At 36.2% G+C, this 70,718-nt stretch overlaps 4 protein-coding genes, 3 long non-coding RNA genes and 1 other non-coding gene across 13 annotated transcripts; 4 read left to right on the top strand and 4 right to left on the bottom strand.

Moving 5' to 3' along the window:
• Positions 1-18,381: 18,381 nt before the first annotated feature.
• On the top strand, positions 18,382-19,565 carry LOC148914817 (uncharacterized). The gene is made up of 2 exons (XR_016122758.1): positions 18,382-18,861; positions 19,252-19,565. It is a non-coding gene; the product is annotated as an uncharacterized LOC148914817 (long non-coding RNA).
• Positions 19,566-21,984: 2,419 nt separating this feature from the next.
• On the top strand, positions 21,985-33,557 carry INO80 (DNA helicase INO80-like protein). 3 transcript variants are annotated; one of them, XM_008246051.2, is made up of 23 exons: positions 21,985-22,394; positions 22,607-22,694; positions 22,921-23,305; positions 23,398-23,830; positions 23,962-24,162; positions 24,314-24,424; positions 24,684-25,105; positions 25,224-25,332; positions 25,453-25,533; positions 25,605-25,777; positions 26,768-26,893; positions 27,533-27,694; positions 27,776-27,833; positions 28,476-28,706; positions 28,821-28,967; positions 29,609-30,169; positions 30,334-30,591; positions 30,718-30,825; positions 31,278-31,372; positions 31,475-31,631; positions 31,870-32,067; positions 32,400-32,558; positions 32,690-33,557. In XM_008246051.2, the coding sequence occupies exons 1-23, from the start codon at positions 22,335-22,337 to the stop codon at positions 32,915-32,917; spliced, it is 4,551 nt and encodes a 1,516-aa protein (XP_008244273.1). In that variant the 5' UTR covers positions 21,985-22,334; the 3' UTR covers positions 32,918-33,557. The 3 variants fall into 3 exon arrangements, 2 of the variants coding, with proteins under 2 accessions (XP_008244273.1, XP_016652274.1); XR_016122670.1 differs by having other exon boundaries at positions 21,986-22,394; positions 31,457-31,631; XM_016796788.2 differs by lacking the exon at positions 22,607-22,694 and having other exon boundaries at positions 22,000-22,394.
• Positions 33,558-33,797: 240 nt separating this feature from the next.
• LOC148914816 (small nucleolar RNA U3) lies at positions 33,798-34,012 on the bottom strand. Its single transcript, XR_016123026.1, has one exon. It is a non-coding gene; the product is annotated as a small nucleolar RNA U3 (small nucleolar RNA).
• Positions 34,013-37,885: 3,873 nt separating this feature from the next.
• SFGH (S-formylglutathione hydrolase) lies at positions 37,886-43,596 on the bottom strand. The gene is made up of 7 exons (XM_008246050.2): positions 43,369-43,596; positions 42,252-42,369; positions 40,944-40,991; positions 40,012-40,208; positions 39,715-39,813; positions 39,567-39,632; positions 37,886-38,258 (listed from the first exon to the last, which is right to left on the bottom strand). Exons 1-7 carry the CDS (start codon positions 43,519-43,521, stop codon positions 38,076-38,078), a joined length of 864 nt encoding a protein of 287 aa, XP_008244272.2. The 5' UTR covers positions 43,522-43,596; the 3' UTR covers positions 37,886-38,075.
• A 5,071-nt stretch (positions 43,597-48,667) lies between these two features.
• Positions 48,668-53,270, top strand: GPDHC1 (6-phosphogluconate dehydrogenase family protein). 4 transcript variants are annotated; one of them, XM_089043079.1, is made up of 7 exons: positions 48,668-48,900; positions 49,004-49,045; positions 49,446-50,103; positions 50,769-50,990; positions 51,542-51,789; positions 52,187-52,326; positions 52,637-53,270. In XM_089043079.1, exons 3-7 carry the CDS (start codon positions 49,446-49,448, stop codon positions 52,794-52,796), a joined length of 1,428 nt encoding a protein of 475 aa, XP_088899205.1. In that variant the 5' UTR covers positions 48,668-48,900; positions 49,004-49,045; the 3' UTR covers positions 52,797-53,270. The 4 variants fall into 4 exon arrangements, 3 of the variants coding, with proteins under 3 accessions (XP_088899205.1, XP_008244271.1, XP_088899204.1); XM_008246049.3 differs by lacking the exon at positions 49,004-49,045 and having other exon boundaries at positions 48,669-48,900; XM_089043078.1 differs by lacking the exons at positions 48,668-48,900; positions 49,004-49,045 and adding an exon at positions 49,052-49,365.
• A 1,081-nt stretch (positions 53,271-54,351) lies between these two features.
• On the bottom strand, positions 54,352-59,520 carry LOC103342426 (Transducin/WD40 repeat-like superfamily protein). The gene is made up of 18 exons (XM_008246048.2): positions 59,383-59,520; positions 59,171-59,266; positions 58,853-58,954; positions 58,586-58,740; positions 58,365-58,482; positions 58,103-58,204; positions 57,732-57,900; positions 57,503-57,611; positions 57,302-57,404; positions 56,998-57,148; positions 56,780-56,912; positions 56,579-56,682; positions 56,423-56,493; positions 56,230-56,290; positions 55,782-56,012; positions 55,544-55,628; positions 55,086-55,264; positions 54,352-54,769 (listed from the first exon to the last, which is right to left on the bottom strand). The coding sequence occupies exons 2-18, from the start codon at positions 59,261-59,263 to the stop codon at positions 54,684-54,686; spliced, it is 2,052 nt and encodes a 683-aa protein (XP_008244270.2). The 5' UTR covers positions 59,264-59,266; positions 59,383-59,520; the 3' UTR covers positions 54,352-54,683.
• A 173-nt stretch (positions 59,521-59,693) lies between these two features.
• On the top strand, positions 59,694-61,703 carry LOC103323365 (uncharacterized). Its single transcript, XR_016123005.1, has 5 exons — positions 59,694-59,940; positions 60,020-60,150; positions 60,268-60,355; positions 61,300-61,354; positions 61,428-61,703. It is a non-coding gene; the product is annotated as an uncharacterized LOC103323365 (long non-coding RNA).
• A 6,190-nt stretch (positions 61,704-67,893) lies between these two features.
• LOC148914815 (uncharacterized) lies at positions 67,894-69,654 on the bottom strand. The gene is made up of 3 exons (XR_016122757.1): positions 69,607-69,654; positions 69,228-69,326; positions 67,894-68,121 (listed from the first exon to the last, which is right to left on the bottom strand). It is a non-coding gene; the product is annotated as an uncharacterized LOC148914815 (long non-coding RNA).
• Positions 69,655-70,718: the final 1,064 nt, after the last annotated feature.

Genomic DNA, 70,718 nt, shown 5'->3' with positions numbered 1-70,718 from the left:
GTTCTCTAAGTAGCGATATAGTTGCTGGCCAGTTATCTTAGTTACATATAATCTCCTCCATGGTCGTGCATGAAACGAAAGTTCATGATGTTGACCTTTTATTGATTTCCGGTCCTAAACAACCCGGAAATGATATAGACGTCTACTTGGAGCCTTTGATTGATGATTTAAAATCTTTGTGGGATGGGATTGGAGGAGTGTATGATGCACATAATGGAGAATACTTTACACTCAGAGCTGCATTAATGTGGACAATTAATGATTTCCCCGCCTATGGAAACTTATCTGGTTGTGTTGTTAAAGGATATAAAGCTTGTCCAATATGCGGCGATGATACACCTAGTCACAGGTTGAAAAATGGCCACAAAATTTGTTACATTGGGCATAGAAAATGGTTACCGATCAATCATCCATATAGGAGGCAACGTGCAGCTTTTAATGGGAAACCTGAATATGGCACGCCTCCTGAGCCATTAACCGGAGAAGAAGTGCTGCATATGGTTGAAGATGGTGACAGAGTTTGTTGGAAGAAGAAATCAATATTCTTTGATCTCGAGTATTGGAAATACCTTCCTGTGAGGCATGTCCTAGATGTTATGCACATTGAGAAGAATGTTTGCGATAGTATCATTGGTACATTGCTCGGAGATCCTCGGAAAAAATAAAGATGGGATTGCTGCTCGATTAGATTTATTGAACATGGGGTCAAAACTGATTTGCAACCCGAGTATGGAGAAAGACGTACTCGTTTGCCTCCCGGGCCTTGGAATTTGTCAAGAGCAGAGAAGAGAGAGGTTTGCAATTCTTTCTATGGTATGAAGGTCCCTGAAGGTTATTCTTCAAATATAAAAATCTTGTATCTTTACAAGATTCAAGACTTCTTGGCCTTAAATCATATGATTGTCATACCTTAATGCAACAATTGCCCTCGTGGCAATTCGTTCTGCTTTTGGAGAAGCCTGCAAGGTATGCAATAACTCGCTTGTGCTTCTTCTTCAATGCTATATGTGCAAAGATCTGTGATGTTTCCAAGCTAGATAAGTTGGAAGAAGATGTAGTAGTTACTTTGTGTTTGCTTGAGAAGTACTTTCCCCCTTCATTCTTTGATATCATGGTTCATCTAGTAGTACATCTTGTCAGAGAAGTTCGTCTGTGTGGGCCAGTATATTTTAGATGGATGTATCCGTTTGAAAGATATATGAAAGTGCTAAAGGGGTATGTTCAGAATCGCATTTCGTCCCGAAGGTTGCATTGCTGAGCGGTATATAGTTGAAGAAGTCAGAGAGTTTTGTACCGAGCATTTATCTGATGTTAGTACAGTTGGAGTGCCTTCAAGCCAAAAGATGGGAGTTTCAAAGCCATTATCAAGGTTGCACAGTGAGCGAGTTGATCGGGACTGTTGAACCAAGCACATCTATATGTCTTGGAGAATACGGAGGAAGTCCTACCTTATATCGAGTACGTATGAGTTTTATTCTTTAAGTTTCCATTTTAAATTATTTCTTATGTTTATCTTATATGTTTGGGACCGTAATACTTAAATTTTGTGTGTCATGTAGGCAACATATGATCCACATCCAGACCACTTATCCAAAATTTAGAAAGAGAACAAAGTGGTGCAGGATAAGCACAATAGCACTTTCATTCAATGGCTACGCTTCAAGGTATATGTTATTGAATAACATATTGGACTTTTAATTTTCTTCTTTTATGTTAGATTGAATTAAGTTATATGATTAATTTGCAGGTTCAAAGTGAACTTAATGAGGAAGACAATCATGGCGTATCAGAAAATTTAAGGTGGCTAGCAATGGTCCAAACATGGCAGTGCCATTATATAGGAGCTATCTCATTAAAGGTATTAAATTCAACATCAAGGCACAAGATGATGTGCGGACAACTCAAAATAGTGGAGTTTATTTACTTGCACATACTATGCAAGTTGCTTAGTGCTAAGGATAAAACCCAATTCTCTCAAATATGGGTTTCTATGGTGTCATTCAAAAATTTGGGACCTTGACTACCAAAAGTTTACAATCCCAGTCTTTAGGTGTGATTGGATTGATAATACTTCTGGTCTTGTAGTGGACGAACTTGGATTTACCCTTGTAGATTTGAGTAAAATTGGACATAGGAATGACCAATTTGTTTTGGCTTCTCAAGTCAAACAAGTATTTTTTGTTGACGACCCGATGCATCGTGGTTGGTCGGTAGTGTTATCAATGCCTAATAGAGAATATAATGATGTTATTGGTGATGATGTCTTAGGTGATGTGAGAATTGAGTGTGAGCCATTTACTAGGGGGATGCCAAATGTTGACACATTTGATGAAGTGGTGGTTGAGTTAGGGAGTCAAAATATTCGAGATGGGTGTGAAGATATATGGGTTGAATGATGCTTTTAATTGGCAGTGTATGACATTAATTTTGTAATATATTGTAATGTGATTTCTTCACTTTCATTATACAGGTTTTGGCCACAAAACAATCAGCACAAAAAGTACTGGTTCCATATTACAAAACACGATGGTTTTGATAAAAATGTGAAAAACAAACGTCTGTTCTAATAAATAACGACGTTTTGGAGCATTCAACGACCACAATATATTTACCGACGTCTTAAAGCAAAGTAACAATGAAGAACCACGACGCTATTGTGAAACAGTAATCCAGGATAACACGTCGGACAAGCATAAAGAACCGCCATGTAATTCAAAATAACACGACTCCAATCCCATAATACCGACGTCTAAAAGATGAGAATTTTAACCTTAACGTTACAAAAGACGACGTCGTCATGAATTTACCACGTCGTAAGTTCTTTAATAAACGAAGTGGAAAAGGATGAATTCACGACGGTATTTGAAGTCCATTAAATTCGTCGACGTTAAAATGAATTAGACGATGTTAATTTTTTTAATGAAGACGTATAAATTATTAAACACGACGGTCTTTTTCATGGTACCGACGTTGTATATAGACGACAACGTCGTCCTTATAAATTACTGTGTCGTAATTAATGACCCCATCATTTTTTCCACGTCGTTTATTTTCAAAATATGACGTATAAATTCTGTAATACGGCTCTCATTTATTTGGAACCGACGTTGTTTATTCATTTCAACGTCGTCTAAGTAAATACATACGTCGTAATTAATGAACCTGACATCTATTTCCACGTCATAATTCGTAGAAAAATCGAAGTGGAAAATAGATTTTACGACGGTATTTGAAGTCCATTAAACTTGTCGACGTTAAGATATATGAATTAGACGACGTCAATTTTTTAAATGAAGACGTATAAATTATTAAAGACGACAGTCTTTTTAATGGTGACGACGTTGTATATAGACTACAACGTCGTCATTATAAATTACTGTGTCGTAATTAATGACACCATCTTTTTTCACGTCGTTTATTTTCAAAATATGACGTATAAATTCTGTAATACGGCTCTCATTTATTTGGAACCGACGTTATTTATCAAATTCAACGTCGTCTCTGTAAATATATGCGTCGTAAGTAATGACCCTGACATCTATTTCCACGTCATAATTCATAAAAATCGAAGCGGAAAATTTATTTTACGACGGTTGTGGGAAATGTTGTGACGTAGTAGGTGTCAATAACGCGTCTATTATGATTGTAAAGACGCCGTATTTATATTTGTCATATGTTTCCTTTTAACGACGCTTTTTTGTTGGAGTTGGTCGCCTATTCTCATCCTCGATCGCTTTTTTATGTCTTTTTGCAGCACAAAGACGCGGTTTTATTTTTTGATGACGTTTTTTGTTTTAATAACGACGGTTATTCACCGTCGTGGTTTGGTTATGGAAAAGATGTCGGTGGATTCCACGACGATTTGAAAACAAAATACACGACGGTGAATTCCCGTCGTGGTTTTCCTTTTTTGTAGCAGTGTTGAAGCCACCTATTGCCAAACAAAAGATAATTCTAACACCTCATGCTCAAATGAAGCTTACTCATCTAGGTACAATGACACTTGGAGTTTAAATTATGTTTTGGGTCACAACTAGGCTATTGAACTTGGTCAGCAAGAAACAAAGAGATAAAGTTGCCAAAAACAATACATATAAATATTACTATTTTTAATAACTAATAAGATAAATTTATGAGAATATAACACATACCAAGATAATTGTATACATAAGTTATAAGCTAAATATGTAACAAAATATTTAGTTTTCTGAAACATAATACATATACATATATATATTTTTAAAAAAATACAGGGTTTCACAACTACATTGGAGGCCTTGGTAAGATTTTTGATGCAATCGAAACTCTGTATACTAGGGACTACCTACGCAGACCAACGCCTAGAGACCTCCAACGGCTTCTACAAAAAGTTGAAGCTCGAGGATTTCCAGGAATGATTGGTAGCATCGACTGCATGCACTGACAATGAAAGAATTGCCCAACTACCTGACAATGAGACTACGGAAATAAAAAAGGGCAAAAAGTATCATCCCAAGCCGTTGCTGGATTCGATACATGGGTTTGACATGACTTCTTCGGAGTTGTCGGATCTCAAAATGACCTCAACGTGCTGGGTCAATCTCCGATTTTCAATGATATTTTGAGAGGTTAAGGCCCGAATATAACCTATCAAATCAACAACACCATCTATCAGATTGGGTATTATCTAGCAGACGACATCTACCCAAGGTGGACCACATTTGTCAAATCAATTCCGAATCCCCGATCCCAGAAGCAAACATTATTTGCTTATATCAAGAAGGATATAGTAAAAAAGTCGATAGGTGTTTTGGCATCCTCCAAGCTCGGTGGTTGATTATTTGAGGTGCGGCGCATATGTTTGATGAGGAGGTGCTGAGGAGCATTATGATGACTTGCATCATCCTTCATAATATGATTGTGGAGGATGAGTACGATTACAATGTTGCAGAGGTCTACGAACCGGATCCTATGAACATGGCCTTGACACCAATTTATGAAAGGCCCATGGGGCCAAGTGGAGAACCATTGGAGTAGGAACCATTGGTTAGGGATGGTCGTTTCATGATCTGTATGATTGATCGATATATAGAGATGCAATCTTCTTATATTCATGAAAGGCATCAAGTTGACTTGATGGAGCATTTATGGGCAGTGAAAGGCAATGATGGTGAATGATGGAGCATAGATGCTTTGGTTAGGTTTTATTTAGTTATGGTTTGGTTGTGCTGTTTTATTTAATTATTATGGTTTGGTTGTGGTTTGTTTTTATTATTGTGTTTTGGTTGTAGTTTTTTATTTATTTTTTATTATGCTTTGGTTGTGGTTTTTCTATTTAATTATGTTTTGTTTGATGTATGGAATATGTTGAATAAAAAGATATTTTATTGAATGCTTTGTTTATTAAATAAAGAAAGCCAATAGAACTCATTAAGAATTACTACTACTAAAATAAAATACATGAATTATAACAACTTTAATACAAAACATGAAAAATACAAATAAATAAAAGGTATGCCAACTAATTTATTGGTTTTGATCATTTAACCAATCCGTGTTGCTAGGTCCATCGTCACGGAAAAGTCTTCTTCTCATAACATCCCTTCGTTCTAGCTTCCAAAATTGTTTTGTTTTAGGGGACATATGGCTTGTGTCATGGTTTCCTGATCCTTTTTGTCAATGTGTTCTTTGCGTAAATACTCCCTTTCTTGTACATATTCTGCTCAAATTGCCATTTCGTTCTCTTGGTGTTTCCGCTCCATTTCAATTCATATGGCGCTCCGCCTTGCAATTTCCTCCAATTTTTTTGATTTATTAGTGCTAGAATTACTCCTTTCTTCGCCTTCGCAGCCTTTCGGTCAATGGGCCTCGACTCCTTTTTGATGGGTGAGTATTCACTCATAAGGGAATCGAGAGGTGAATCCGATGTCGTTGAATCATGGAGTGGCCTCTCGTTTAACATAACGGGGGGACCCGTGGGAATAATTTTGAAGCGTTTGCAATTTTTCACCACCTCCCAACATTCATGATGGTTGAAATTTTTTTCCCTTGCCCAATTGCACCAAACCACATATGTGCTTGCATAATCTATTTAAAAAAATGAAAATGCAAGAAATATTTAAAATATATTGGAAATGCAAGTAACATAAAAAACATAATGGAAATGCAATTAACCTTACAAATATATTGGAAATGCAACAAATATTAACAAAATATTATTTATGCAAGAAATATTAAGAAAAAATTGGAAATGCAAGAAATATTAACAAACTATTGAAAATGCAAGAAATATTAACAAAATATTGAAAATGCAAGAAATATTAACAAAATATTGAAAATGCAAGAAACATAAAATATATATATATATATATATTTGGACATAAACTTAATAAAATGAAAATTACAATATATTTATCTCGCTACTAAGATTTTCACTGCTTCTATGGTTGTCCCTCACTTTTGCCAAGGCATCTCTCCATTTTCCCAACTCTTTATTGAGAATTTTCCACTTACTAGACAATGTCATTTCCTTACGACCCGACTCCGGATTTCTTTCACAAAATTCGGCATGAATTTTTTTTCCTCATATGACAAAATTTCATCTCATTGCTTAACACGAGAAAATGAATAACTTGGACCCAAGACTCAGACAAGAAAACATCTTCCATGGTGCTCCATCTCCCTCCGGTTTCGATAGAAGAAGACATAAAGATAAGAAATAAAAATACAATTTGAAAGAGAATAAAATATTGAGTAAGAGTGAATAATAGTAGAAGTAGAAGAAAATGTATAAGGATTGGTATTGAAAGTGAAGGGTATTGATAGGTATTGATAGAAAAAAAAAATTCAGAATTTTTTTGATAATTTTATAGCAAAAAGCCACTGTTGGATTGGAGGAGGAGAAGCAGATCGGAGCGCCTGTGCGAAGACACGTGTCTTCTAGCTGTTGGAAACGCACCAACGGTAAAAAATTTGCACCGCACACTAACGCTATCCTCCCTCGGGCTGCAGGTCGGGCGAGACTTGCCTTCCACCACTCGCTCAGGTCCCACATCCACCAGGGCAAAAGTGGCCCGCTGAACTGGATTTTTCACTTGGCCTCCCCACCTCGGCTGGGCTCCTCGGTGGAGTTGCTCTTAGCCATACTCACCCCTAGCTGCCACCCTAAATTCACACCCAACCTCAATAATCCAACATGTCCTCGAGCTGTAGCCATCCCAATAGAGTACCCAAACACCAAAACACCAAAACCCCAAGCTATAGCTTCTCTTTCTTTTTCCAACTCGGTTTGTGTTTACCCCTTTTTTTAGCATGTGAAACCTTTAAGTAAAAAATTTCATTGACCTTTTGACCATTAATGGTATCGAGAATCAACTTTCTTTTATGTGAGCGTGCCACTATCAGCAGTTTGAGTTCTAACATATTTGAATGACTTTATACACTTGCGCCCCAAGTAATAGACTTTAAACGAATGATTATGATTTTGGGTGGGGAAACCTCCCAAGAGAGTTCTTTTCTACGCCTCAGACTGGTGAGGACTTCACAATTTATCTAGAAAAAAATGGTAAGTAAAGCAAAATACACAAATTCATAAAAGACATAACAAACTAATCCAGGCAGAACTGCCAAAATACAAAGCATAAAATGAATTGTTAAGTCTAGATAGGCCTAAGAGTTTCTAGACTTTGACTTCTGCTTAAAAATATAGTCACAACTGTGGTTTAAGATTAGACCAGACTGGTCTCTTCTGACTGGACTGGATGTTTCTGCACTAGAATTGCACATCAGAATCTTCAACTAATAGAGATTAGCTGGAAATCGATACTAATTTTGAGATTGGCAGAGTTATAAACTAGTTGAACATATAGAGGTTGACAAGGTGAGCAGAACTGCAGGCTGGTACTTGTTCTTACTGATTTTGAATGATCTAGTAGCCTTCTAGACAAATTTAAAGCGTCAATGTGTCTTTTTTAATTTTGTTCAGGTTCTCATATGACGAAATACTGACTTCTATCTGTTTTATCTAATTTTATGAACCAAATATATAAGCGAAATTAATCTATTTTGAATTATGTATGATTTACCTTATCTAGATTGCTAGGGAAATCTTGTTTTCTTCTTGATTTTCTAAACTTCTTCCTAATTTGAATTGCTTTTGAAGGAAGATTGCTTGCTTGCTTTTGGTAGTTGCAAGATCGTGTGATATTTGATTTCTTTTGATCAATCTGGATTGATTGTTGGGTTTTTGCTTGATTGGTTGGTTGGTTGGTTGGTTGGGTGTTCATTTCTCCAATCTAGATACTCTTGTATTTATAGGAGAAAATGTGATGATGAATAATGCTGGATATTTTCGATTTTGGACTAATCCCTCAAAGCAATGCACAAGTGGCAAAAGTTTTATCAAATAATGCATTGATCATTTTTGGCACCTACTCATATATGTTCCTGAATGCCTCCTTATCATTCCTTTTGCAACAACCAAACCGAAGTGAGCAATAATGCCTAGATTCTTCCAATGTTGGTACCATAAATATCCAAATATCCTAGTGGTAGAAAAAAAAATCCTCCCATCTGGTAATAAATAGCCGTGATTTCCAACTAAAGCAGGCCTGAATTCACTTTACATCTTTAACGGTCATCAATTTTATTTGGAGTCTAGTCATCAATGGTAGGAGTTTTTCTGACATATCTTAACAACTAAGAATATGTGAACTTTGTGCTAAAACAAACTCAAATAATTTGATCCTTGGATTAAATCACCATTGGTGGTAACTTAATTCTCGATTATCAAAATATTGTGAATTAATTTAAATTAATCCCCCTATTGTTTGAATAGTATGAGTCATTCGCCATTTTTTGGCAAAATAAAGCCCAATATCAATTTGGAAAGTGAACCCAATACTTATTTCGGGTTGGCGTGTATATTTTAAGCCCAAACAGTTTGTTTTCATGCTTGCCCTTTTCCCATATTCTTTGTGCAGTCGTGAAGAACTTTATTTTGTTTTTCAATAATTTTTTACCACGGCGGAGGAGAAACCGGCGTGCGCGAGATGGGAGGAGGATGAGGAGGGGGATGATGGCCATGGGTTGGGGGTGATAGTTGGCGATGGGATGGGGAAGGGTTGGGTTATAATGGGAGGTGTGGTGGCTATTCAGTTGCTCGTTTTTTAGATTTTAGATTTTTATTTATCTTTCTAATCTTATTTATGATTAAAGTATTTTTAAATTATTTTTTAAATTTAATTTTGATTGAAATTTTTTAATAGCTAAAATTACTAAAGTATCTATGTCATGTCAGCAAATTAACAGTTTTACTAACCAAATTGACGGAATGAGAGAACGGGGCACATGACAATAAAGCACAGAGGGCATATTGATCCAGTTTGAAATGTAAGGAATAAAGTGGGATTTTCAGTAAAGCACATGGGGCATATCGATAATTAAGCATAAAATTTTATAATAACAGTAGTTATTTTTTGTTATGGCTGAATATGAGGAATTCTTAAAAAACAACAACTAAACACCGCGCATGAGTTGAGGCCTAGTAAAACCAAGTAAGTCATCCATCAATAGAGAGCTAACCCAGACAGGAGCCTCATCAAAGAAGCAAATTCCCAGGTCCAAATTATAACTCCAGTTTGCCAAACAATCCGCAACACAATTCTTTTCCCTTTAAATGTGGATAAGGTGACAATTTTTAATTTGTCTCATGAGATCACAACAACTATGCACCAAAGCAGCAAGATGATGGCATTGCAATGAATTGATTTGTTGAACGAGTGAAACAGCAAGGTTAGTGATACCTTCCTCAACAGTAAGCTTTAGACCAAAATATAGGCCCCAAACCTCAGCCTCCAAGATATGACCTTGGCCCAAATTCACAGCAAAATCGGCAATCCAGCCACTTGAGGAGTCTTGAATAACACCTCCTGCACCAATAATATTAGTGGCAGCCCTTCTAGAACCATCCACATTCGGCTTAAATTGGCCAATTGTAGGAGGTTCCCAAGCCAAAAAAATATGTACTCTATCAAGTTTCCTGCCAAAGCCATTAGCAGCTTTAACCCACTCAACAACTGCAATAAAGATGGTTTTCTTATGATTAAAAGGCAATTCCACTTCAACATTAAAAATTTGCTTGTCACGCAAATTCCAGATATACCAACAAGTAATGGCAAATATAATATTTCAACCAATACCATCAGGGCTTTTAACCTTAGGGAGCAGATTGCCTAAGAACTAAGGTTTTAGCTCAGATAGGAAGAAGTGATGAGAAGATTGTAAATTTAAAATAAAATTCCATACCGTCATAGTCCTGGGATAGTCCCTAAGAATATGAATAACGGATTTAGTTTGCCAACCACAAAGAAGACAAGAAGGATTAAAAGTTAGATTCCTCTTGGTTCTTTGCTCATTGGACAAGATTTTACCTTGATAAGCCAGCCAAGTGAAGATATGAATTTTGGAAGGGATTTTCATTCTCCATAAGTCCTTCCAAAAGGGATTAATATCTCCCAATTCTCTAAAAAAAAAATAGAGTACGCAGATTTAACTGAGAATAAGTCATTTGAAGATAAACCCTAGATTTGAGCATCATGTACAGAGTTCCCAAACCCAATAGGAATAACAGTGATCTTTTGAACCAAATCTTTAGTAAGAGCATTCCTCAACTGGTCCACATTCCACCAACCATTCCTAAAAAACCTGTCAACACTGCAATTCAATTCTTGGATATTCAACACCCCATTATGTTGCATTAGAGGTGTATCAAATAGCCATTTATCTGTCCAAACTTTGGCCAAATCACCATTTCCAACCCTCTAGGTCATTCCCTTTGCAAGAAATTAAGCTCCAAAAAGAATACTATTCCAAGTTGAGGAGTACAAATGTCTTATTTTCAAATTAAGATCAATAATAGAGTAACCCTTGAGGTTTTTCTTTTCAAAAATTCAAAAATCTGAGCCCATAAGCCATTATCTTTGTTGTGCATCCTCCAACCGATTTTAGCCAACAAAGCCTGAGCCTTCTTGAAACCCAAACCACCTTTGTTTTTAGGTCTACACAATAGATTCTATTGGTAGAGGTAGACTTTCTTCTTCCTATCACTTCCTCCCCAGAAGAATTTTCTATTTAACCTATCCAAATCTTCACAAATACTAACAGGTAATTTTGTGGTCTGCATAGAATATATGGGAATAGTAGATGTGACAACATGGATTAAAGTGGCCCTCCCAGCTGAAGAAAGCAACTTACTTTTCAATTGGCAAGCCTGCAGTGAACCTTACTAAGTAAACTGCTTTAGGTGGATCGGGTTACCCTAGAGTGCAAGATAGGCATCCCCAAGAATTTTCCTAGGTCGTCTGTTGAAGGGGAGCCACAAATGAAACTGATCTCTTGAGCTAACGCCCTGCTGGTATTAGGAGAACAAAATACAGAAGACTTGTCAATGTTGACAGTTTGACTAAAGGCTTGACAAAATAAATCCAAGCACCCTTTCATCACCATAGCTTGTTGCGTACTAGCTTCAGTGGAAAGATTAAGCCATCAGCAAAAAACAAATGCGATACAACATGACCAGTTTGGGAGGACTTAACAGGTTTCCATTTCCCCTATTGATAACATCAAATATGATATGAGATAGCTTTTCAATGCAAACCACAAAGAGGTAGGGAGATAGGGGATCTCTTTGTCTAATACCATTCTTTGGAATAAAAGGTTGAGAGAACTCGCTGTTAACACAAACTTGATATTTGACAGAAGAAACATAACTCAAAACCAGCTGAATGAAGTTAATGGGCATGCCGATTTCACCAAGGACCTTTTCAATAAACTTCAAATTTAATCTATCATAGGCTTTAGATAGATCAATTTTTCAGGCAATGAAGCCCTTCTTACCCTTAGAACATTTGAACTTATGCATAAATTCCTGAGCAATGAGGATGTTATCAGTGATTTGTCTTCCAGAGATGAAACTAACCTAATTAGGACTAATGATTTTAGGCAAAATAAGCCTGAACGAGCAACCAGTAATTTAGAAATTACCTCATAAAGAGTGCAACAAAGACTGATGGGTCTGAACTGCACCATGGAGTTGAAGGGGGGGTTTGGGGTGTTCTCAACCTTAGTGTTAATGTATGGTTTTTACTATTTTCTTTTGGCTTCCCTTGACAACTTTGTAATAGGATGTGTGTTGTTATTTATCAAGCTCAAGTTTAGATTAAGGAAAACCTTTCTTGGTGCTCTTCTCTAACTTCTGCTGTATGGAGGTTTATGCAATTTGACAAAGGTATTGTGCATTGCATATCATTTCATAAAACAGTCTTCATAAAAATGATGACTAGTCATCCGCTTTCTCGATGACTAGTCATCCTTGCTCAGAGGATTTCCACTGGATAACAAACTGCTTTGTCCTATTCCTCTTCTCTCTCTCTCACGCCATCCGACTTTCCGACCTAAGGAATTTTTTGGCTGTAAAGGCTACGTTTTTGGTCATTTGGTGGTTGTCTGTTTTGGGTGGAAGTTTTGGAAAGTTTGGCTTGCCATCTTTCGCTTCTTCTTCCTCGAGAGAACCATCTTATTTCATCTATGAGTTTTTCCAATTGATTTCTTTTTGAAAAACTGCATTTGAAACACGAATCTGCATCTAGCTACTTAAATCATTCTCTCATTTATATCTAGGTCAGATTCAAGATTGATTTCTTCAAGAGTATGGTTTCTTGAAGAAATTGGTCATTCTCCTTTGAATCCAAATTTTGGTTTCGGTTTGTGTTGGAGCTTGCAAGCTAGTGCCATGGGATGAACGAGCTGGAGAAGGAGCTGCCATTGCCATGAAGAACTGAGCTTCAAGCTTTGCTAAGTTGGAGAAGAAGATTGCACAAAGGAGGTATAGCTCATCTTCCTAAATAGATCTAGGTTTTTCTTGAGCTTGCTTGTGTTCCTTTGTAAGAATCTTTTTCTACTTAGTGGATTGCCTGGTCGGTTGATGACCCCAGTTTTTCCCAATGGTGGGTTTCTCGCAAACAGCTCGTTTCAAACTCAGAAATTTTCTGGGTTTGTGTTCTTGATGCTTGACTAGTCATCCTGGTTTGTGCAGCTTGACTAGTCATCTTTTTCTGCTTGGTGTTTGCTTGATTCTGCTTGGTCTCACACACTTTCACCATAGTTGTTGCTAGCACAAGGGATGCCTAGATTGACGGGTCCTTCTGAGTGCCTAGGTTGTCACTAGTAATTCTCTAGGCTTGCAGGTACATCTTGGTGTGCTCTGTGTATGTTATTATTTGGTATAATTCATATATGACAGTTGACTAGTCATAAGAGTATTTGGTCAAGGTCTAGAGTGTGTGAAGTTTGCTGCGTTCTTGGTTGAATATCTTTTAAATTTACCCCTCCTCACCTAAGTACCAATTTCAATTGGTATCAGAGCACCAGCTCTTAATATAAATAGAGAGATCCTTTGGGTGCTAATTGGTATTAGGTTTGCAAACATAAAAATGGACCAAATTGCTCATTGCATTCATGATGAGCTTGCCTTGTTTGTTCAGAAATATAGAAGGGTTGTCAAAGGTAAAACCAAAGTCACTAGGAATTGTCAAAATCTTCTTAGCTCGTCTACATGTGTGTCTCAAGACAATGTTTTTAAGGAGATGAATTTTTTGGACTCTTATGGCTTTAGGGAGGACAAAAGTTTGAAGGGTCTTGTAAAGTGCTATCTATGTGGTGGTGCTGGTCACACTGATGTGGAATGTGCAAATAACCACATGATAGAGTCTAATGGGAGAGATGAGTCAATTAGTGCACAATGGAGTGATAGTGATAGTGTTGATTCCAATAACTATATCACTTCATCTTTTGAAGAGACAAATAATTTTGCCCTTGTTGGTTATGTTCATAACTCTAGCATTGCTAGAGTTCATGTAGTTAAGGAAGGAAAATCCGATTCAAAAAATGAATCTGTGTCTGGAGATGATAGGCAGGATGACCAGTATACAGAAACAGGATGACCACCATACCTGGTATGTGTGAAAAGTATGATGTCCTTTATCAAACTTCCAAGCTTAAGGAAAGAAATTTCCTACTTGAAAGGAAGGTAAAGAACCTGGAAATTCTTAATTGCACTTTTAAAGAAGCAAATAATGAATTGAGTGAAAATATTGAGACCTTGAAGAGTGAAAAGGATTCATTGATTGTCATTAAAAATGACATTTCAAACCAATTGAATGTGCTCAAGGAAAACAACTTGGTTTTCCATGCCTCCAACAAGAATTTGTTGACTCAGATAAATGAGGCAAATGACATGGTGATCAAGCTTACCATAGGGGCTAAAAAGGTGGATAAAATATTGAATATGGGTAAGGTTCATGGAGACAAAATTGCTTTTGGTTATGGTTGTTCTAGTTCATATGCCCCTCCTCATTTGACCACATTTGTCAAGGAGTCAAATACAAAGTTTGATGTTTTAGAGCCAACTAGGACTCAAAGATTCATTCCTACTTGTTACCATTGTGGTGTGAAAGGTCATATTCGACCTAGGTGTAATGCTCTAAGGAATGTGTCTAGAGCAACCGATGCAAATGGCTTTAAGAACCATATTTCATCTCTTAAAACATGTGAGCTTGCAAAATCTGTTATTTGTACAAGAGATAAACATTTTTCACTTGCAAAATTTGGTTTTCAACAACCAAAAAGGTTCATTCCTATATGCCATCATTGTGGCACATTAGGACACATTAGACCAAAGTGTTTTGAGTTTAGGAATTTTGAGAAAAAGCCTTTTGTTCATTTCAAGAAAGTAAATGACAACTCACTTCAAACTCAAGTGAATGATCTTCTTTATAAAGCTGTCAAAATTCCTAAGGTGATCTCTATGCCTCATAAAGTCTCAAAAGTGAAGCAAGTTTGGATCAAGAAGGAAGACCATGTTCTTCCTCATGTTGGTGACTAGTTTCTTTATCTTATGTATCTAGACCATTCTCTTGTTTGTGGTTGCTTCATGGAGTCTAGATACCTGTCATGCACATGCATCTTACTTCTTCTTTTTTATTTTTTATATATTTATTTCATTTTGTTTTAGAAAGATGTGGTCATTGTGTGCATGTCTTTAGTCATCTCCTCACAATCCTTTGAATCTTGAGTCCAACTAAATTCCATGCTTTATGTAAGAACTTGGTGACATTTGACTAATTGACTTAAGACATTTTCTTGCACAAGAGATCTTAGTAATTGCCTTGCCTTGCAATTTGTGTCTATTGAGAAGCAACTAGCTATTTTTTTATTTTTATTTTTTCTTCTTCAACCGCTAGATACTTGAAGGTATTGATTTCCTTCTATTGGGTTGTGCAAAATGGATTAACTTGTATTTTCAATTTCATGTGCTCATAATATGAATTTCCATTTTGTTTGTGTTAATAAATTGCATGTAAGCTCTCTTCTCTCAAGATGCATGATTCTTATGAGTGGAAGTCTTTTCATGATGTTGTAGGTGTGAAAGAGTTATCCCCATTCTTGTCTACAATTTTGAGCATTTTTTGTTGAATATACTTGGGTTGCATGATATGCTTTGAGCTATCTATAAAGTGTCTAAGATCACTTGTAGTTGTCTCTCTACCTTGATCTTTTGATCCATTTGGAAATCAAAATGCAAATAAATTGTTGGAGTAAAAGCCTTGGAAAAGCAATGTCCACAAATATAGAAAAAGCATTTTCGGACAAGCAAGTGTGCTATACTTCATTTTTTATAAAAAGGTAAAAGCGCTTGGAAAAGCATTGTACATCATCAAATAGAAAAGCAAAATTGTACAAGCAAGTGTGCTATGCCTTTCTAAAATATTGATAAATGTCAACTTTTGGATCACATTTCTTGGTAGGGTTTATGCCTTGATTTCTAGAACTTATATTAGATTTGATGCTTGGAAAGTCTCATGCAACTCTTGGAAATCATTATTGAAGCTCATATTGAATTAGACCTCATTTTCCCAAACTCCTTACTCTAAGCTTCATGAGAAGTTCTAACTTATGTGTCTCATTGATTTTGGGAATTGAGTGCATATATTGCCTTGGCAATAGATTAACAATTTCCTATTTGTGTTTTTCCAAATAACCTAAGCACATGTTATGGAGATGCATGTTATTCTATTGCATGTCGTTTTTCTAATTCAAATTCTAGTTGCTTCCATCTCAATATGGCTTATTATGCTTGGATATCTCTTTGTATGCTATGTCTTGGGTCAATGTGTTTCATGCTAGCTCTGGAAATCATTTCTGCCTCGCATGACTAGTCATCCAATCTAGCATTCTTTGTGTCTCACTGATTCATTATTGGTTGCATTTTTGTTGTGTTATTTGTTGTGCTTAAAGGGGCTCTACACTTTATGTCATTCAAGCTCTTTTCTTTTGATGTGGTTTGGACTGTGTTGAGTCTTATTGTATGCATTTGTGAGCATACTTTGGAGTCATTGACTACTTGGTAGTCTCTCTTGTATCTATTTGGCTGTGATAGTCCATACTTTGCTTTAGTGAAGCTTCTTCATTGACATGTCATGGGTTTGGTCACACATTTGAGAAATCTGTGAGTTTGCTTGTTTAAGTAATGTTGGTGTTTGTCTTCTGAGCCCATATGACTAGTCATATATACTAGTCATTGGTCACTGGTATTGGTTTGGTCTTAAGGTATTTAGTCCTTCTTGGATTTGACCCATGTTACCATATGTGACCTGGTTGTCTCTCTTATGGGTTCCTTAAGTCACTTTTGAGTAGTCTTCTATTGATGTTGTTGCTTTATGTAACTCGAATGATGATTGTCTTGGCTGCAATCTCATGTTTGCATTTATAGGTCTATTGCACTTTGTGATTTTTCCATGAAAGGGAGCTTGTCATTTGCTTGTCCTTGGAACACTTTGTAATGTTATGAACTGCTTACATCTTGTTAGGATTGATCTCGGCATAGGCCTTTAATTCTTTTCTTTTTTAATTCATGTGCTTGAAGACTTGGTCTAGACAATGATTGCTGAACATCCCTGGTCACTTGATATGTTTGCTAGTGCTTCTCTGTGTATTAGCAAAGTCCTTCATCTTCTATAAGGTCGATACTAAACATGATGCTTATTGTGATTACTGCTCTGGTTGACTAGTCACTATATGCATACGCTGATTGTGGTTGACTAGTCATCATGATCTATTTTCGTTTCTGACCGTGTATCTGGTCTTGTCTCTTATTGTTTAGCTATGTCTCTGCCATCAAGTCATGCTGTATGCTTAATAGGGATCTTGTGCCTTTTGGTGAAATTAATTTTCACTCTCTAAGAACTAAGACCATTGGTTATGACACAAAGCACAAAGGCTCACTTGTCTTCTCCTTGTCTCATTTACACCTTCTGTTTCAACACTGCACTGTGTTTATGTGTGGTTGTGTTTGGATGATGCCACTTTGGTCTATGACCACCACCTTAATAAGTTGGTCTTGAAATCCTTACGAGTTTGTCTGGCTATATGAGTTTTGGATTGTTGGCTAATTTATTTTGTTGGGGGAGTTTCTTTGAGATGCATGTGTTTTGGCAACATTCTTGTCGATTCTTTTATCATTTTCATACATCAATGTTGCCTTTCTAAGCCTTATCTTGATTGATTTGCTCTCTTTATTCTTGGTCGTGTCTATGAGGTTGTTGGTCTTTGATGCCACCTTAAATTTGGACATGCGTGACTAGTCCGTTTCACTAGTCCACTCTCTTCTTCTTGTGCTTTTTGGAAGCTATGTTGTGTTTTTGGACAACCTAGAGACTTATGTCTTGTGTTCTTTCTCGCATGTCCTCAATCTTGAGCAAAAATTTAGGGTTCATCTTGCTTGGTGCTTTCTTCAAATTGACAATGATTGATGCCTTAAATTTTGAAACCTTAGTACTTTGTCTTGATTTTGTACTATGGTGTGTAAAGAAAAATTCATTGATTGTCCCTTGTTTTGATAAATATGTTGCTGAAACTCTATCTTTTTAAGGGAGTTTCTTTATGTGTAATGTGTACACATTGAAATTAAATTCAGCCACTTGATTTTAATTGCTTTAGGTATGATTCCTTGCAACTTATGCTCCATTTCTTATTCTCTTTAGCCTGATGCACTTTTGTGTTTGTTGGCTATTTATGGAAAGTTCGCTTAATGAGTACGTCAAAGGTTAATTCCTTTATGCTATATGATACTCAGGGGGAGTATGTTTTCTAAATGGGGTGTTTTTGCTTTAGGGGGAGTTTCTATTTGTGTAGTGGTTTTAATCTTGTACCCTCCGCAGGTCGGTAGGGGAGTTATTTTGTAATCACATTGTGATTAGTCTGTGCATTTTGATAGGGGGAGTTGTTCTGTCCTGTTTTGAACAACTAGTATTTGACTAGTCATAAATCTATGTTCTGTACTGTTTTAAACAACTGTTATTTGACTAGTCATCAATCTAAGTTATTTGCTGTTAACCTTGTTCATATATGCCTATCACTCTGTGGTTACTTTTGTATGTTGTTTCTATCTCTCTGCCTTTTTGCACTTTCCTTATCAACAAGGGGGAGAACACTCTCAACCCCACATTGCATATTTTTTAAAAATTCTGTGATAATATGCTTGTTTTTGTGCCTAGAAGATTGGTTGTTCTTGCAGGTACCTTCACTCCATCATCTCCTTAATCTCGGTTTTGGGTTGAGTGTTTTTAGAGAGTGTGTTGTCAAGGAAAGCCAAAAAGGGGGAGATTGTTAATGTATGGTTTTTACTATTTTCTTTTGGCTTCCCTTGACAACTTTGTAATAGGATGTGTGTTGTTATTTATCAAGCTCAAGTTTAGATTAAGGAAAACCTTTCTTGGTGCTCTTCTCTAACTTCTGCTGTATGGAGGTTTATGCAATTTGACAAAGGTATTGTGCATTGCATATCATTTCATAAAACAGTCTTCATAAAAATGATGACTAGTCATCCGTTTCTCAGATGACTAGTCATCCTTGCTCTGTAGGATTTCCAGCTGGATAACAAACTGCTTTGTCCTATTCCTCTTTCTCTCTCTCTGCTATCCGACTTTCCGACCTAAGGAATTTTTTGGTCAAAGGCTACGTTTTTGGTCATTTGGTGGTTGTCTGTTTTGGGTGGAAGTTTTGGAAAGTTTGGCTTGCCATCTTTCGCTTCTTCTTCCTCGAGAGAACCATCTTATTTCATCTATGAGTTTTTCCAATTGATTTCTTTTTGAAAAACTGCATTTGAAACACGAATCTGCATCTAGCTACTTAAATCATTCTCTCATTTATATCTAGGTCAGATTCAAGATTGATTTCTTCAAGAGTATGGTTTCTTGAAGAAATTGGTCATTCTCCTTTGAATCCAAATTTTGGTTTCGGTTTGTGTTGGAGCTTGCAAGCTAGTGCCATGGGATGAACGAGCTGGAGAAGGAGCTGCCATTGCCATGAAGAACTGAGCTTCAAGCTTTGCTAAGTTGGAGAAGAAGATTGCACAAAGGAGGTATAGCTCATCTTCCTAAATAGATCTAGGTTTTTCTTGAGCTTGCTTGTGTTCCTTTGTAAGAATCTTTTTCTACTTAGTGGATTGCCTGGTCGGTTGATGACCCCCAGCTTTTTCCCAATGGTGGGTTTCGCAAACAGCTGTTTCAAACTCAGAAATTTTCTGGGTTTGTGTTCTGATGACTGACTAGTCATCCGGGTTTGTGCAGTTGACTAGTCATCTTTTTCTGCTGTTTGGTGTTTGCTTGATTCTGCTGTTTGGTCTCACACACTTTCACCATAGTTGTTGCTAGCACAAGGGATGCCTAGATTGACGGGTCCTTCCGAGTGCCTAGGTTGTCACTAGTAATTCTCTAGGCTTGCAGGTACATCTTGGTGTGCTCTGTGTATGTTATTATTTGGTATAATTCATATATGACAGTTGACTAGTCATAAGAGTATTTGGTCAAGGTCTAGAGTGTGTGAAGTTTGCTGCGTTCTTGGTTGAATATCTTTTAAATTTACCCCTCCTCACCTAAGTACCAATTTCACTTAGGGATCAGAGTGATTAGGGTAGCATTGAGTTGCTCAGGGACATAAAATTTATGAAAAGCCTTACGAAACCATGGCGAAGATGTCATCAATTAAATTATAGCTATAACACTCAAATATGAGAATAAACGCACATGAATCAAGGGAAATTGTGGCAGATTGCAAAAGGGTAGAAAAGGGGGAACAAAATGGAAAAAGAAAAAGAAAAAGAAACACAGATTAACAAATATTTCCAATATTATTTGATGACAACTAGACAAAAAGGCCGAGTGGGCTGGGGACTGCGTGATGAGTTTTGTTTGCTGGTATGAGCTGGTGGAATGTGAAATTTATGGTGCTAGTCGGCATTGATGGCAGAGGCCCTAGCTATTCGGGAGGCGCTGATGGTATGCTCAAATGAGGGCTGAAGGGATCTTGAAGTGAAATCTGATTCAAAACATCTCATTGCCATTTGGTAGCTACTTTTGTTTCTAGAGTAGGTACAGAGCTTTCTTGGGACTACGTTGGTGCAGAATGGCTCTTAGATTGTCTAGCTAGTGATGTAAACATTAGCATTAATTCGTATTTTAATAAAATCTCCCAACTTTTTGACCCAAAAAAAAAAGACAAAAAATTCTAACTTAAGTAGGATAAATTTGTCCTTAGAAGTCATTTCATAAAAAGATAAATTTGTCTTTAAAATTATGAAGATGTGTGAGAAAATAGGATAAGAGGATGAAAATAGCAACACTCATAAATAATTAAGCCAAGCCAGTGGGGTTCATGCAGTGGTTTGGCATCAATTTTCCCCCCTTCCCCATATTGGCACCCAGTGTTCGAAGCTTGATATTGGCAAAAATTTGTAGAGAACCAATTTAACTGATATCCCCGCTCCCCCTCCCAACAATTGGCCAAAAAAATAATAAATAATTAAGCCAAAAAGAAACTAGGTATTACTTCTTAAAATGGGTCAAGGATTCAAATGGATTCAACTTCTAAACCGTCTTTTAAGATGCCAAAAATTTTAAGTCGTTAAGGGCCAGTTTGGCTTTTGGTAATCTTTTTGTTAAAAGTGATTTTGGTACAATAATCAGTTTCTCAGTATTTAGCAAATGTTTGTGTAAAAGTATTGTGAGTTGTGTATAATGACTAAAAATGACATTATGTTGAAATGACTTTTCTATTCAAGTATTTGGTATTAAAAAAAAAAAAAATACCTTCACTTATGTAATTCTTGTGTTAAATATGTTTTTTTAACCATGACACCCTAAAAATTATTTTAATCATAAAATAAATAATGTGTGGAAAACTATTTTCACTGCACTAAAATTCCACACTATTTTTTAACAGTGTAAGAAAATTTCCATAATTTTAAATTTTTAATAGAACAAATATTAGACTTTATTTTTTGGTCTGAAAACAAATATTGGACTTTGGGACTTTATGCAATCAATCTAGCATTGCCAAGCTATTGGACGGCCAAAAGAAATGAAAGAATCACAACATGTTGAATAGAAAATATAAAATAGGGCATTTTAAAAGAAATAGGCGATGTTAGGTAGTTTGCAAAAATTCATTAATGTCATGACTGTTCCAACCTAATTATCAAGAAAGTGAAAACCAAAATCACCTCCGCTCATACTTTTTCAAACTGCTGTCGTTGACATCGAATTTCTCAAATAATGACGTTCTACTCTTTTTACCAAATACGCTAACACACACATCACTTTCAAAGAAAATGACTTTCCTCTAAATAATCAATATCAAACGGGTACTAAATGTAAGCCAGCACATTACTCAAATAGTGCTCATGCTAAAAAATCATAATCTCCACAACTAAACGTCCAAAATGTAAATTTCTTTTTAAATAAAGGTCCAAAATAATATTAGTCGAACAGAAATTTGCCACGTGGTTCTTCAAGCAGGGCTCCTATCCTACAGCAGCCGTAGACAACCGCAACAGGCCAGCACCCTCTCCCAAAACGCCGATTAATCCAGAGACAGCAAAACCCGAAAAACAGACCAATTCCATACAAAAAATTTTTGAGAAAAAATAGGAAAATTTTAAAAAGTGCCCCAAAGGGGTGCGCACGCTAACAAATGTCACCCGGCCAGCGCAGGTTAGCGCCTCCCGATGCTTCCTGCACTGTCTGTGACTACTACGAGACCTTCCCTTTCTCTCTCTACCCGCCTTATCCTACGCAGCCTCTCGTTATCACCACAGCTTCTCTAGGGTTAGGGCTAAATTCTCATTCGCTTCCTCTCTCTCTTTATCGCTTTCTTTTCGCCCAATTCTTCATGCGCTTCGGAGAACTAGGGTTTTATGATCTTCTAAGGGTAGCTTCACATTCTGTTCGACCCAAACGCACATGGACCACAGGAGGCAATCCAAGGATTCTCTCTCATACTCTAACCTCTTCAATCTTGAGGTAGGTCTTTGTTTTCTCAAATTGTTGCCTTGCTTAGCCCTTTTTGGTTTGCTCTGATTTGGCAAGTTTTGTGCTTTATGTTTGTAATTCATATGTTTGAATTGGGAACTTTGAATGTTTCTGAACTGAAGTGTATTTTCTTGCATATTGAGATTGAGAGTTTGATTGTGATTTTTTATTTTTTCTTTATTTTCTTTATTGTTGTGTTGTAGTCTTTGATGAACTTTCAAGTTCCACAACCAGATGACGATTTTGATTATTATGGCAATAGTAGTCAGGATGAGAGCAGAGGTAGCCAAGGTAGGCAATTTGTCTTAATATTTCGACAAGAGCTTAGTATGACCAATTTGATTTTTCTTTTCTCTTTCTTGTAAATGTACTTCTACACTACATGCTACTAGAGTATCTCTATGCATATATGTTATACATTTAGATATAGGTGTTGGTTGGAAGGAAAACTTGGGCAAGGGATTTGTGGTCTTATAGATGCACATTGTTTGTGCTTTGTGGCTGGTTGCATGTGTAGGTGGAGCCACTGGTAATGGGCTAATGCCTGACAGAGAATTGAATTCAGTGAAGAAAAGAAGGCGATCTCAAAATAGTGACTACGAGGACGAGGACAGTTATTACCGGACACATATTACAGAAGAAAGGTATCGATCAATGCTTGGAGAACACATTCAGAAGTATAAAAGGAGGTTCAAGGATTCCTCGTCAAGTCCTGCACCAACGCAGATGGGGATTCCAGTTCCAAAGGGAAATAAGGGTTTAAAATCCAGGAAACTGGCCAATGAGCAACGAGGAGGGTTTTATGATATGGAAACCACATCAGAGTGGCTCAATGATTCTAATACTCAGAAGCCAGGGAACCACCATGACGCAGATTTTGCACCACAAAGTGGCACCAATAGGTTTGCTTTCACCTCTGATTTCCTTTTGATCATGGGCTATTTTCAACCTAAGCATTTATTTGATTATATTTCCTTCTCTGTATTTCATGCAGAATAACGTATGAACCTCCTTATCTGGATATAGGAGATGGTATCACTTACAAGATTCCACCAATTTATGATAAGCTGGTGACATCTTTGCACTTGCCTAGCTTTTCAGATTTTCGGGTGGAGGAAGTTTACTTGAAAGGTACATTGGACTTGGGATCCTTGGCAGAAATGATGGCTAGTGACAAAAGGTTGGGGCCTAAAAACCAGGCAGGGATGGGGGAGCCTCAGCCCCAATATGAATCCCTTCAGGATAGATTAAAGGCATCGTCCACATCAAACTCAGCTCAAAAGTTCAGTCTCAAAGTCTCTGATATTGGGTTAAATTCTTCTATCCCAGAGGGGGCAGCTGGAAATATAAAGAGGTCTATTTTGTCTGAAGGTGGTGTCTTACAGGTCTACTATGTGAAAGTTTTGGAGAAAGGAGACACATATGAGGTTTGTTTTCCTTCACTTTAGATTATTTGGTTACTTTTTTTTTTCTTTTTTTTTTTGGGGGTGGGTGGTAGGGCGGGGGGTGTGTGTCTCCCTTTTTATGTGGTATTTGTTCACTCATGGTTGTTCTGCAGATCATTGAACGAAGCCTACCCAAGAAGCAAAAGTTGAAGAAAGACCCTTCTGTGATTGAGAGGGAGGAAACGGAAAAGATTGGAAAAGTTTGGGTAAACATAGTAAGAAGAGACATGCCAAAGCATCATAGGATTTTTACAACTTTTCACCGGAAGCAACTAATTGACGCTAAGAGGGTCTCAGAGAACTGTCAAAGAGAGGTACTTATGATGTGTATGGCGTATGTAGTGTTCTACTTCTTTCTGTTATACTGCATGTCAGATGTGGATTTTGATATTCAAACTTGGTCATGATTGATTTTATTAACCTGGCATTTTTAGTACTTATACTGAAGCTATGGATTTTTTATAGGTGAAAATGAAGGTGAGTAGATCACTTAAATTGATGAGGGGTGCTGCAATTCGTACAAGGAAACTAGCCAGAGACATGCTACTATTTTGGAAGAGAATAGATAAAGAGATGGTATCCTTCCCTTCTCCTCTATGAAATGCCTTTTCATCCTATTGGTCTTAAATTTAGTCATCTTTAGTGATTTGTAGTTGACATGAAATTTATATTCATGTCCAAAGTTCCATAAATGTTTGGTCAAATCATGGATCTTGAGAGTCTTTCTTGGAGAGATTGTCATTTGAAGATCATATATTTATTTTTATTTTTTTTATCTTTTGACAAAAACTCCATCAAATTTTATTAATTTTTTAAAATATTGATACTGTTGCAGGCAGAAGTGAGGAAGAAAGAGGAGAAAGAAGCAGCTGAAGCTTTGAGGCGCGAACAGGAGCTTCGAGAAGCAAAGAGACAGCAGCAAAGGCTCAATTTTCTTATACAGCAAACTGAACTTTACAGTCACTTTATGCAGAACAAGTCAAGTTCACAGCCATCTGAAGATCTGGCTGTCGGAGATGAAAAACAAAACGACAAAGAAGCATCTCTGAGCTCCTCAGATGATGAAGCTATTGAGGAAGAAGACCCTGAGGATGCTGAACTGAAAAAGGAGGCTTTTAAAGCTGCTCAAGATGCAGTTTTAAAGCAGAAAAACTTAACTAGTAAATTTGATAGTGAGTATATGAGACTATGTGAAGATGCTGAACCTGAGGCAGCACAGGAGGTTGCTGGAGCTAGTAGCATAGATCTACATAACCCGTCAGTCACTCTTTCCTTTCTTATTTTTGATCTTGTCTTTCTTCTGGAGTGTATCAGGAAATTGGAGTCAAAGCTTTTTCCAGTCAAATTGATAAAGTTTCTATTATTATATATGCAGTTCCACCATGCCTGTAACCTCAACGGTTCAGACACCGGAGTTGTTTAAAGGATCCCTTAAAGAATATCAGCTAAAAGGCCTCCAGTGGCTGGTTAATTGTTATGAGCAGGTTGTTAGTCTGTACTCTGTACCCAAATGGATACACATGATATGTGCATGCACAATTTAACTCTCCCGGATTTATTTTCTCTTGATTGATTATTTAGAAGGTATTTTTGCTGTCTATCAGGGTTTAAATGGCATCCTTGCTGATGAGATGGGACTAGGAAAGACTATCCAGGCCATGGCGTTTTTGGCTCATTTGGCTGAGGTAATTGTTCGGCTTGGTTTGTTATCATAATAATTGTCTTTGAAGTAACTTGGATTGCTTGTCCCATTCAGGAGAAAAATATATGGGGGCCTTTTCTGGTTGTTGCTCCTGCTTCTGTCTTGAACAATTGGGCTGATGAAATTAGTCGTTTCTGCCCTGACTTGAAAACTCTTCCATACTGGGGTGGTCTTCAGGAGCGTACAGTGCTTAGGAAAAAGATCACTGCTAAGAAACTTTACCGCAGGTAATTTTCTTTGCCCTTGTTATTTTAAAATTTCAAGAACAACAATGATAATTGGCCGGTCTTGGAAGTAATGTCGTGCTTAAGATGCTGTTTGGGCCGACTTGAAACAATATGAGGCCTTAGATGGAAATTCCAGATTAAGCTTCTTATTAGTGCTGATAAATAAAATATTAACTTAGTTTTATATGCTAAAAGTTTCTCATGTTTAAATCCTATTATCTTGTAGACATAGTTGCTATTGAAAAAAAAAAAAGAAATTGTGAACATAGCAAAACAATAATGAGAAGAAAGAGAACAATATAGGTTTTAGAGAAAAATAGGTAATAGAAAAAACAATACAACTTATAAATTGGTTATAACTAAGTGGGATTGTGTTATCTCTTATGCAGAAAAGTTGTCAAAATATGGGATTTACTGATTCTTTTGGATTGTGGACAACCTTAGTAGCAAATGATTTGTTGGAGCACAAAACTCATAGATTTGTAAAAATATGCATATTGATTGGATTGTTTGTGCATGCACCCCATATCATATCTAGAAGGGACCTTTATGAAATAGAAGCTTAGATGGTACACTGGCCTCCTACAAATCAAGTACATATTGCCATGGGTGTAGCTGAAGTTTTCATTTTATCTTGAGTTGGTCTGTTCTCTTGCTCCTTTTCTTTCCCTTTTCTTCACCAAGTAAAACTTTAGCGTGTGGTCAGAATCCAAATACAGAGGAAGTATAGAAGAGTTGATTAAAAATGAAAAAGAAACAGCAAAGTGAAATAAAGAATAAAAAGGAAATGCAGATTCCCTTGGAGACTGCTCAAGCAGTTGAACTCAACTCTACTAAAGAATGCTTCACCGGCTGAAAAACACTTTTTTTCTTTGTTTACAAAATTGATATATTTTAGCATGCTAGTTGTCCATATGAGAAATACCATGGCTCATTTCCCACCATTTTATAAACTTTTGTTGTTGTTTTTGTCCTCAAACTTATTGACAGGGATGCGGGGTTTCATATTCTCATTACCAGCTACCAGCTGCTAGTGGGCGATGAGAAGTATTTTCGACGTGTGAAATGGCAGTATATGGTATTGGATGAAGCCCAAGCAATCAAAAGTTCTAACAGGTTTGGACTTAAATCTTCCTTGATATTTATTTATTAAGGATTTTGGACGTGCTCCTACTCCTTGGTCTTCTTGACCTGTCTTTGTTATGTGTTAAATGGTTACTAACATGAACTTTCCTCTTGAAAATCAACAATGGGAATTAGCTCCATTGATAGGGCCATTCTTGTGGTAAATTGAATGTGTTAAGTGATACCAAGTGTCATAAAGATGAAACAAATTTAAGAAACCTGAGAAGGAATATTATAAAAATAATTTTTAAAATAATAACCATGTGTAATATTCTTGACAAAATTGTCCACACCTTCTAAGCAAATGAAGGTGTATTATTTCTAAGCATCCAAATAAGCGCCAGCAAGGGTGGACACGATGTGTCCTTACTCTTCAGGTGTCCCAACATGGAATCTTTTATGGAAGTAGTCTCATACAAACTAATCGATTTTACATTATTGTTAGGGTTGCAGTTGTAATAATATTGTGGTTTAGTTCCCCTTGATCCTAGACCCAACCATTTATATTAAGAACTATTCAACAACAAATGCTAACATTTGCAAAGTCTTTTAGATTGTGAGTGCATGTATTTTATTATGATTTCTTAAATCCTATGTGTACTCATATCATTGGATATTTTGGTTTGACAGTATAAGATGGAAGACACTGCTCAGCTTTAATTGTCGAAATCGTTTGCTGCTTACTGGTACACCTATCCAGAATAATATGGCAGAGTTGTGGGCTCTACTACATTTCATTATGCCAACCTTATTTGACAGCCATGAACAATTCAATGAGTGGTTTTCAAAAGGGTATGCATTTGGATCTGAAATTCCTACCCACAAACTAATAAAGTATTCTTATTAAATGAATTATTTTTCAAATATTAACAGAATTGAAAACCATGCGGAACATGGGGGTACTTTGAACGAGCACCAGCTTAACAGATTGGTTAGTACCCTGACTCTGATAATTGTATTCATTAATAAATTTTACCTTGCTCTTTGGTCTAGTCTAACGTTCCCAATAAAGTTCTAATTTGATTATCCTTGGAAATGTTCTGGTCTGTCAAATTTCTCCTGTTAGCAAGACATGTAATTTGTGAATGGAAATAGCATATATGGGACAATTATATGCAGTTGTCAGTCCCGAAGCACAGACATAATGGGCTTTGAAATGGTGACGATGAGTGGCTTCCTGGTTGGATATGGGCAAGTCATCTTCCTTGCTCCTCATCCAGGGTGTATTCGAAAATCCCATAAATAATTTAGGCAACCCCAAAAAACCAAGAATTTTATGGAACATTCTAGGTGGAGAAAATTTGGTAATGTTTTTCTTGACAATATTGACCCAAATATAACCTTCTATGTTTAAGAAATCATGAGGCTAATATGATCCCATTTCTTATTTCATTATTCCATCTTGCTGTAGCCATCAACTGTACTTAATGTGTATGTGTGCTGGTTAAAACTCTCATAAATAATCCCAGCCTTATTTTTTTTCACCTCTCTGGTTAAAACTTTCCTAGTTGTGAATGGAAATACCTAATGGGATGTGGAACATTTCTGACTACTTCTGTTTTTCTCCTTACAGCATTCCATATTAAAGCCATTCATGCTGCGTCGAGTTAAAACAGATGTGATTTCTGAGCTGACCCAGAAAACTGAGGTTACTGTGCACTGCAAGTTGAGTTCTCGGCAACAAGCTTTTTATCAAGCTATCAAGAACAAAATATCTCTTGCTGAGTTGTTTGACAGCAATCGTGGGCATCTTAATGAGAAGAAAATTTTGAATTTGATGAATATTGTCATTCAGCTGAGAAAGGTAGGCTATCCTTACATAGGTTTTTGTAGTCTATATGGTGAGATGTAATTATTATGAGATTTCTTTATTTTCTCAAAATTGTCCATAAAAAGTGTTTCATTTGTGCAATGTTAGGTATGCAACCATCCTGAGCTATTTGAGAGGAGTGAAGGAAGCACATATCTGTACTTTGGTGAGATACCAAATTCTCTTCTTGCCCCTCCATTTGGGGAGTTAGAGGACGTGCACTACTCAGGGGGTCAAAATCCTATAACATACTCGGTACTTTCTTAACACCCTTTCCCTCATACATAATCATAAGTCTTTTGTAGTGCAAAGGTGAGATTATCACTTTGCTCGTACCCTGCACACAACATATTAATTGGTCAGTAACGAAAGGGGAGACAGAGAGGGAGGTAAGTAGGTGTGGTGGTGAGAGATGGAGGAAAGAGTGAGTTAAACAGAGGGAGGCTGGAGGGAAATTCTATAATTTGATGGCAATTTGCATGTATGGCACCACTAATTACATGCCAATTTTCAGGTGCAACACATGACCTGCACTTGTACTTTCCTTATGTTATTCATGTTCTCATTCTCTTAGAAATTATGTTCCTTTGAATAATTTGGAATGCATATTGGACCTGCATTTGGAAGTGGATGTCTATTAATGCTTATTTAAAGAGTAAATTCATGACATGCTTCTATTGGGATATATACTATTTAGAACACTAATTGCTTGTGTATTCCATAAGAGTATTTCCAATCTACTTTTTCACCTGAAGAAATAAATTAAACTAGCTGCTGTGCCCAATCACAGACATTTGTGCTTGCATTTCCCTTTTCCCATTGTTTGATTTTGTGCTTTAGTTTCCAGTAACTTACCTACTGACTAAACTTTTAAACGGAATTTCTTGTTTCTCCAGATCCCTAAACTTTTCTATCAAGAAATTCTCCAGAGCTCTGAAATTTTTTGCACAGCAGTTCGACATGGTGTCTACAAAGAATCTTTTGAGAAATACTTTAACATATTTTCACCGGAAAATGTTCATCGATCAATATTCTTGCAAGAGAATAGCTCGGATGAGTTGTCCATTAATAGTGGAACGTTTGGTTTTACTCATCTGATAGAACAGTCCCCTGCAGAGGTTGCATTTCTAGGAACTGGTTCTTTTATGGAGAGACTAATGTTTTCCATTATGAGATGGGATCGGCAATTTTTGGATGGAACTGTGGACTCACTGGTGGAAACCATGAAGGATGATTTTGAATGTAGTTATCTTGACAGTGGAAAAGTGAGAGCGGTGACACGAATGCTGCTCATGCCTTCACGATCTGTAACTAGTGTTCTTCAAAACAAACTGGCTACAGGACCTGGTGATGCACCATTCGAGGCTCTAGTTGTCTCACATCGGGACAGGCTTCTTTCTAACACTAGGCTTCTCCATTCAACATACACATTCATACCACGAGCTAGAGCTCCCCCAGTATGTTTTCAGTTATTCAATTTTTGTTATTATTATTATTTTTTGTTGTTGTAATTATTGTAGTTGTGCAGCTTGACCCTAGAAGGAAAAGAAAAAATTGTTATTGTCTTTGTTACCACTTTATATTGATAAACTTATATCAAAATATTGTATAATGTGGACAGGTTAATGCCCATTGCTCAGACAGAAACTTTACTTACAAAATGGTTGAAGAACAACAATACCCTTGGGTGAAGAGGCTGTTCACTGGGTTTGCACGGACATCTGACTTTAATGGACCCAGGAAACCTGAGAGTCCTCATCATTTAATACAAGAGATTGATTCTGAGCTGCCTGTTTCATGTCCTGCTCTTCAGTTAACATACAGGATTTTTGGGTCTTGTCCTCCCATGCAAAGCTTTGACCCTGCAAAATTGCTCACTGTAAGACTGTTTATCCTCTTTTGGTTTCCTTTTATATTCTTTAGTGACCACATTTTTTTTTCTAATTTATTTTTAAATTTCTCAATTGCAAGTGTTGAAAGATGAGCTTATCTATCTTTTCTATAGGATTCTGGGAAACTTCAGACCCTTGATATATTGTTGAAACGCTTGAGGGCAGACAACCATCGTGTTCTGTTGTTTGCACAAATGACAAAGATGCTGAATATTCTCGAGGTAATGATTCATTTCTTATTAGACCTTCTTGATTGCTCTAGGTTCATGGGTTCACCTTGGGTTTTTAACTTGATTTGATTCCCATTTCAGCCATACCTAACTATATGTGATCATGACACTGATTTTGAGAATAGTGTGATCATGCCACTCAGTGCACATGAGTCGTGTTCTTTATGTGCAAGTAGTTATTTGTGGCTTAAGAAAAAAAATTTCTTAGGTTAGTTTTAGTAAATATTGTTTCCCTGTAGTGATTATGTGTTAATTGACTGAAGTAAGATGTTTTGCCAAACTTTACTTAGGTATTTTAATTAATGCTTTATTTAATTGAGCTATTTGCTGGTCAGATTGTCATTTTGGAAACTCTTATTGCACCAAAGGACAACTTGTATTCCAACTGTTTACCTATCTTTTCTGGGGATTTTTCTTCTGGTGCTGATAACCTAAATGTGCAGGACTACATGAACTACAGGAAATATAAATACCTGAGACTTGATGGATCCTCCACCATAATGGATCGGCGAGATATGGTCAGAGACTTCCAGCAACGGTATGAATTTCATTATAAAGGCTTTGAAGAGCTGTGTGTGTTGTAGACTCTTATGATTACATACTAGTTCATTAACGTATTTAGATGATTGTGTTCTAACAGGAGTGATATTTTTGTGTTCTTGCTGAGTACAAGAGCTGGTGGACTTGGCATTAACTTGACAGCTGCTGATACTGTCATATTTTATGAAAGTGATTGGAATCCAACCCTGGATCTACAGGCAATGGATAGAGCTCATCGTCTGGGTCAGACAAGAGATGTGAGTTTTGGTTTCCTGAATCCAACCCTAGGTTTTGTGTTTTCTAAGTTTTGTGTTCTTTGAGAAATATTAATAAATGCTACTGTCTTCCAAACGGCTTGACCATTCTTTTAGTACAGCCATTTGTTTGTATGGTGCTTTGGAATTATCTTCTTGCTTTTATGCATCTTGAGATGTATTCTGCTTAGTTCAGTATTAAATTCTTATATTGTTTAATTCTCACCCACTCATGGTGTAGGTTACCGTCTACCGCCTAATTTGTAAAGAAACTGTTGAAGAGAAGATTCTGCAAAGAGCAAGTCAGAAAAATACTGTCCAGCAGCTTGTAATGATGGGTGGCCATGTTCAGGGTGATCTTTTGGCTCCTGAGGATGTTGTATCATTACTTCTGGATGATGCTCAGTTGGAGCAGAAATTAAGAGAAATTCCATTACAGGTGCAGGCAGTTTAAGTTGTTTATCTGTCAATTCCTTCTTCCAAATATTAGCTCATTTCAGATAAGAGTTTTAGTGCATTTTCCTTGGTACAAGCCTTTATTCATTTCAGATATTAGCTCAATTCCTTATTCCAACTTTTAGCTCATTTAAGATAGAGTTTAAATGCATTTTTCGTTGGTACAATCTTTTATTTATTTCAGATATTAGCTCAATTCCTTCTTCCAAATACTCTCTCTCTCTCTCTCTCTCTCTCTCTCTCTATATATATATATATATATATATATATATCCCTATCTCTTTATCTCTCTAAATTATCTTATTGTTTTGCCAGACCAAGGATAAACAAAAGAAGAAACAAACAAAGGGTATACGGGTAGACGCAGAAGGTGATGCTTCTTTGGAAGATTTAACAAATCCTGCATCTGCACCTCAGGGTACTGGACATGAGGACTCTCCAGATGTGGAAAAATCAAAATCCAACAATAAAAAGGTACTGGAGCTTGTCTGGACTCCATTGTTCCATTTACACCTAGCTTAACAGCTGGCAAAATACTAAGTGCTATCTACACTATATTTGTTCCTCTGAGTTGTGCTTATTAATATCATCATATCTGTGCACAGAGAAAAGCTGCATCTGACAAACAAACTCTGAGGCCAAAGAATCCGAAAAGCATGGGAGGATCTGATAGCTATGAGTTGGATGACCCCCTACAAAATACTGATCCACAAGCTGTGAAACCCAAGAGGCCAAAGAGGTCAAAGAAGAGTGTAAACGAAAATCTTGAGCCGGCATTTACTGCAACACTCCCTCCAGTTCCAGAGCAGACCCAATATCCACCCCCACATTAGTTTGGATCCTGCTGGTTTCCGAGCAGAAACTGGGCAGGATATCTGAATCCAATGGCAGTTCATTTTCTTGTTAATATAGTGGACAAGATTGTAATTGATTGATGAGCACGAGCATCACTTCGAGGTCCTCTTGTCACTGGCCCCATTGTGGCTGGGAAGAAATTGGGACCAGAGTTGGAGAATATATAGTCAGAGCTGTACGATAGTTTGTAAATATTACTCATAATTTGTTTAGGGTTCAATGGCCATCAAATTACTAGATGGATGGTATATAAAGGTTCGTTCCATTTTGTGGTCCTTCTCTCAGCTGTATAGAGGGTAGATGTATTTCATCTGTGGGCCTAATCGCCGAACCTCTCCGGTTAAGGGACATTGACTGGGGAATTGTATATGAAATCATCTTGCAGCTCTGCGTCTCCAAATCTGTTTGTCTCTGCTTGGATTTGAAATTTAAATTCAGCCTGGTTTGGGTTAGCATTATTTATGTAAAAGATGTTATGTACCCAACCAATGTGGCAGTTATGATCTGTAGTCGGATTTCGGCAAGACAGATCTAAATTCATGTAATTTAGTATTTATTCCAAATAATTTTTTGGCCAATAAGATCAGTAAATTGAATAAAATCGCTGCTTTAAGATGACGAGAAGGGTTTGTTTGGAAGTGCTCTAGGAGGCATTGATGTTCATAAACGGTTTTATCAGAAAAACATTGAAATTTTCATTAAAATCCAGGTCACTTGGGAGTCAGAAGCAATTCCAAACATGGCGTAATTAAATCGTTGAAGTGCTTAATTAGCGAATTTATATGTATATATTTTAATTTAATGTGTCAAACTTTTGGCGGGAAAAAATAAATCGACCAAAAAGACAAAAAGGAGGGAAACCTGTCAGACAACCGTGCGACCACCCCAGACCAGTCACCCAGCTGAGAACGATCCTCTACCGCTTGATGATTCCAAGGAACCACCAGAAGCTGTTAATCACTCTCTGATCACACGGTCATGATTCATCCACCAGGTTGGGATTCCTGTCTCCTTTGAAATCAAGGATACAGAGGTACGATCCTATAGAACAGATCCTGTCCAAGTAAGGTCGTGCTTTGCAGTCCCATGTTCAGCAATATAAACCGTTGCAGTATTCTTCATTTATTCGATGTGGGACAATTAGCTTCTTTGGCTTATTTGTTTGGAATTTAGACCAGACTGAGATCACAAAAGAATTGCACATTTTCATTGACAAGTCCTTGTCCTTAGCTTTCAAGATTTTATCCGATTTCCATGTTTTTCAACGTGTCTACTTCTTCTCTTCTCCCTCAAAGCTTCCTACCACAACCAAGCGCTCCCTCTTTCAATTTCTTCAGGTTTGGTGCTGCATTCATGCCTGGACCTTCAGACCCTGAAGATTGAGTTCTTCACAGACCCATTATTTGGTTCGGTGGTTTACTTTACTAATGATGGGTCTGTGAAGTACTCAATCTTCAGAATGTATGCTAAATTAGGTAAGGTACCCTTGACCAAGTCGAAGATTTTTTCGGCGAACTCGATCGAAGGGATGTTGTTTCCTGGAACATTTGTATTTCCTTTTGTTCTTCAAGAGGGGATGTTGCAAAAGTAAGAGATTTGTTTCATGAAATGCAGGATGAACTAGCACCCAACAGACATTGACGTTGGTTATGTCAGCATTAGCCAAACCAAACATGGGATTCTTTCCCAAGCATCTTTGTTGGACTTGTATGCCAAGTGCGGGGAATTGGGAAACTCGGTACTTGGGGTGCAACGAGGATGTTGGATCATTCGGGGAAATGCACCCTGCCGGGGCTGAGATACTAAGAAGCCTTGTTGATGCATTTGCAAACCTAGGTGCTCTCAAGTTAGGAAAAGGAATTCATGGCTATATCCATAATAAACATGTACATAAGATGTGGTCGCATATCTACAGCTAGAGTATGCTTCAGTAGAATGTTGTTGATTAGAGATATAGTGGCATGGACATAAATGATTGAGTGCTATTAGGGGTGGCAATTTCCGATACGACCTGATACACAATAGGAAGATTACAAAACAGGAAGCCTTGACACTGCTTGATCTTGTTGATGGCTCATACCATCACTATGAGCCGAGCCCCTCAGAAAGAGCCATACGATGTGAGATGCTAACACCTTCATACAAATACAGAGCCGAGCATGTACAGAATACCCTCTGTCTCAAACGAGTAAAACCTCATGGGAGAGGCATGGCTATTCAAGGGTTTCACATATGGTCGAGTAGATAGGACCGACTCGACCACGATGGCACCATGGCCAACTAAAAGCTGCATTTATTGAAGCCTGAAAGGTCGGTTCTGACACCATCCCATCCTTAAAACAGGTGTCGCCTTCAGCTTTGGTCTCCGAATAAACATGCTGGCGATGGAGAGGGATCATTTAATCCACCTCCCATCTAGGTCCACCTGTCACTGCGTCACCTAGTTCCTGTCAGAAAGTAGGATGATCAGAAACAGAGCAATAAATGTAAACTCAACTCAAAGGTAATAAATCTCTTCCATAAAATATCTTAGGTCTTCCTTCCCCCCTTATAAATACTCTCCACCTATCTCTGGACAAAGGTAATAAATCCTCTAATTGTAAAAACCCTACATCCATTCTCTCTCCAGCCCAAGTTAGTTTCTGACTTAACCATCGGAGAATGTTAGATTGGGATCAGCCCAAGTCTGCCCTTATTCGATATCGTTCGAAGTGTGCAAATCTTCTTTTGAAGATTATTCATACTCAAATGTCAAATATGGGTCTAATCTCCAGGATAGGGCCCAAGTCATCTATACGAGAAGAATACGCGGTTGACAGATCTAATGATAAGATAAGGAACAACAACATGAAGATTACAAAACACCAAACCATAGCACAGCTTAGTGGAGTAACAAGTAACTCTCCCACAAAAACAAATTACATAACAGGGGGGCATGGAAGCCCGTTAAATTGTAAAACTCAAACAAGAGACAAATGAGGCCTACTGGCCCAGTGATCCACACCCGCCGCTCGAACACCAATCCTTCATGGGCTCCACGGTTCAGATTGCGAGGAACCTACGTCCACTTCACCGATTCAAAATGATAAGTCTCCTAATCTCATTTATAATCGGAAGAATTGTCCCCACCCTGTTACCCAAATTGCCTCTTTTTTTTAATTTTCCAGATTACCCAAATTGCCTTTTAGACCATCCACCAGAGCACGAGAATCCGACTCCATCACAATCTTATGATCGTCCTCCGCTTCAGCCATTAGAGTCGAACCACCTTTTTGGGGATAATCAAGTTTTTGGCGTTGACAGGGACCCTGGGAGTTTACAAATAATCCCCAGCAACACGTCAAAAACTTATTGTCACCAAATAGTGTGTTTTAAATTTATAAACTCTCATGCGGGATTATAAATTTAAATCACACTATAAATTTTTATAAGTTTTTGACGCCGTTGTCGGGGAATATTTAGGGATAATCAAGTTCTTGGCGCCATTCTAGTGACCTTTGTGAGTTTATAAGAATGAGGTTGTACACACAAGATTGTGTGAAAAAAATTAAAAACTAATTAAAACTCGAATAAATTCAATTGCGAAAAATGTAAATGACAATAAAATAAAATAGAGATGAAATTATTGAGAAAAATAACTAAGGTATTAGAATCAATATTATTCCATAAAACTCTAATTATTTACCTATCAATTCCAAAGCAATAATCTAGAAATCATCTACTCTGAGATATATCAATCAAGCATGCAATTTAATAAAACTTCATGTAATTCCCATTCCCTTCATAAGAACAAATTCTAAGCATTGCATGTAAACAAAATTAAACTACAAAGGATCAAAGTTTTCTAAGCGTCCTATATGAAAAAGATTCTTTGAATCACAAGTGATCGAAGGAATTTGTATGCTAAAAATACGAAATCAATGATGCATTACTAGGTTAACCCAAATTCTTAACTACCACAAATACATTATAGAAGCGGTGAAAAGAAAATTAACCTATAAACATTGAGCAACATAACCTTAGTCAAAGAATTTAGCTAGACATACTAACTAAAATCAAAACCAAGAAATTGAAATACATAAAAAGAAATGAGAACTAAGAAAGTTGAAGAACAACTAAAAGAGAGCCAGAATAGCTCTTGGTTCTCCCTCTCTATCCTAGCTCTCTTTGCCCTAAGGCTTGGTGTTCCCTTCTTCTCTTGCTCAGTTCTCTATTTATAGAGACGGAAAGTAGCTAAAGCATCATCACAATTCTTCATCTTCACGTGCCAGCCATGTGCTGCTCTGTTGCTTTCGGTGGCTTGGAAATTGGAATCCCTCATAGAGGAGGGACTCATTATTTGCAATGATGGGAAGAAGACAACCTGGGTGACCTCTTTTTTTGACCGGGTATTATTGTGGCTTCTTTTGGGCATGTGGCTGTTTTTGGATATATTTTCTCTTGGGTGTGAGAGTGATCTTCACTGGTTTGAGCTTTGAGAAAGCATGTATGAGGGGTGTATCCTATTGGATACGGGCTCGGGTTTGGATACAAAACTCTTGAGTAGTTATTCCCGCGAGTCGGGGGATTTGAGCTTATCAGTCACCTTGTTAAGCTTATTATCTGCTTGTAGCCACTCTGGCCTTCTGACAGAAGGTGGTGAGGCTGAAGAAGGATCTATGGGTTTGTTTCTGGGGATAGATACACCATCAAATGGAGGCAGTTTATCAAGTCTTGGAATATTTACGTAGGATGGCTTTGAAAGTAAAAGGATCCAAGGGGAGAAGTCAGAAAAAAGGCGAGGGCGGAGGGGCATTGAGTTCTCAAGGAAGATGGATCTTTAGGTTTGTTTCTGGAGATAGATCACACCATCAAGTTGAGGCGATTTATAGAGTACTGGGATGCAATTTATCAACTTTTGGAGAGCTAATATAATGTGCAGAGTTATTATAACGGACACTCAGAACTTCCACACACCAATCATATCATATCATATCATGGAATTTTATTTATATATATTCCGAAGATCAACATGTTTACTCAGTCGAAGAAAAACCAGATTGAGGGAGCAAATGGGAAAGGCATATATGATCCAAAGTTCGGACAAAGTACATTAAAAATTTTACGGTTCTGGATTCACAGCAAGCACAAGATCATTCATGGTAGATTAAGAGCTTGAGCATGGTGACGGATGTGATCATCTATGAAGGTGGAAATGAAAAAGTACGAATGATCATAACCGGGCTGCAACCGCAAAAGGAGTGGAACTTTAGCACTCCTGCATGCCTCTTCAAACTTGTGTGGCAACAACTGATCATGCAAGAATTTATCATCTCCCCCCTGCACAAAAACCATTAGTATTGAGATAATAAGTTATACATTTTAAGAAATAAAACCTATATTCATCAATTGGAATACTGGACTAAGATTCATTCAGCATCCCTGCTTGAAGGGGATTATTAAAAGAGTAACATGCAGTTCTATTGTAAATCTAAAATCACATTTTTGTAATGCAGAGGTGACAACCTTTTCTACTCACTGCAAATTAAGAAAAAGAACAATTTTTTTTTTTTTTGAATGGAGAGGATAAGAAACTCAAATCTTGTTCCTTTATCTGCTAAGGTTCACAAAAGACCTTGATTGCTCAGGAAGAGTTTTCACACCATAGTTCTTGGGTTCAGCTCAATTCCGAAATTTTTTTATCCTGTATTCCTTTGCCAATGTGTCCCTTGGTCAAAATTCCATAAATTATTCCTAATTCAGGTAATGGTCAGGGGGTTTATTTCATATATCCATGTATTCCTTAGCCACTATATCTCTTTTCTTCTCTTTTCTTTGGGTGAAAAGGGGCAGGGGGTTTCTATAGCCAAAATATGAAATATCAATCCATCCTAGCCTACCTGAAATGTAATTTTGAGTGCTAATGATAATCATACACAATGACAAAATATGTTACCCCAAGATGTATTATGAAATAGCAAGGTGATGCAGAACCGAGAAGAAAAACAGAAGAAATAAAAAGAGTCAAAGGGAAATTTCAAGGCTAGTATTATCAATCAATATGACAAAGATTTGAAAGCCATAACAATAAGCCACTTACATAGGTAATCCCAGAATAATTCAATTAAAACAATAATTGGACGTTTGATTCATGACCTTGCACCTATGCCTACAATAATACTCCTTATCAGTTAGAAAAATAATTAAAGCTTCAAGTTGAAATAGAAAAACTAGACAAAATTTGACCATTGCACCTATGCCTAAAATAAGTAAGAATTTCTTCTTGCGTTCACCATCACTAGGTCATATATTCTATCCAACTCTTTTTGTTTATTATTATTATTATTATTATTATTTTAATGGGAATGATTACATGACTGATCCTAATTTTAACTCTTTTTGTCACCCCCTTATCACCTGGCGTAGCCTCATGGGCTATTCTATGCAACAACTCTAATAACAAGAATCAGCCACCTAAAAGCATAAATTCCTGCGACTATGTTGTGATGATCAAAATATTAAATAGTTGGCTCACAGCCTAACAAGTAAGAACTTGAGGTTTTAGAAACAGTTGTAAACAACCAAAATTAACAATTGTCATAACAAGAAGAATAACGACGGTGAACATTAGATGACATCAAATCTTACCTGATCAATCAAAATGGTTGCTGAAACATCAGTAAATTTCTTAATCAGGCAAGTGGCATCATATTCCTGCATGTTTTCATTCAATTTGTTAAAACTAGGAAGCAAAACATTATAACTAAGAATTGAATGATTAGATTTCTCAATTTACCTCCCAATCAGTTTTATTGCCTCCTAGGTAATTTGAGAAAGCTTTCTGGCCCCAGGGACAGTTTGTTGGATTCACAATGGGTGCAAAGGCAGATACTGACTGGAAAGGGAGCGAAAAACAATATAAATTTCTTCTATAACGACAAGGAGATCTGTTCCAAATTTTTTATAAAGTTCCCTACATCTAAGGCACTTTTACAGAAGAACCAAACTTTCCAATGCTTTTAAATAAAATTCAACTTCTTTAAAAAAAGAAAAAAGAAAAATCAACTTCCGGTGAAATGTTTAGATCTGTTACCTTATACTTGTCCAGGTTTTTCAGGTAGATTGTCAAAGCACCGTGCCCACCCATAGAATGACCAGATATAGAAGCTCGTGATGTATCAAGCTGTGGAAAATTTTCATTCAGAATTTTCGGCAACTCCTTGACAACATAATCATACATACGCCAGTTCTTCCATTTCTCTTGAGTAGCATTGAGATAAAAACCAGCACCTGTTTGAAAAACGCACGCACACACAAGCACATAAAATTCAGTGAAGGCTCTTTACACCTATAAGTACTCACTCACTACCAAGCAAAGCTTGTCCTTCTTGCTAACCGGAAGGTGTTTGCATGCAATAAATTGCTTGATGAAATATAAGTAGTAACATGTCAACGGATAGGTAATCACTAATTAATCATTCACCCTCCACTAAAAAAAGAAAGTAACAAAACTTTCATTTGGAAATTCTGAAGAAATCAGAAAATTTGCTGGAATGAAACCCCAGGTCCTTCAAACAAACATAAATTTATAAATTCCATCACTAAACTATTATTATTGAATATAATAATAGGGTGTCAGTCCAAAGAAGATAGCCTAGATGAAATCTGTAATTACTGAAACTGATACCCTTGGGACTGGGTTTCTTTTTTCCTTCTTACTACAGAATCACTCAGCATCTAACACATCCCATGTCATAATCTGAGTCATCTAGGGATTCATGGTTACTCTCTCTCCAAGTTTAAGATATTATTGACCATTTTAGTTCCCCTTTTTAAAATTTAAAACAAGTAGTGACTCCATTGTCAACCATTCAAAATAAAAAACAACTTAATTTAAAATACAATTGCAAGATATGGGCTATCCATCTTGAGCAAATTGGTAGGATTCACAAATTCCATAGGGCGTGAAACAATTTTCTAATTACTACTTCACAGATTGGAATACAACAGTCCAGTGTTGCATACCTACACCAAAATCCCAGCTCTCCGCCTCTCCTTCTATAGATAAGCCTCCTATTAAGAGAATTTAGATGAAGAAATAATTAGTACAGTACGGACATAATAACAAAAGATATATGGTGGCTTTTAACCAAGCAACAGCTTATCATAAGAGAAGTAAAAGTAACCATATAACTAGAAGAAATGAGGCTTGGCTACTCACAGTAAATAAATGGGTACAAGGGTTTTCCATAAATGTATTCGTGACTCCTCATTCCAATTTCCTAAATTTACACACTCTTCATCCCCAATTTTTTTTTCTTGGCTAAACAATAAGACAACTAGAATATTATAAAAATAAAATAAAAAATAAATCACAAAAGTAGCGCCGTGGGATGAAATCAATTGAGTCACACTCAAGATTAATCATTTATAGAACCTATTGTTCGATAATTATAGAAAGTTGGGTCTTGCATGCAAAACGCCTTGTTTGATTGTTCATGTATTTCTACCTCATTTATCATTGTATTCACTAGTTTATAATTTCTCTATTTCCTTTTACCTCCCTCCCTTAGGAGGAGTGGTTGTTTCTCATTGAAATCTCAATTCGAAAATTGATGAGTAGTGCAACATGATAGTTTTAATTTAAGTCCTTGTAATTTTCAAGCAAAGAAGAAATTCAAACAAATTCCAAAGACCGTTCAGTCTTTCTGGTGGTGACACTAGCTGACATCCTTTACTTTTTTTTTTTTTTTTTTTTTTTGTGTGTGTGTTTGTATTAGACAATGATGGAGGGTTTTTGGCTAGTGGTTTAGACATACAACGTGGAACAAGGCACAGCCCAAATACAGACACAACTTAAAGTTAAATATTCTTGGACAAGTTTAGGTTAGAAACTGGAAAACTTATGTATAACAATTTTTAAGTTTTATTTTTTATTTTTTTTATCATTATTATCCAAGGAAAGCTAGCAACAAAGAGAACCCTGAAATTTAGAGCTGCAGTCCATGTATATTATAAGCTAACAAATTAAGTTATTTGGAAGTTAACTGCTTAGAATTGCAAAATGGCATAGTAATTATATCAAATCACTTGATTATGACCACATTCTAAAAATTTGATTATATGATCCAAACAGTCATTTGGCCACTCTGGTCGCCCCTCAGGTCTTTTGAAAGGTTGCCAACTAACATCTGTCCTACTTCCCTGGAATCTAGCCAAACAAAGGGCAACCTACAGAAATAAATATATCTCTTGCAAAAGATGCAATTAAAACTGGCATCTACAACTACCATTATGACCTTGAAATTGATTGAATAGGGGCTTCTGACTTACTTGGAGATGTATCAGGTGCAATCAAAGCAACACCCTCACTTGAGGCAACACGTTGAGCTCCTGACTTAATTATAAAATTCTCATCAGTGCAGGTAAGGCCAGAGAGCCAGTAAAGTACCTGATCATCCATGAAAACAAAAAGTTAGTAAATTTGGTTATGGCACATTATAATACAAAAAATTTTACAGCAGCATACCAGGAAACAAATTTGGTAAATAACAGTCAACTACTACAGGAAGCATGGAAAAGTAGTTTATACTAACCAAACAATGCCCAAGGAAAATGATTATATGAAATGAATCAAGTAGTATTACATGCACCAATTATTATCCCAACTTTTTAATACCGACTGATGTGGCACATAGCATGGAAGCATACTGGTTGTAACTAAATCAGGTCCAAAATGGGCCCAATATAAACAAATGAAATGTTTCCACAGCAGATGGTTTTTAAAAAAATGGGATATAAGTTAGTGCCCCTATGACTATTGAATTAACAGCGTTTTAGCCAGTGATGCAGAAATAATTGGTTGCAAAAAGAAATAAGAAAGCTTCTTTTTCCCCATCCATGCACAATTTTCTCTTTAGTTAATTATACATTTGGATAATTCGTCACTACCTTTAAATTCCTTGTCAATAATAGTACTAGGAGATGACTAAGTTAGCAACTATAATAGTGCATGTAAGTACCAGAGGAGAGAACTAATTAAAGTTTTTCTGAATTTGATAAATTATTTGTCCTATCAAGACTCGGGGAGACTAAATTCAAAATTCTACAAAAGTTAAAATCCTTTTTTAATAAAAAAATATAGAATTAACCATTTGGGAAACTAAATTCCTATTTTGATCAATTGGTTGTGTGCCAGTGCTTGTTCATTCCATCAAGAAAATATTGCAGAACATATGCATCAAGAATAGAATCTTATTAAGCTAGATACCAAAAGAGCAAAACCTTCATCAATCAAAACCCAATATTCACAAATACAATAGATTCCACCCACATAACCCTAGGGTGTCAAAATCAGATAAAAACCCAGATAATAAATTTAATTGGACATGAAATTTAAAAAGAAGTTGGAAATGGGTATGAGAGAGAGAGAGAGAGAGAGAGGACTTACAGGGAATCGGTGGGAAGGAGAAGTAGAAGTAGAAGGAGGGAAATAGATGTGGAAGGTCATGGAGCAGCCGAGAGTAGGACTGAAATGCTTGTACCTCTTGTTGTACCCTCCAAACATCTTTGAGCTGCTGATCTCACTTGGCTTCGTCTCCATTTCTCTCTGCACTTCTTTGCTCTGTGACTGGGGATTTCGCTTAAACTCTATACTCTATATACTGCGGTGGTGAGTAAGCTCCGGAGTGGCAATTTTAACTTTATATATGCTAGCTTTGGTTTTCTTTTTATTTTTAGAATAAAGAAAATATAATATGGATAGTTATATTATAAAAGTATATTATGATTTTATTTTATTTTATATTTTTAATATGAAAAATATAAATTTACCATATTATCTCATTTAATGAATAATAGGAGTTTACTAAAACAAAAATTTGAAATTATAAAAAACTCAAGCACTATTTAAACATATAAACACATCATTACACACACTCAAAACCCATTTATAAACACACCCAAAAAGTTGACTTTGTGGTTGATTTTGGGTGTGTTTCTATGTTTAAATAGTGCTTAGGTTTTTTTATAAATACATGTCTAGGATTGGGTTTATTTATAAATTTGTATAATTTCAATTCTTAATGTTTAAATTAACCAAGAACATTTTCTAGTATTTTGAATGTTTTACCATTCTCTGTCTTTTGATTTATATATATATTAGCTAATAGCTAGTAAATTCACGTATTATATCCATATTTATATATATAAAGCAAAAGGCAGAGAATGGTGAAATATTCAAAATACTAGAAAATGCCCTTAGTTAATACAAACATGAAGAATTAAAATTATTAATTAAATAAGAATAATATGGTAAACTAGTCCCTTGGCACACGCTCATGCATGTGTCAATTGGTTTTCTTTTTTATTTTTATTTTTATTTTAGAATTAAGAAAATATAATATGGGTAGTTATGTTCCATAAAAGTAGAATCTATTATTTGATTTTGTTTTTAATTTTAATTTTTTTAAAATATAAAAAAATGTGAATTTACAACATTATCCTCATTTAATTAATAATTTTAATTCTGAATGTTTGAATTAACCAATGACATTTTATGGTATTTTGAATGTTTCACCATTCTCTATCTTTTATTTTATATATATAGATTCACACTTTTTCATATTAAAAAAATTAAAATTAAAAGAAAAATAAGATAATGGATCCTATTTTCATGAAACACAACTACCCATTATCTTTTTATTTCCAAAATAAATTTAAAAACATCTCGCAGGCGTCGAAGCGCGTGCGGAGAGGCTTGTATATATATATATAACAAAAAGGAGAAAATGGTAAAACATTCAAAATACCAGAAAATGCCCTTGGTTAATGCAAACATTAAGAGTTAAAATTATTAATTAAATGAAGATAATATGGTAAATTCACACTTTTTCATCATGAATAATCATCAGTTCGGCATGAATAAACAAGTTATTTTTAATCTCTATCTTCAAGTAGCATGATAGGATAAATTCAACAATTTAACACTTCTTTGAGTATCAAGAACTCTTAAGAAATCATTAAAAAAAAATTTAAAATTTAAAAAATAAAAGAAAAATCAGATAATTGATCCTATTTTTATGGAACACAACTACGCATTATTTTTTTAATTCTAAAATCATTTTAAAAAATTCTAAATAAAACCACTCTCAGGCACAAAAACGTGTGTAGAGAGCCTAGTATGTATTTACGTATTTTATTATCCTTGTTTATTGAGAACTTCTATTAGATATGAAATGGATTTCATTGTTTGGACTATTCACATTTGACGTAATTATCCCATTTGTTTTGAAATTTTTTCTTAAATGAGGACAATTTTGGGTTATTCGAAAATTTAACCAATCTTTTGCTATATTGCATACACTAACCAGTTAATAAGTTACTACGATATTAACCACTTGTTTACCCGTTTTATGTTTACTCCTGAGGTGGAAGAGCAAAGTTTTCCACTACCCTGGAAACCATTGACTGGTCAACAAGTTAGCTTTCTTTGGTGTATGAGCGTGCCATTGCTAGCAATGAAGATTCTAGCAGACTTCTTCTAGAATAGATAACTTGCGCCTCAAGTTACTGATTTCTAAAACAAACGATTGTGAATTTGGGTGAGGAATATCTCCCAAGTAAGTTCTTTTCTTGCCTCATACTCGTGAGGACTTTCACAATTTATCTCAATATAAAAACGGTTGTTCTGGACATAATAGTTGATAGAAATTAGACTGTTTTAGGCAGAACTGTCATTTACAAAACTATAAATATACATGTCAACATTGGAAAGACAAAAAGACAGCTGGAACTCCATCTCTGTCTGGATAGAAGACTCGATCCGGGCTGGATTTGGATATGTCAGGAATGAATCAACAACTTCAACTACCAAGCTTCAGCTACAAATCGATACCAAAGTTCAAGTTTGGAGAGCTTTAATCCACTTCAAGTTTGAGAGGCTTTTGAGCGGGCATAACTACAGTTTCTTGGTTTGAATGGGCGAAGTGGTGTTCTTGAGGATTTAATGAGCTAGAGACTCTACTATGAGATTTGTTGAGGTTTTCATGTTTAGGAAAACTCAAACTCTGCTTGTTTTGGCTTTGCTAAACCAAATTTGTAACGAGAGAGATCTCATTTTGAATGGTTAAGTCTGAACTTTGAGAAATCTGATCTAAAGCTGGTTTTTCTTGGAGTTCAAGTGAGCGTTTGGTTGATTTTTGAGTTATTTGTTTGATTGATGAAAAATGATCCTTTTGCCATGTTCACTCCCTCTTACATTTATAAGAAAATGGTTTGGAGTAGGTTTCTTTCTTTTAATAATGGGCGGCAAAAATTCTTTCAAAAAGATCTTTCAGTTTTAAAATATAAAGAAGAGAAGGCTCTTAATTAACTTTGGCAGATAGGTTTTCAACAGTCAGTTCTTAAGATCACTTCCCCGTTTTCTTGAAAGATAACCTAACCCTTCTTTAAATTCTAACTGCCCCTTTGTGAGAGCTCGAATCATGATGGTTAGTTTGATTTCTCAGATGAACAACTCTCTGTCCTCCTGCTTATCTCATTTTTGAAAATATGGTCTGCGTATCTCTTGAAAGGATGGTGCCTCCTTGGAGTGAAATCAATATTTTTGAATATATAAGAAGGATTTTGATCTTCTGGTGGCAGAAATTCAGAGAAGCCCTTTTGCCACTGACCTGCTTTAATTAATTCCCAATCAACTCAGTTGAGTTTGTTGACTTTTTCATTTTGGTAGTCACATGAGTTCTGAAAATAGGTCTCTTCCTTTTTTTCTTTTAATCATGCTGGGCCCATTTTGGTTTGTCTGGAGCCCAAAGGTGACTGCTTTTCTTTTGGGGCCCAAGTTTGCTTGCCACATTTTGATGAGTCTTGGGCTGGGCCTATCTGGACTTTGGGCTTCGCCTTCGTTTTGCAAAAGCCCAAACTGCTTGAGTCATGTAGCTTTTATTCTGGGCCTTCTCCGTGTTGGGCTGGGTGCATTCAATTTAGGCCCAAACACCACTTATATGGGCTTACTCCACAATGTCATCTCATGATCTAAATTATTCATTTTTTAGGGCATAATTCAAGGATAACCCTTGCAAAAATTACTCAAAGTGAACAATATTGAACATTGGACTTTCAAAAATGACATTAAGGGCCACTTTTTTTTTCATAAAGAATATGACGTGAAATGATCAAATGGACTACTCAAGGATTATATGAATATGTTAATGGGGAGTTTTGTATAGTTTTTAGGAGAAAATTGAGCGCAAATTAACATTGTCTATATTTGATATAGTTCATAGGGGAAATTGTGAGCATCTAGTAGTAGCAAACCAAACTTTTTAAATTGAAGTTTGTTGATGTCACACTCATGCCCTCATGGTTTTGTTTTTGGGAACTCACGAGCAACTTCTCAATGAGTTACCTATCTTGGGATTGCTCTACCCCCAACTCGCTTAACTTCGGAGTTCCCCCGACTCCGATGCCAATGAGCTCCCAAAAGGCCTTGTGCTAGATGGAAGGGCGTATACACATAAGGCACATCACCCCCTCTCCGTTGGTCGATGTGGAATGTTACAATCCACCCCCCTAATGGGCCCAATATCCTCGTCGGCACACTCGCACCACACGGCAAAGTGGCTCTGATACCAAATTGTCACATCCCGAGATCGGTTATGCCGTAACACGATATTGTCCGCTTTGAACTCCCCTCTTTGCCCTCACGGTTTTGTTTTTGAGAACTCATGTGCAACTTCCCAGTGGGTCACCCATCTTGGGATTGCTCTAGTCCCAACTTGCTTAACTTCAGAGTTCCCCCAACTTCGAACCCAGTGAGCTCCCAAAAGGCCTCGTGCTAGATGGAGATGGCATGTATATATAAGGCACATCACCCCCTCTTCGTTGGTCGATGTGGGATGTTACAGTTGACCCATGTGAAAATTTGAAAATGTTTGTTTACTACTTTAATAATTTGTGCCCAATAGACTCTTCAATTCAATTAATGCAGTGTAGGTTTTTAGCATTTTCAATGTAGTTTTTGTTCTTCCAAAACATAATTAAATGTTTTGAAGAGTTAAGATCAACTTATCAATTTTGAAGAGAGAGAAAGGGGTTGCAGCTTTGGTGATTGAGTTTGACAAATTCGTTGAAGAGAGTTATGTTGATGTGGCTCACTTACTTTAGCATTCCAAATCTATTAAGAGGCTGTTAAATGCTATTAGTATTACCATATATATTTTTGAATTTTCCAACTCGAATTTCATGACTCACACCTTGAATAATTAGATTTGTAAACATCTATTTTTTTCCTTCTTTTTGGGAAAAATGTTGTGCCTACGATGTCATTTAAGGGACACCAACAAATTAATAGACTTATATGGGCTTACCCCACTATCATATTCTTAATAATTCCATTTTAGAATAAAGTGGCCTCTTAGTTATTTCACATCATATTCTTTACAAAAAGTGGCACCAAATGTCATTTTTGAAAGTTCGGTGTTCAATATGATTATGATATTTTGATGTTTAGGTTCTCATAGACCTAATAAAATTTTCCAGCGACTGTGACCCCAAAAAAAAAACCAAAAAAAACAACACCCTAGGAGCAAATAAGAGCAATAGTGAAAGACCAGCTAACACGGGGGATGGCCGCATGTGATAAAACACAGACCAAAATCATCCAATATTAATGACCGTTGGGGAGGTTGGCACAAGCCAAAACCTATTAATGACACGCAACTCGAAACCTCAACTGTACCAATTAATGCCTTTTCCAATCTCTATTGTCACGCTTTCTCCCTTCAATGATTCAATCACAGCTTCATCATCATACCTTTATTTTCTCACCTCCATTGCACTCTCTGGTGCCTAGCTAGTAGCTAGCTTCAACTTCTCAGCATTATATCCACCGCCAACTACAATGCCTGCCCTTGGACGGCTAGGAATTTAAGTGAACGACCCAGTACACTTTTATGACCAAAGCTTTGTAGTTTCCGACAAGGTTGGTATTATTGACCTCTCTCTCTCTCTCTCTCTCTCTCTCTCTCTCTCTCTCTCTCTCGTTTCTTTATTTAATTGCTAACTTGTACCAAGTGTTTTTGAAGTTTATGGTTGGGTAGTTGAACAACCTCAGGCGGACATAACAAGGATGTATTTTGAATATTTGGGTTTCTTTTTTTGGCATGTTCTTTGAAACTCTTAAACAGAGAAAGAGACCTGCATGCATAAAAATCCTTTTTCTTGTTTGTCTCAGTTTGCTGAATTTGGGTAGGAACAAAGCTTGATTGGTGGGTCTGAAAATCTGAGTGAAAATACCAAATTCAGTGCTATTTATTGGAGCCAGATTTTTGTCATTTCAAGCATAGATTTCAGCAGTGTGTATAGGGAGAGAGATACATATAAAAATCTAAGTGGGTTGTTCTAGAGATCCATCTAGAGATTGGTATTATAGAAGAACCTGTATACAGTAAGTGCATTTGGTTGATACCTTAGGGGAATTTGAGTTTTCTCTGTTATTGTTGATAGTGTGATTTTACTTGGATATAGATGGTGGGGAGCATTGAGACTTTGAATCGTAATTTGTACTCAAATGGATCTATTCAGAACTGTAATAGTTTGGAAGAGAAACTTGATGAGCTACGGAGCCGCCTTGGCAAGGGTAATGGTGATCCATTAAGAATTGTTGGTGTTGGGGCAGGCGCTTGGGGCAGTGTTTTTGCCGCTGTGATGCAAGATAGCTATGGTCAGTTTCGAGACAAGGTCCAAATAAGGATATGGAGAAGACCAGGAAGAGCTGTTGATAAAGCAACGGCTGAACATCTTTTTGAAGTGATCAATTCAAGGGAGGATGTATTGAGGAGGTTGATACGGCGCTGTGCGTATTTGAAATATGTGGAGGCAAGGCTGGGGGATCGAACACTTTATGCAGATGAGATTTTGAAAGATGGATTTTGTTTGAACATGATCGATACGCCACTGTGTCCTTTGAAAGTTGTAACCAGTTTGCAGGAGGCTGTTTGGGATGCTGATATTGTGGTGAATGGCTTGCCTTCTACTGAAACACAAGAGGTGTTTGAAGAGATTAGTAATTATTGGAAGGAAAGAATCACAGATCCTATTATCATCTCTCTGGCAAAAGGTATAGAGGCTGCGCTAGAGCCTCTCCCGCATATCATAACTCCCACGCAAATGATTAACCGAGCAAGTATGTTTATCTTCTTTTAAATTTAACTGTCAACCTCTGGTATCTTGGCTTTAAATTTTCAGTGAGGTGGAAAAAAGGAAGGATAGATGGTTTTTTTGGTTTGGTTTTATCTTTATCTGATATAGTAAATGTGAGTCAATTTTGGGGAGTGGACAATCTTATAAAACTTTGCAAGTAAATGTGAAGGTTTTATCTTTAGCCGAATTAGTAAATGTGAGTCAATTCTTGGTGTTTGTTCCAAAATGTTTTCTTAAAGAATGATAACTTTTCCAATCTTATGTTATATTGAAGTCCTGATCAAAACACAATCAAGAAAAAACTATTCTATATAAGGAGTTTTACAAAATCTATCAAGCAGAAAAAACCATTCTGCTAAAAAAACTCTATAAACCGTCAATGAAAATGGAGCCTCAAGAAAAAATTGAGCTTATCAATACAAAAGCTGGAGAAATACAATCAGAAATGTAGACTCTTTAGTGCACCCAAAGCCGGGTTGGTATGCTTGATAAGATAGAGATCAAGGGACAAATTCTTCTTGTTTTGTGTGTATCATGAAGTGGCATCTTACACCTTACACCAGATGATGTATGCTGATTGTTTAAACTGATAAATATTAGGTTTGCTTCACAAATTTAATTTCATATTCTTTTCTATATGCCTGGCAGCTGGTGTACCTATAGAGAACATACTTTATCTGGGTGGCCCAAATATTGCCTCAGAGATCTACAACAAGGAATACGCTAATGCTCGAATATGCGGAGCTGAGAAGTGGAGAAAACCACTTGCAAAGTTTTTAAGGCAACCACATTTTACCGTCTGGGACAATAGTGATCTTGTTACACATGAAGTCATGGGTGGCTTAAAGAACGTCTATGCCATTGGAGCAGGTAAGTCTCAGGTTCATTCTGATAAATATATCTCATACAATAAATGCAGCATCTAAATCGTCCAACCTCTCAAATCTAATAAAAAGAAATGAGATGTCTGATATTCTGCTTTGTAATTGGTGTTCAGCTTCATTTAAGTAGTGGTAACTGTTGTTCAGCTTTTCGGAGCTTCATACACCTGATACTGTATAAATGAGGACAGATTTGAAGAAGTAGTGATTTCGCAAATGCTAAGAGGGATAAGTTTAGATTTAAATAAGAGGTTATCCTGAATCCCTGCCCTGATTGATGAGCTGGCATTACAGTTTCACATGGAATAATTACAATTGGCTGTTCATACACTGCCAGAAAATTCTTGCCAGGACAAACATGAAATTTGTTGTATGAGAACAGTAGTTGGCCTACGTTCTTATAGAAGCTTCTGGGAATAGTGATAAATCAATAAAATCTAAAGTTATATGCTATAATATTGGATTGGAATATCATAGCATATTATAAATGAATTCTTCTGGTTTGCAACTCACATCTGTTTTTCATTTTGATTATCTCAGGGATGGTCGCAGCCCTCACAAAGGAGAGTGCTACCAGCAAATCTGTATATTTTGCACATTGTACCTCAGAGATGATATTTATTACTCACTTGTTGGCAGAAGAGCCTGAGAAACTTGCTGGGCCTTTGCTGGCTGACACATATGTAACCTTGTTGAAAGGCCGTAATGCATGGTACGGGCAAATGCTAGCCAAAGGGGAACTAAATCGGGATATGGGTGAGAATATCAGTGGGAAAGGAATGATTCAGGTACCAATTGTGAATTACTCTTTCCTTCTAAAACCGCTGTAAGATGCATTCATTTTAAGCTATAAAGGCATTCACCACATTTAGAAAGCGATGGTACTAGTTAGGGTGCGTTTAGAACCAGCCTGAAGAAGGAACAAATGCTCAAAATCATGGTACTTATATTGGTTTATTTGGAACTGTGAAATAAATCTTTTAGATGTAAAAAAATTTTATGTTCGTCCACACTGCCTAATTATTAGCAAAAACAATGATACAATTTATACTGCTATAGTGAAGATAGATAGTTCTCACTCAATGCTGGAAATGACTCATGCAGATGGGAAAGAAATGTGTTTTTATTCATTTATAAGTTATCAATAATTTCATTTCTCATTTTTCTGAGCCTCTCTGCTCCTAGGGTGTCTCTGCAGTCAAAGCATTTTATGAACTTCTCAGTCAGTCGAGCCTAAATGTATTGCATCCTGAAGAAAATAAGCCAGTTGCTCCTGTGGAGCTCTGCCCCATCTTGAAGACGCTATATAAAATATTGATAACAAGGTAATTTCTGGCCAACTCGTAATCCATTTTCTTACCTGAAGGCTTTTATTTTGTCAAACATAAGGGATAAAAAAATATTCACCATTATACTAAAGAGGCATTTGTGTGATCCAAAAGATCACCCCGCATTACTTGGTATAACCTAAATCTTGTTTGGCAGTTGTCTTGACCTGGCACAAAGTTCTGTGTTCCTCCTCCCCTTCTATTCCTAAATGTTGTGCCTATGCATCTGCAAATTAAGGCTAGATTGTGTCTTTTCTGTTAATTTACAAGTATATCAATTCAACCATGCATATTGCTTGATCTCCAGGGAGCAATCATCACAAGCTATTCTTCAAGCTTTGAGGGATGAAAACTTGAATGATCCCAGGGAACGCATTGAGATTGCACAGAGCCATGTCTTCTATAGGCCCTCACTTCTTGGGCAGCCTTTGACTAGTTTTCCATTGCAAGATAAAGTGGCAATATAACCTTGTGGAAGCACGGTATTATTGGACTTGCATGGTGAAAACAAGCGCATTGGTTTTTGATACATGTTTAATTTGATAAATATATATATGTTAAATGGACTTATTTTTAGCTTCCTAAGGATATGATAGTTGAGTGATGGACTGAAGAGGAGCAAGTGGTTGTAATCTGCAATCTGCAAACTGTTTGGTGGCTCTGGTTGATTTGCATGTAGCACACTAATGCAATGGCAAACCCGAAAACTTCTCTATAAGGTGCAGCAAACCGAAACTTCTCTACCCTTGTTTTTCCGCTGTGAAGTTGCCGTCAGCCCAAGTGATTTTCATAACTGCTGAGTTTAAGAAGTTGCAATTGCCAAGAAGGTTGTATAGGGAGCTGGATTTACATTGTATTGTGCATTATATTATAAGATGCAAAAAACGATGTATCTCATATTTGTATAGACCTGCCATGGAAACAGAAAAACTTCCTTTTCACCTCTTTTTCTTATGTGTGCACTCCTGCCTCAAAGTTTATGTGCTTTTATGTGTGTGTACATAATACATATACAGTGAATTAGCTCGAAGCACTTGGAACTGGAAGAATGTAAAATCTTTCTTCTTCTTCTTTTTTTTTTCTCGTCAATAGCAACGTGATATATCACCAAGTTGATCAAAACCTCTGTCCAAATCCATTGAAAATAACTTCCATGAAATCCCAATAGGCCCAAGCAAAGGACTCTAGGTCTTGATTTTGATTGTTAAGCCCCTCTCAAAGACATACTTTTGTCATGTGTGGCAGAAGATCCCTCGTCGCTGATAGCAAGTGTAGGCTTGAACATTTTTGTAGGGTTTGGGGGCTGTACTTTGATCTTGTATGGGAAATCCAAGAAATATACCAGTCATTTTTTAAGAGGGAATGCCAGGGCACAGGAACTTGGAGGTGGTGTTGGTGTTTAGGCCCAGGTTTTGGGTTCACCCGTCACACTGAAAAATTACTTGATTTCAAGAAGAGCAAAGTCATTCTGGCCCCCATGCTACCCAAATCCTTTCTAGCGGAAAAGATACGCAGCGGTAAGGGAGGGCACGATTAGCAGATTGAGCCATATCAATTCTTCTAACCCTACTAGTGTCTTTTCAAGGTAGATGATAATTGAGAAAGTAAAGAACAAAAAGGGCACAAGAGAGGAGGGATTAAAAAACCACGAAACTAAATACCTAGTAGTGGCAGATAGCAATACTTAATCATCTTCCAAACTTGGAGATTCTATACAACCATGAATCTTCACCCCTTATGTACCACTTCTCTAATGACGATGGAGTTCACCAATACAATGGGCTTCACTTCTATTTAGAGGTCGTACACAAGATGGTCTATGTATGTACCATTTCCCTTGTTATATTGCTACATTTTAAAACCGCACATCAACCATGGGATCTGGGTTGGGAAGTGTACAGGTAGCAGACATATACGGACACTTGAGCTTGCAATCAGTTGCGTTTAGTTACATTAATTTTCGTTAATGTTCTGAATTCAAGGTAAAATCATTGTAAACTAGAAAAATAAAATTTATCGTCCTTGTCCAGCAAAGAGCCAGTGCTTGATGGATATAACAAAATGTCTGCCCCAAAAAAAGAATGATCCAAAACAAACCGCCATTACACTCTACTGCTAGAAAAATAATCATAAGCTCCAAAACACGTTCTGCTCAATAAAATACGAATGGAATATGAATTAAATAGCAAGGTTAACAGAAATGAAATAGTTGTACACTGTCAAAATTATGACCGGACCATTCCAGTAAACACATGATACATACAACAATTTATAGCACAGAAAATTCAGGCCTGATTAGTGATATCCATAGCTTGCAGTATGATCCGGTAAAGGCGGTTTGCTTTCTTTTCCTCTCAATGGCAATACAGTCTAACCACTGAGTCTGCACCCGCAGTGAACAACCATGGCTGCCTTGGATGGAATTTACAGTCCATTACACCTGCATACAACCAGTCAATAAAAGATTTAGGTTTTATTTTCAGTTTGAATTACACCCAGAAACTGAGTTGACTATAAATTTGGCCTGAAACTCGGAATGTTCTATTCACCAACTCCTAAAAGCATATTATCAAATCCAAATTCTAGAGAAGGGACCTTGAACATATCATACGTTAAAAAACATTCACGCTGGTGAAAGTGTGTTTAATACGATGCCCAGCATTCAGTAAACCTTTTTACCCAATCACTGGCAGCATTTCTTTCATCTTGTTAAAATACCCAACAGAATACAAACAAAAGAAAGCTATAGGGCGCACCTCTCCCATTTGTGCTCGAATGACCTCGGAGTATTTCCAATGGAACAATAAGAGGGTTCTGGTTAAGATCTGAATAAACCATGCCATGGAAAACATATGCGGTGCAATCATCTGAGCATGTTGCAAACAGAGGGTACGAGCGATGGAAAGACACATTGTTGATGTTCTTCTGATGCAACCTGATAAATGTTCAAAATGTCAGAAGAAAAAAAATATATGAGCAAAAATCAGGCAAATAGAATTTGATGTGTATGCATATTTGGTTTGATGTTTGTGTATCTATTAGATAACATCTTCCAGAAATCTACGCATTATCCATTTCAGAGATTGTAAAATTTAAAGTAAACCAGTGCCTTGCAAGAAAGTATTAACCCCCTCTCCAAACAACCAAAAGAAAAGACCCTACAATTCATTTATTTATTTTGCATAATTATTTGAAAAAGAAATGTCTGACATACTTGAGAGTTTTGTAGGGTTTAGATGAAAGGTCCATGTCGAACCAACATAGTTTTCCTTCTCCACTCCCCACAATTATATGATCACCTGCATTAACAGTACAGCCCAGATAAATCAGAGTACCGTTCACACACAACTGTTACAAAGAATAGAACAAAGAATGGACTCAATCCATTCAGTTGAATATAGTTAGCAAAATTTAATTAATAAAAAATAAATAAATATAATAATAAAAACTACCAGAAGGATGAACTGCCATAGAGGAGATTTCACGTAGTCCAGTCTCAAGTTTTTTGACAAGCTTTCCCTCCTTCACCAGATCGTAAACACGAATAATCTTCTTTGTTGAAATGAAGAAGAAGGAACGTGTAGGATGAAAAACCGAAGTAACTGCAGGCCCTTGCAACTTGAATGAAAGTGTCTGGGTAAACTTCTTAGAGAGCTTGTGTATAAAAATAGCTCTTGATTCACGTAAAGCCAAAGTCAAGAAAATCCGAGGAGATGACTAATTTGATATAACTTTGTTTTGTTATCAGAAATTTAATAATAACTCATATACAAACAACAAATATAAACCTCATTTCCCATACATGTCTAAGAAATAAAAACACATACCTAAACCCATCTGTGTCGTGCTTAAAGTAGCATATAATATAAAAATATGTGTATATATGTGCAAAAAGGATATCCGCTGGCATCACTGTCGAAAAGTAGTCTCCTTTACGATGCCATTCTACTGAAGTCATGGTCTGCAGGAGCCCAACAAAGAAAGCAGTTAGAATTCTTTGTAGAAAGACCAACCTTCTAATCTTGACTTCAGCTTAAGAAACTTACAAACTTGCACAACCACAAATAACTTGGTGAAGGAAAAGGCCAAGTACCTTGGAGTGCCTTAACCTGATTCCCTCGAGTTTATCATCTTGAAGCCAGCTTACACTGGATGCTGTTTTGCCTATGTAAGCAGAACATATTTTGCGAAGGTTAGAAAACATTCATTTGATATATGATACTGAAAGCTATGACGATCACACACTGACCAGAGTCATCTGGCATAGGCATCTCAACAGAGAGAAGTTCTTTAGTACTTTTCTGTACTTCTTCATTCCCACAACCAGTGTTCAAAAGAAGTACGTCTTGTCCCCTAAAATTTACCGACAGTTAATTTACAGTTAGGTAGCAGGATCCCCAGTGAAACAAATGTAAATGAAAAATAAACCCAAAAATAAATGCAGCCTTACGCAGAGACAGCCAGTATAGAATGCTCGGGATTAGGATTCCAAGAAACATATTTGACGGCTTCATCAATCTTCCAGTGTTTTAGACATCTACCAGTTTCAACCTCCCAAATACGCACGGTTCCATCCAATGAACCTGTAAGAAGAACAGATGATGAGACCTACATCCGATTTCAATTATGTTACTGAATGCAGCAAAGAATTAAGAATGCCATCCACACCTGATGCAATCCACTGCCCTGAAGCTTCTACAGAAATTGATGTAACTGCATCTTCGTGACCTCTATACTCAAGATAACATGATACAGGGTAAGGCTTGAGATCATTTCGGTTTGGTAGCTTGGGCTTCAGAGACTCAGGATCGATATTGAGCTGGAACATAAAAGGATATACTTTGAATAATTTGATCCTTGTCCTCATATGACTATAAGTAGATTGTACAAATTGAAACATCTTGCAAAACAATCAAAACCTGAACAAATAATCACTGTGGAATCTTTTCCTCAATCAGGATTATTCACTTACCCGTTTTTTCCGGACTCTGGGGCACAAATATAGATCCAAACATCTTTCAAAGCATTCCTTAACAGCATTCTCATATGCAGGGATGCTTCTCATAGATGTAAACCTACCAAATATGATAATAGTGTGCTTATGAGATGCTGTAATATCAGAAAGAGTAGCAAATTATGATTAGTCCAAATTTCAAGTCATATTGAATATTACCTTTTAGGTATAAATTTAGGACGGTCTTCCTCGTACATTAACTGATAAGAATTGATCTCTTCTTGTGTTGGGATGTATTCTAAAGAAGGATTGAAGGACTCCTCATGACCTAAATGCAAAAAATAATTTTAAGCTTTCCATCAAGTCTCAAGTTACTTCATGCCAGCAAAAAAGAATTGCTCTGTATCTGACTTTTCACAATCCTCAGAATATGGAAGAAAATTAATACCAGGCAATTTTGGTTTTGGTGCAGGAATGTAAGATAGATGATCGTTCTTTCCCGTTGAATTAGAGTCATCTCCCCACAAGGGATAAACACTTTCTTCTTCTTCTTCCTCCTCTTTGGACTTTTTAGGCTTAATTAAACCCTTACGAATGGCCAACTTGATCTTATTAACCTGTAGATTCATCATAAGAAGTGCAGAAGATGAACAGGAAACCATGTTAAATTAAAATAATAATAATAATAAGTTTTCCAATCAAACAAACTCTAGTGCATTTGTTTAACTCAGCAGCTGAGTTGAAAAGAAAATAAAACTACAGAAGAAAGAAAAAGGAAAGAAAACACCCATCAGGAGCAATACATTAAAAATGCCTTACCAGTTTACTTTCAGATTTTGAAGGAATGAATCGTCTCTTGGGTTCAGGTGCATTTGACAGTGGATGCTTGGAGTCGTCCCATTTAAACCAATCAACATATGGCTGCACTTGAAACATGGAGAATTTTACTTCAACTTAAAATGAGGAATTCATTTGTAAGAAAGTTCCTATAAATAGCCATGTACTACAGTCATATGAATATTACTATTTAAACAATGAGAATATCATATTAATTAGAATTGGATGAGTGTTATCTACACACCGCATAAGGATCAAAGTCACGATGCGGAGCCTTTCCTTTGAGCAATCTACTTATAGATTTGATATCTTCTTTCGTGAGTTCTACATCCTCATCGTTATATTCATCATAAATTTTGCGCCTGAAAAGTAACAAAACCAGAGTAAACAATATACACTTGAAAATTGTAGATATTTAACATCCTTTAATTGAATGCTATCAACATATTAGAAATAAAAGCACACCAGTTCTTTGAATCATCGGCACTAGCAAGAAAGGATTGCAATTTATCTTCTTTTTCCTTCTTCTTTATCTTCTTCCCTGTAATGTCATAACCAATATGTTTCTCATCCCGATACCACTCCAAGGGGACATCACCAACTGTATTTCGAGGAACCACCTATTAAAAACAGAAAAAACGAGAGAGAAGTCACTTGAGTGCATTCAGGTAACTATGCCATATAAAATCAAATCACATTTAATTTGCTTATGACAAGAATAAAACAACAGACCTCATCTTCAGATGAATCACTCTCCTCAACTCCTTCATGAAGTTCAGAACTATCACTTTCGTCATCATTACCATGATCATTGTTGCTTGTGTTGAGAACGTCCTGCCATGGTTATAGTTAAAAATATTAACACACAGTCAAAACAACAAACTTCTCGAATCAAACCGGCTTCATTGTTCTACCAAATCGTGGAAATTAATCTTACCTATAGTGTAGCTTTATAATATTTGAAATCAAAATAACAGCTAAAATGGCATGGAAAAATAAGCCATATCTTTACATCTTTAAACCTTTTTTTTCCTTCATATTTCCACTAACCTCATTTCCAGAGGAACCACTCTCTTCATCTTCTGATTCTGAGCCTCTGATTGATGGATAATCATCCGAGTCATATCCTTCGCTATCAGACATATCCTATAATCACAACAAGAAGCAAAGTTTCGGAAAAAAAGAAGATAAAAGCATACGCCTAGCCAGAGGAGAGAAGCTGAAAATGGATAGAAGCAGGGGAGAAGAAATTGAAGGCACACCTCCGGTTTTCTGGTGCAGCGGCTGCAAACTCCTCTCTTCTCTTTCTCCTTCTCTCTCTTCCCCTTCTCCTCAATCAGAGACTATGAAAACTGAAAAACCCTAAACCCAGGGTAAGAGAAGAGACGAGAGAGGCTTTTTTGGCGAAAATTCTGTGGTACATCAGCTGTACCGGTACAACCAATCATCCAAGGGCTCATATTTTATTTTAAAAATCAAGGGCTGAGATTGAATGACCTGATGACTTGTTTAGCCATTTTTCCTAAGGAGCACGTGAAATACACGTGACTTAGAAAACAAAGAATAACCCCTCGCATGCACTGGGGCTGCTTCATCTCATCTCTGCGATCTCTCTCTCGGAAATCCAAGCTTCATCTATGTCCCCAGATCGGAATCTGGTGCCCACGCCGAGATGCAACAGCCAGCGGAGAGGAGATAGAGAGACAGCGGTGCTTCGAAGGCAAAAAGGTGTCAGTTCAGAAGACTAGGCCGAAGCTGACCTCGCCTACGTCCTCCGCCACTTCACTCGCGCTTTCAAGTACCGTGGCCTCGGAAACGAGGTCTCATATTCAATTCCACTCTTGTTTCCTTTCTTTTGTGGAAAAAATTCATCATATTATGCCAAATTGTTTTTAGCAGTTTTTGGAGGTTAGAGATTTGGGGAACTTAATTGGGCTGTACACCGAATGGCACTCACGTTTGCTCCCATATTATTCTTTTGATCAGTTTGTTCATGAGATGAGGTCGAACAGGTTGCCGCCACTAGACAAGTAAAAGTACTGATCTCTCTGTCTTTTTTATTTATTTATTTATAAAATCCTTTGGATTTTGGACTCTGCTTTAATCTTTTATTCTTTGTGTGCAAAATTTTGATACATGTCTCTTAGAAAATTGAGAGAAAGAGTTGCGAGTGGAGGAGACCCGACAAAGTTGCATGAACCAGCAATCGAACAGGCTCTCCAAATGATCAACAGGGTATTATGCTCTGTCATTATCTCATTTTTGTATAATAGCTCGAATTCAACAGTGTCTCAGCTCTAGTGGCTTAGGCTACAGCTTGAACAATGTATTGAGTGCATATTGCCTGAGTTGTTTGGTATTAATTGGAAGGATTGAAGGATGCAATTACTCTACTATTGCAACAAAAGACCTGTCAAGAAAATTGAAAAAAGAAAAACAGTTCCTGTGTAAAACCTTTTTTTGGTGTAACCGACTGATGAGAAAAGTAGTTACATATTCATTAATAACTATGGTAATGGAATCCTTAGAGGTTGAGGTTGTAACTCAGTTAAGAAATTTTTCATATAGACTACTTTTACCATGATGTTAGGATGCTACGATAATGGATTGGCTACTGAGTGGAGCATGAATAATGCTGAGAGAGGAACATCATTGAACCGGAGATTAGTTGTTCTGAATTCACATGAAAGATGTCAGGGAGAATGATATTGATAAGTGGAAATCTACTGCCATTAATTCTATGTTACTTCGTTTCTGAAAAAATAATAATAATTAAGTTGGAAGGTCTCCTTTTCTTTAAGAAATAATTTAATTAGAAGTTTTTGGGTTCTTCTTCAGAATTTGTTATAATATTTGTGTTTGATCAATGATATTTGAACTATTCGCTTTGGAAACAACCACTGCTTTCTATGTTCCCATTTAAATATTGAATCCTTTTAAATTTCTTGGGGTTTATATATAACTCGGTTTGTTATTAAGTATTTGCTTGTCTTGAGCGTTTACCACTGAAAGATAACCCTCAAAGGATTCTTTGAAGAATTATGAAAGGCATTTCATTAGAGAATATTGATAGAAAACCTTGTAAAGTTGACGTTTCACTGAAAAATACGGATGCATTTGTTGTCCCTAGTATCTGTGTGCAATAGATTGATGGTGCTCCTTTGCTTTGCTAATTGTAGGAACCCTCTGAGACTTTGCATGGTGATATGGTTGCTCCTAGTATATCTGCAGCAGGTAGTTTTCAGAAAGAATTAACCAATCAAGTTCCAAATAATGAAGGTTGTGAATCTAGTGAAAATCATGACAGATGAACAGAGAGCACGAATGAAAGCTAGCAGATTTAAGGTCCTTGAGAAAGATGCAGCTAGGCGCCGCCAATTGCAGGTGGCTTGAGGTTCTGTTTTTCTTCTGTTGTGTTCTAAATTATGTTTCATTGCGTTGAGCTGTGGATGGCAATTGAACTCATGGATATAGGCATCAAGGCAGAACGTTCTGTCTTGATATTCTTTCTTTGTACGACAAAGTTTTTTGTCATATTTACACAAGTCGATCTCTTTAATAGTTGATCCATTACCAATAGTTACATGTCGGTTTTTAATTTGATGTAACAGTTTATTTGCAATTGCATACCCGAATATGTAATTGCATACATTTTATGCAATAATTGATCCCCCTAAAACCAAAAGAAGGGTTGAATGCAATTTCATATAGTAAACTAAGAATTGCACATAGAGGTTACGAAATTGCATACTATGCAATTGCATATTGTAAACCGAGAATTGCACACATACCCTATCAAATTGCATAGGTATATGCAATTGCATGACACTACGAAAAATAACTACAGCTGCAAGTTCAACAATGTTTTAGGCTTTCATTCATGCTACAAAAGATGTAATAGGCGATATATGCCCACAAAAACCATTAAACATGGCTAAATAACTAAATAGTTTATTTACCCCTTGAACTTGTACTCATTTTTCAATTTACCCCATAACTTTTTTTTTCAGAAAATTAAGGATATGAATTTTTCTTTTTCGTCAATGTCCCCTTGTCGTCTAATCCTAACATTTCATCCAATTTGCCGTTAAATATGAGGGCAAATTGGTTATTTCGTAAGTTAAAAATAATTAAATAATTAAATAATTAAAAAATAATAATATGAAAGGATGTTAAACATATGCCCTAAAGCCAAACATGTGATGTTAATTTCTGGATATTTCACCATCTTTTGTGGGCAAAATTGTTGTTTTCAACTATAATATATAGTCTATAATTATAACAGTAAAATAACAAGTCCTTGAAATATGATTAGTATGAGGGCTATTAAATGAGATTGGATATAAGAAGACCTCTCATATTTTCACATCATGGTTTCTGTTCGTATATTCGGGATGGAGATCAGTGACCTCACAATGGAGCTCAATGTCTTGGGTTGCCATTACCATTTCGAAGCTTTTATTGGAAAATCTGCAAGTGTATGGTTCAAATGGAATGTTCATGATTGGTATTGGTTGCTGTGATCGTCGTAATTACTATATATTGGTTGCTCTGGCTAAGGGTTCAGGAAAAATGCAGTTAAGAAAAGTGCATTTTTGTTACACCGAAATATGTGTTTTAAATAGTAGTAGATTATTCGTATTGTCATGCAAATGAACACACACAAAAAAGAGGACATCTAGCCAAAAAGAGGAAATTTGGTGATCTTTGCATACATTATAAGAGTATGAGCCAATGAGCCTTCTAGTAAAAACAAAAAAAGTTAAAAACCAAAAGAATGGCGGAATGCAATTGCATATTGTAAACTAAGAATTGCAAACAGACGTTGCGAAATTGCATACATATATATGCAATTGCATATTTTAAAATAAGAATTGCACATAAAAGCTACGAAATTGCATACATGTATATACATATGCATATTGTAAATTGAGAATTGCACACATGTGCTATCAAATATGCGATACATGCTCACAAAAACCATTGAACATGGCTAAATTGTTGATTTAGTCCTTGAACTTGTACCCAATTTTAAATTTACCTCATGACCTTTTTTTATAAAATTAAGGATATGAATTTGTCCTTATCGCCAATGTCTACCTGTTGTTTAATTCCCTAACATTTTGTCCAATCTATCATTAAATATGACGACAAATTGGTCATTTCATACGTTAAAAATAATTGAATTATGTAAAATATATATATATATATATATGAAAGGATGTTAAATATATGCCCTAAAGCCAAACATGTGATGTTGCTTTCTTTTCTGGATATTCCACCATCATTTATGGGCAAAATCGTTGGAATATGATTCGTATGAGGGCTATGCAATGAGATTGGATATAAGAAGACTTCTCATACTTCCACTTCATTTCCTAAACATTCATGGGCATAGGATTATCAATTGGGCATTGATCATAATAGAAAAAGTCCAATTTTCTTTTTCGTCAATTCAATGTGGCTCAATCAATCGACCATTAAATAATAATTTTTGTTGAAAGTTTTTTAATTTATATTTGTATCAACAATCATATGTTTGACCCATAGTTTGAAATATCGATAATATCAATAAAATATTGAGGGTATTTTGGTTTTTTCGAATCACGGATATTTCAGAACATATTCATGTACATATCGTATAAATATCGACAATATCGACTATAATATTGGAAAATATCGATGTCAATAATTTCGCTCACACTTCAGCAATATTTTGTCAAAATATTGGTGTAATATGGCAAAAAATATCGAAAATATCGATGTAAAGGGAAAAAAAAAAAAGGAAAAAGAAGGAAAAAATGGAGAAAAAAAACACAAAGGGGACTTAAACCCCTCCCATTTTACTCCTCCGACACCTTAATCACCATATCACTTATGTTTTTGTGATAATATGCTAAAATATTTATATTTATATGGGTGGCATGTTAACAATTACATACAAAACTATTTTGGGGATTTATCATTTGATGACTACTCTTCACAATACACTTACTCTACACATAGAGATGATGAAGATAGTGAAAAATTTGAACCTCATAGGAACTGTATGTGGTACTAAGTTACTCATGTATCTTACCATGCAATGTATGAAGTGTAAAATATTGTAGTAAATTATTATATATAAATGATTATGGTGTGTTTAATCTTTTTTCATTAATTACTACATATTTTCTACACTCACAGTGTTTGCCAGCTCGCTGTATAATCAACTTAAATCAGTTAAATCCATCATGCAATGCATTTCCTTCTAATTTTTTTTTTTTTTGTGATAAACTAATAGGTAATTGACTAAATAAACATTCTCCAAAGTTTCAATAAAAATTTCCAAGTTTTTCTTACAATTTCCTTGGGTTTTATTCAATTTTTATCGATATCGATAATATCCCGATATTTCCATCGAAATTTCCATGTTTTTGCACTATCGATATTTCCGATATCATCGATATTTTAGACCTTGGTTTGACCTAACTAAATTACTTTTTCAAATAAACAGGCTATTTGTTCACACAAACGCAGGGGTTGCGTTTGATGAGTAAAGTTGTCTGTTCCCTGGAAAAATGGACTCAACTGACTTACTTTTTCAAACAAACGGGCTATTTGTTCATATGAACGCAAGGGGTTGGGTTAGTTGAGTAAAGTTGCTCATTCCCAGGAAAAATGGACTCAACTAACTTACTTTTTCAAACAAACGAGGTATTTGTTCAGGCGAATGCAGGAGGTTGCGCTCGTTGAGTAAAGTGCTTGTTCCACGGAAAAATGTGCCCAACTAACTTACTTTTTCAAACAAACGGATTATTTATTCATGAGAACGCAAGAGGTTGCGTTTGTTGAGTAAAGTTGTATGTTCCCCGGAAAAATGGACCTAACTAACTTACTTTTTCAAACAAACAGGCTATTTGTTCATGAGAACACATGGGGTTGCATTCGTTGAGTAAAGTTGTCTGTTCCACGGAAAAATGGGCCCAACTAACTTACTTTTTCAAACAAATAAGCTAATTGTTCACGCGAATGCAGGGGTTGTGTTCGTTGAGTAAAGTTGCCTGTTTTCTAAAAAATGAGCCCAACTAACTTACTTTTTCAAACAAACGGGGAATTTGTTCACGTGAATGCAAAGAGTTGCGTTCGTTGAGTAAAGTTGCCTGTTCCCCGAAAAAATGGACCGAACAAACTTACTTTTTCAAATAAACGGGTTATTTGTTCATCCGAATGCAAGTGTTGAGTTCGTTGAGTAAAGTTGCCCGTTTCTCAGAAAAATGGGTCCAACTAACTTACTTTATCAAACAAATTGGCTATTTGTTCACTCGAATGTAAGGGTTGCATTTGTTGGGTAAAGTTGCCCGTTTCTCGGAAAATGTGCCCAATTAACGTGCTTTTTCAAACAAACGGGTTATTTGTTCACGCTAACGCAAGGGGTTGCGTTAGTTGAGTAAAGTTGCCCGTTCCCCTGAAAAATGGACCAAACTAACTTACATTTTCAAACGAACTGCCTTTTTGTTCACGAGAACACATGGGGTTGCGTTGGTTGAGTAAAGTTGTATGTTCCACAGCCAAATGGGCCAAACTAACTTACTTTTTCAAACAAATGAGTTATTTGTTTATGCGAATGCAAGGGATTGCATTCATTGAGGAAAGTTGCCCGTTCCCAGAAAAAATGTGCCTAATTAACTTACTTTTTCAAACAAACGGGTTATTTGTTTACTTGAACGCAAGGGGTTGCGTTAGTTGAATAAAGTTGCCCGTTCCCTGGAAAAATGGACCCAACTAACTTACTTTTTCAAACGAACGGGCTATTTGTTCATGTGAACATAGGGGGTTGTGTTCGTTGAGTAAAGTTGTCTATTCCACAGATAAATGGGCTCAACTAACTTACTTTTTCAAACAAATGGGCAATTTGTTCACACGAACGCAGGGGTTGCGTTGGTTGAGTAAAGTTGCCTATTCTCCAGAAAATGAGCCCAACTAACTTACTTTTTCAAACAAACGGGCTATTTGTTTACACGAACGCAGGTGTTGTGTTCATTGAGTAAAGTTGCCCGTTCCCCGGAAAAATGGGCTCAACTAACTTACTTTATCAAATAAACGGTCTATTTGTTCACGCAAACGTAGGTGTTGTGTTCTCTGGATAAAGTTGCCCGTTCCTCGAAAAAATGTGCCCAATTAACTTACTTTTTCAAACAAATGGGTTATTTGTTCACGCGAATGCAAGGGGTTGCGTTCGTTGAGTAAAGTTGCCCATTCCCCAGAAAAATGGACCCAACTAACTTACTTTTTCAAACAAACTGGCTATTTGTTCATGCAAACATTCAGTAAATGTTCAGTAAGAAAAAAAGAGTTCACGAGAAAGAAGAAGACATGAAGTATTTATTTATTTTTGTTTTGTTTTAAGTCAAAGAAAGTAAATTTTTTTTTTTTTAATTTTAAAAGGAGAAAGCATATGGGTGTGATATATACTATTGTTAATTTTCCCTTGTATTTTTCATGTGCTTCTTTTATAAAACTATTTAAAATTTTGTTCTTACAATAAAAAGAGAATAAAATTAGAAACATATTCACATAACTAAGATTCGAACCTAGACCTTGTACCTAGGGATATGCACTAGAAACCAACTCCACTAAATACACTTTTGTGTCAATGTGTTGCATGTTGGAGTATATATACAATTGTTATGATATTAATATATATTATATAAAGTAAAAAAATTTCGGGTGTCCTCAAAAATCAGGGGCCCTGTGCAGTGGCCCCACTTGCACCATGCTAGGGCGCCCCTGCCTACTAGTTGTTAATCCTAACTATCTCATATATGGGAGCTTAAGAGAGACCTATGTGCACCGTGTTCAAACATGGCTTACAAACTGCTCAGGTTACATGACTTGGTAGGACTATTGTATGAATCTAGATGGTTGTTCCTCATTGTTTGAACCTCACAGACGCTCTTCATTTATGTAGATGGACACTTATCTAAATTGTAATCCAATATTTAAACAAACTATGAATTTGTGCATGGTTTATTCATTATAATCAACATTTTATTTTCAAATTTTTCATTAACGTGTCTTACATACCGCTTATATTTCATCATATGTATATCTTATTATTAGTAAATTTTGAGTTTTATTTGTTCAATACATTCATTGATAATGTACATAACATTTATGAAAATTTTATACCAAAATTATGTATTTCAATGCATATATATGTCATTTTTGTTGATTTTTTCTCGATACCTAAAACGATAACGATATATCCCCCAAAATATCCATAAATTGAAGGCCCGATATTATCTGTACGGCCGATATTTTAATCATTGGCCTTACCTTTGTGAGGTGCATAAATTGGATTCATCATTATCCATGTTAAGGGTAATGATTAAAATATCAATCTCGAGTACAAGAACCTGAAAAACCATTTGAGTTCCATAAACCCGAAAAAGTTTCACTTGCTTATTAAATCTACACTAGTTTGTGTATTTCGAGAAAACAAGAGAGTGAAATTTGTTCGTACAAATGGTAATAATTGCATATATAGGGTATTATTGCGTAAATGCAATTTCGTATCCTAGTTTACAAAAGTCATTAAAAATGAATTGTATTCCAGTTTAGGTTAAAGAGACTATGCAATTGCACGTCCCATGATACAAAAACTAGACAACGGTGTACAATTACCCTTTCCTCCATCTGTTTTATTTGCAATCAATCAACAACCAACATAACCAATTCAGTAGCTAAACTGAGCTAAACCTAATAATAAAATAAATATATTAAAAAATAAATTGAAAATTGAAATTGCAAACTAATTAAAATAAATATAATTAGATACAATGATTGAATATACAAAGTTACAACCTGCAAATCTATCCATTATAACATGATATTTAAATCGCAATAAAAATTACATTTAAAACTAAAAATACTCAAAATGAACTAAGTTATCTAGCACTTAGAAGATCACGAGCAACACAGCCTAAGAAAACCTTTCTTTTGTTCTCCACGATCCTGACCTTAAACACAAGCAAAACAGAAAGAAAATAACTTTGTTAAAAGGCGTTGGGTTTTCATTTATGGAATTAAAAAAAAAGTCATATACACCAAAAATAGCACATAAGCTTTATTTTGACATACCTAATAAATTTTTGTACACAACAGACCCCTTTTCCCTTTCAAGTTCTTAAAGTTGAGTCTAAACATTCACCTTTCAGTATTTGGAATTCAAAGAAATACCAACATAAAGAGTAGATAAATGATCTCCGGGTTTCTACATGGCACATCTTAAGAGACTGAAACGAGTGCTTCATACCAGGCACTAATGCTTGCAATACAGGCTTTAGATAACCAACAAATTACTAAAACATCGACTTGCTTGCCAAGTCCTATGTGAAGTTCCCACCACAATTAAATCACACACAATCAGAGGCCTCATGGGTATTTATATATAATCAGATCCAAAGGCACTATAACAACCCAGAAACGCACAGTGAGAAAAGAAAGACAAAATTTGAATAATTAATTTTTGGAATTGTTAACATGTAATCAGGGTAGAGACTAAACTAAACAGTGAAGTTCATGAACAGTTAAGATAGCAGAGGGCACCAACGAGCTAACTTTGTAATAGTGAAAACACTGAAACAACAATTCAAAATCACTAGTGATTAGCAATTTACAGCACCAAAAATACCTCTCTCACATCATATAAACATGATAACAAAATCCTTGATATAATTACCAAAAAACAAAAATGAAAGCTGGTTGGCTGACTTGATAGAGATTACTTACTAACAATCATAACAGAAAATAAAAATATATGCAGCAAAATTGGAGTTGTCTATCTTTTGGCACAAAGAGGGAAGACAAATCGATGTTTACCTAGAGCAGCAAATTAGTGAAAAGCAAAAATAGAGCAGTTCGTTAAGTGCATAACTTTAATTTTCTAACTTCTTCAATCAACTGCACAATAATCTACCAAATTCTCATTTACAGCCAAAATTGTAAATCACATATTAAATTTTAAAAGGAACAAGTAATTGGCAAAACCCAAAATTTCATTTACAGCCAAAATTCACACAAAAGAAGAATAAGTGTTAAGTTGACAAGATGGAAGAGAGATTACAAATGCAGTGAAGTTGAAACATTGCCCCCGAAAAGAATGGCAAAGCCAGATATAGTTCTCGAAATCGTACACATCGAACATCAGTCCCCTCACTCCATTCTAAAACAGTATCACACAAGTTAAGACAGAGGTTTGTATAATTAAGGAATAAAAGATGCAATCACATATAATTTCATTCTAATTTTAAATTCCAAGAAACAAAGTAAAAGAAAGGAATAACATTCCAAACGTATCATACTCTGCTGTTTTCTGTGACTTGATGATTTCGTTTTTAAGAAACTACATAAACAGAAACCGTAAAGTTCAATTCTCATCTCCTTAGTTTCTCTTCAAACTCTTAGAAACCAAAACTGGCATAAAGAGAACTGAAAGCACATACCCTTAACCGATTAGTAACAGAGTCTTCTTGATTGTAAAATGAAATCAATGCTAAAATATGAAAACTATAAGAGAATATTTGTTTGTGGGAATTTTCTATGTATTCTTCTCCTTGTAGGAGGTCATATTTATAATACAACAAAACCTGAATGGGCAAGTAAATAATAAATTCCTAAATCTATTTACAGTAGGAAATCAGGAATTAAACTAAATCAATTACAAATAAAATAGGAATCCTTAGTGTGTAAGGAAAGTAAGTCAATATCCACAAGTCACGCCAACACTCCCCCTCACGTTGGTGCATAGATGTCGCCAATGCCCAACTGATCCAGTGAATTGTGGAATGCTTTACTGGAAATCGCCTTTGTCAAAATATCCGCCAATTGATCCTCGGATTTCACAAAAGGAAACTGAAACACTTTAGCCTCAAGCTTCTGTTTGATGAAGTGTCGATCCACCTCAACATGTTTAGTACGATCATGCTTTGAACCGGATTCTGTGCAATGGCTATAGCAGCCTTGTTGTCACAAAAGAGATTCATTATTGATGTAGGTTTATACCCAAGTTCAGTAAGCAACTTTCTTAACCAAAGAAGTTCACAAATCCCTTTAGTCATGCCTCTGAACTCGGCTTCTGGGATAAAGCTACTACATTCTGTTTCTTGCTCCTCCATGTCACCAAATTACCTCCCACAAATGTGAAGTAACCCGATGTGGATTTTCTATCTGTTACATTACCTGCCCAATCTGCATCTGAATAACCATCAATATTTAGATGACCATGCTTTGAGAACATAAGTCCTTTTCCAGGTGCAGACTTCAAATATCTAAGTATCCGAAGAACTGCATTCATGTGGTCTTCACTTGGAGAGTGCATAAATTGACTGACAACGCTCACTGCATAAGCAATGTCTGGTCGAGTATGTGACAAATAGATTAATCTTCCCACTAACCTTTGGTATCTTTCTTTGTTAGTTGGAACTTGATTCGGATATTCTCCAAGATGATGATTCTGAACAATAGGAGTGTCCGCAGGTTTGCAATCTAGCATTCCTGTGTCTGTCAACAAGTCCAAGACATATTTCCTTTGAGAGAGAAATATGCCTTGCTGCGA

Source organism: Prunus mume, linkage group LG8, assembly GCF_029339155.1.
Source record: "Prunus mume cultivar Tortuosa linkage group LG8, ASM2933915v1, whole genome shotgun sequence".
NCBI classification, from domain to species: domain Eukaryota; kingdom Viridiplantae; phylum Streptophyta; class Magnoliopsida; order Rosales; family Rosaceae; genus Prunus; species Prunus mume.
Note: the sequence above shows the minus strand (reverse complement) of the source record. Positions and strands in the feature narration are given on the sequence as shown.

What these genes read in the sequence shown, in the direction of transcription:
- LOC103342426 (XM_008246048.2), bottom strand. Translation starts at nt 59,263, where the DNA reads ATGTCTGATAGCGAAGGATATGACTCGGATGATTATCCATCAATCAGA. An exon ending in CCTAAATTTATACCTAAAAG is followed by an intron (nt 57,405 to 57,502) that starts GTAATATTCAAT and finishes CATATTTGGTAG; the next exon opens with GTTTACATCTATGAGAAGCA. An exon ending in AGGGCAGTGGATTGCATCAG is followed by an intron (nt 56,913 to 56,997) that starts GTGTGGATGGCA and finishes TTCTTCTTACAG; the next exon opens with GTTCATTGGATGGAACCGTG.
- SFGH (XM_008246050.2), bottom strand. Translation starts at nt 43,521, where the DNA reads ATGGAGACGAAGCCAAGTGAGATCAGCAGCTCAAAGATGTTTGGAGGG. An exon ending in GCAATAAAACTGATTGGGAG is followed by an intron (nt 39,633 to 39,714) that starts GTAAATTGAGAA and finishes GAAAACATGCAG; the next exon opens with GAATATGATGCCACTTGCCT. An exon ending in CAACCATTTTGATTGATCAG is followed by an intron (nt 38,259 to 39,566) that starts GTAAGATTTGAT and finishes GTTTTTGTGCAG; the next exon opens with GGGGGAGATGATAAATTCTT.
- GPDHC1 (XM_089043079.1), top strand. Translation starts at nt 49,446, where the DNA reads ATGGTGGGGAGCATTGAGACTTTGAATCGTAATTTGTACTCAAATGGA. An exon ending in GCAAATGATTAACCGAGCAA is followed by an intron (nt 50,104 to 50,768) that starts GTATGTTTATCT and finishes TATGCCTGGCAG; the next exon opens with CTGGTGTACCTATAGAGAAC. An exon ending in CGTCTATGCCATTGGAGCAG is followed by an intron (nt 50,991 to 51,541) that starts GTAAGTCTCAGG and finishes TGATTATCTCAG; the next exon opens with GGATGGTCGCAGCCCTCACA.
- INO80 (XM_008246051.2), top strand. Translation starts at nt 22,335, where the DNA reads ATGGACCACAGGAGGCAATCCAAGGATTCTCTCTCATACTCTAACCTC. An exon ending in AGAAAGGAGACACATATGAG is followed by an intron (nt 23,831 to 23,961) that starts GTTTGTTTTCCT and finishes GTTGTTCTGCAG; the next exon opens with ATCATTGAACGAAGCCTACC. An exon ending in GTCTGGGTCAGACAAGAGAT is followed by an intron (nt 31,632 to 31,869) that starts GTGAGTTTTGGT and finishes CTCATGGTGTAG; the next exon opens with GTTACCGTCTACCGCCTAAT.